The sequence below is a fragment of the Macaca mulatta genome, chromosome 7 (genome assembly GCF_049350105.2).
Source record: "Macaca mulatta isolate MMU2019108-1 chromosome 7, T2T-MMU8v2.0, whole genome shotgun sequence".
NCBI classification, from domain to species: Eukaryota; Metazoa; Chordata; class Mammalia; order Primates; family Cercopithecidae; genus Macaca; species Macaca mulatta.
In genome coordinates this window covers 107,031,804-107,103,892 of record NC_133412.1, presented here as the reverse complement: position 1 = coordinate 107,103,892, position 72,089 = coordinate 107,031,804, and the positions used below count along the sequence as shown (strand labels likewise).

Here is a 72,089-nt window from a genome sequence, read left to right as displayed (position 1 = left end):
ACCCACACCCTCAATGTCAGGGAACTTGGTAAGTTTAGGGAGGATGGTGTGCCCAACACAGTCAAACAATCAAACCAAGATAACAGACACAAAAGGAAATCAATCACATGAGGACAGGGTGAAAGTAAAATCTTTTGATAAAAAAAAAAAAGAATGTTTGAATGTCACAAAGATATTGTAAAAAAAAAAATGGAGGAAAGAAAGAAAGAAAAAAAAGAATGGTTGGTTCACAAGCTGACTAATTGCTGATCTGAAGACAGTAGTCACAGCACTGTTTTGCAAACATAGCAGCATCATCAGAACCAACGTGAAAGCAGGCAGTTCTGCAACCAGAGTTCCTGTGTACAAGAGCAACTAAGAAGCCCTTCCTGTAAAGATTCCTCTCTGCAAACACATTCCAACACTTTATCAATTTGCTAGTTTGGCAACTCAGTGTTACAATCTGGTCAGATAAGAGATTTTCAGATCTTACAGTGAGAGGAAGAGACACATTTTCTATTCACACAGTGACATTGCCTTTCCACCCCCTGAAAATATATTCTCTCTCCATCTCTCTCTCTCTCTCTTACACACACACACACAGAGACTGCAACGTGTCTAAGTCATTAGCTGTTTGTGCCCTAAATGTGGAACAAGGAATTCCCCAGATGATTTTTAAATTCCAGGGCAATTACTACGTACAGTTTCAAGAGCCAGAAGGAAGAATCAATCTGCCAAGCAACGATTAGGGATGGAATTGCTTGTGCTTCAAAGTATATGCTGGATTAACTTCTAAAGTAGTTAATTACTTTCCAGATCATGCTGTGGTGTCACGTGGCCTAAAGAGAAAACTGCAGCCATCCAGACCTAAGGAGGTGGAAGTAAAGGAAGGTCACGATTTCTATCTTTTAGGCTGTGTCTAATGGGACTGGCTTAAAAGCAAAAGAATCAAAAAGCATTTTTTTGTTGTTGTTTTAGCCAAAACAATATTAAATAACAGGGTTTTTAAATCTTTAAATATATTAAGTTGTTTAAGTGAATCCACTGATGGTTGTTTTAAACATTATAAACTTGTAATCTAAAGTGAAGCTGCTTATCAAAGATGCAGTAACTAAATTTTCTTTGCTGAACTACATTTAGATCCAATACCACTTTGACAATGAATTCAATTTTCCTGGTGGAAAGTAGCAGAATACAGAACCACCCAAATTCCTTCAGCTCCAAACTACCTAATAGGCGATAAAGGAAATATTGACCTAAATGAAAAGGTTGGCAACAGGGATGAGGTACAGGACACACATACTGTTTTTCCATCTTTTCAGGCCCAAGACAGTCACCACTTATTTATCATGGCACTATTAACTCCCATCAAGCTTGGTCCTGGCTTCAGAAACCTCAACACAGTGCTTTGGGAGGCTACTACCTGAAAATGAAACTTATTTGCAACCTCTGATCTAGAAGGAATATAAACTCAGAAAAAGATAATCTAGAAATACACACTCATCCTCAGAGTTTGTCAATATCTGCCACAACTCGAGGAAATAACCCATGAGATATTTGGTTCATTGACACTACTAATGGTTTCAGTCTTGAGACACTTTATCAAGATTTTAAGTTAAAGGGACGAGACTCATCTTGTTCTATGCCCTCATTTTATAGGTCAGGAAACTGCTTCAGACTTATATACATTGTCAAGCTTAGAACCTAGGCTTCCAGGTCTTCCTGCTCCGATGTTCGTCCATGCTGACCCTCTTCTGCTCTACTGATTATACGCTTGGCTCAACAAATCTTTATCATCTTGATTATATCATCTGTGTTTCTGCATATAGGCATATGGAGTACTGTATGAAATGTTACTACATGAAAATGATTCACTAGTAAACTTTATCAATATGCAAAATTCAAGTCACAACCTCAGAGGTTAACTTAATGTTCAAAAAATACAAGATGTAGTTGTCTAGAGATTTTTGAATAAAGTAAAATTTAGCATCTGCCTCTAAGAATAAATGCAAGTTTAATAGGGAGGGAAAGAAATTGAACTAGGTTTTGCAATGAATAATACCAGTTTATATAGATGCAAAATATAGCAGAGATGAGTAAATTGTCTGTGACAGTTTTCTAGAATTTCAGCATTTCCTATGCTCACTAAACTTTCTAATTAAAAAGGAAGAATCACTAGTGCTTTCTAAGGATTCAAAAAATAATATTTAAAGTTCTTTTCAGGACCCAGAGACGTGGCAGAGTACAGACCCCTTCTTTTCAACCTTCCCTTTCACTAAAGGAATTATCCTAGCCTTGCCATTCATTTACTTGTTCACTTTTCACCAGGCCATGTAAATTTTTTCCTCTTTATGCTTAAAGCAAAAATAACACCAACCATCTGTCACATAAATAAGAGATGTTATTACTTTAAGCCAATAGTTATTGACCTTGGCTACACATTAAAATCATCTGCTTTCAACACTCTCAAACCCAGGTCAATGGAATCAGAATTGCTGGTGCTGGAACTCAGGGATTGCTAGTTTTTAAAACTACACAGGTGTTTCCAATATGCAGGTAATTTTTCAACCACTGCCTTTAACCAAAAGGATGAAATGTTATTACAAGAGCATCATAGATCAGATGACGGTAAGGCCACAGGGATAGTTCAAAGATCATCAGAGCCATCCCAAACTTTGTCTTTACTGTTCCTGCTGCATCACAGTAAACTTGGCATCCTCCTCTTGGAGTATAACCAAGAGAAGAAATCGGAAGCAGTCCCAGGCTGAGATAGATAGCTAGATCTCAGTGATGTTCAGGAGCTAAATAGTACTAGCTTGCAAGAGGTGATTGTGTACATTTCTTTCCGACTTTGTGTTCAGTGACATATTGCTGGCTGGAAATTGACCAATGGCAGGAGTATTTACACTATAGAAACTGGCAAACAGCACAAATCAGGGCTGGTTTTCCCCTAGAGAGTCAGTTGTTAAACATTCATAGGCACATTACTGGATGGATCGCTAGACCCTGACCCTGGTTGAACTTGAGAGAGGAAAATGTAAAATCGCACTTGGCTCATTAGCAAGTCTGAACTTCAGATACTATTGCTGGCCTGCGCGGTGACTCACACCTGTAATCCCAGCACTTTGGGAGGCCGAGGTGGGTGGATCACGAACTCAGGAGATCGAGACCATCCTGGCTAACACGGTAAAACCCTGTCTCTACGAAAAATGTAAAAATTTAGCCGGGCGCTGTGGCGGGCACCTGTAGTCCCAGCTACTCGGGAGGCTGAGGCAGGAGAATGGCATGAACCCGGGGGGCGGAGCTTGCAGTGAGCCGAGATCGCGCCACTGCACTCCAGCCTGGGCGATGAGCAAGACTCCATCTCAAAAAAGAAAAAAAAAAAAAAAGATACTATTGCTTATCTAATTATGGCAAATAAAGAGGGGGAATAAAGCCAAATAGCAAAAACAAAACAAAACAAAACAAAAACAAGAAAACAATAGAAGTTTGCTGCTGATATTATGATCCTGGTGATATTACAGGTAAGCAGGAGAAGACAATATGAATTTAAAATGGACTGATACATCCCTCTTGTCACTTTGCCTAGGCACCTGCCCATTATTTTTGGGGGTAGGGGCACTAGAGAACCAAGAAAAAGGAAAGGTGGACGTGTTATCCAAGATTGAGTGGTTTATTCAATAAATAAGTTTAAAACTCTCATGGAAATTTCCAGAGATAAATGGTACAAGGCTGATATGGGAGCGTCCATCACTGACTACCAGGTTGCTACTCCCGGCTCCTGTCTTCATATCTGCATACCAACCAGTAAGAAGAGGAGAAGGAGCAAGGGCAGCACATACCTTTCCTTTTAAGGACACAACTAGGTATGACTCACATCACTTCCATTATTACCCAGTTGACCAGACCTTAGTCTTGTGGCTGACCCAACTGTAAAGGATGCTGGGAAATGTAGTCTTTATGGGGCAATGTGCCCAGGCAAGCTTTAGAAAATGTATTACGAAAATGAGAAGGTGAGGGTGAGTACTGATGGAACTAGAAGACTGCCACACCATCTTACTCATTTAGATGCAAGTTTGTGTGTCGATATCACTAGGGGTGGAGACTCCACAGTCTGATACTTTAAAACATTTTTCAGTCTACAGTGGTTTCTCAGGGTTTATGAGTCCTGAGTTTCCAGGAGCCTCCTATGTTAGTAGAAAATATCCTTTTCTGGAAATCCCTATATATTCATTGGAAATACGTTTGAGAGTTAATTCAACATACACCTGAAAATATCGTGTGTTAAACAGAATCTGGTCACAGACCTTGTAATATATTACTAAACATATATTTGGCCCAAGTAATGTTTTCACAGACCATTTTATTAGTACTTAAAAAAATACATTGGATATTTTTATAACAACAGAATAGGCTACAAACATATGCTAATTATAAATAAATAGGAGTTAATATAATTTCTAGTCATTTTACACATAGTCATCGCATTAATCTTTCTTAAAAATCACTTTTGTGTGGCCGGGCGCGGTGGCTCAAGCCTGTAATCCCAGCACTTTGGGAGGCCGAGACGGGCGGATCACGAGGTCAGGAGATCGAGAGACGATCCCGGCTAACACGGTGAAACCCCGTCTCTACTAAAAAATACAAAAAAACTAGCCGGGCGAGGTGGCGGGCGCCTGTAGTCCCAGCTACTCGGGAGGCTGAGGCAGGAGAATGGCGTAAACCCGGGAGGCGGAGCTTGCAGTGAGCTGAGATCCGGCCACTGCACTCCAGCCTGGGTGACAGAGCAAGACTCCGTTTCAAAAAAAAAAAAAAAAAAAAAAAAAAAAAAAATCACTTTTGTGAGGCTGGGCACGGTGGCTTACGCCTGTAATCCCAAAACTTTGGGAGGCCGAGGTGGGTGGATCACCTGAGGTCAGGAGTTTGAGACCAGCCTGACCAGCATGGTGACACCCCATCTCTACTAAAAATACAAAAATTAGCCAGGTGTGGTGGTGCACACCTGTAATTCCTGCTACTTGGGAGACTGCAGTAGGAGAATCACTTGAACCTGGGAGGTGGAGGTTGCAGTGAGCCAAGGTCGCGCCATTGCACTCCAGCCTAGGCAACAAGAGTGAAACTGTTTCAAAAAAAAAAAAAAAAAAAAAAAAAAAATCACTTTTGTCATAGCATTGTCCTGCTCAAAAACCTTAGTACCTATTATTTGAAGTTAAAATGCTTTTCTTGGGATTGTGAGGCTCCTTGTGCCTGTGCTGGAGGTCTAACCAGGCATCACATGCAGCAGAAAACAGGGCTGACCAGGAACCCAGGAGTCTTGGATTCTAGTTCTCATCCTGCCACTGTCTAGTTGGGGCACATTGGACTCCCCCACATTCTGACTTTGAGTAGAGCTGGCCCTGAAGCTAAGGTTCCAGACAGACCAGCTAAGGAAGGAGCTTAAGGAAGGCCCCTTAGAGTAGTTGTGGAAAGCAGCTCCTCTGATGACTGTCAGTGGTGCCCATCTCCTGGTGTTTGCCCTCTGGTCTTGCGTAATCTCCTCACCTTGAGTGTGAGCTGCACGTAGTGACTGACTTCTAACAAAAAAAAACACAGCAAAAGTGATGGGATGTCACCTCTGAGATTAGGTGACAAAAGACTAGGCTTTTTGCTCACATTCTCTCTCTCTGGCCCTTCTTGCTTTCTCTCTGATGAGGCAAGATGCCATGTTGTGAGTTGCTCTGTGGAGAGGGACCTGTGGCAAGGAACTGAGGGTAGCCAGCAGGCAACAGCCAGCTGCCATGTTGTGAGTAGCCATCCTTGGTCAACAGCCGGTGAGGACTTAATGGCCGCCAATAGCCACATGAGGGAGCTTGGAAGCAGATCTTCTCCCAGTGGAGACTTGAGATGACTGCAGTCTGGCTGACACCTTGAGTGTTGCCTTCTGGGAGACCCTGAGGTTGGGGACCCACCTAAGCTGCCCAGCTTCCTGACCAGCAGAAACTGTGAGGCAATAAATGTCAGTGTTCTAAGCCACTACATTTTGGGATAATTTGTTACACAGCAATAGATAACTAGTAGAGAAGTGCTAAAGATCGAACACCATCTGAAAAGGAGGGACCTTAAGGAAAATATTATTTAGAAGTTAAAGCTATTAAAGCTGAGAAGGTGACTTCTGAACTGAATTTAATTTTGAAAATCACATATACAATAAAAGAAAATTAAAGGTTTAAATAAATAATGCCCAGACATGGACTCAACCCAAATGCCCATCAATGATAGACTAAGTAAAGAAAATGCGGTACATATACACCAGAAAATACTGTGCAGCCATAAAAAGGAATGAGATCATGTCCTTTGCAGGGACATGGATGGAGCTGGAAGCCATTATCCTCAGCAAAGTAGCACAGGAACAGAAAACCAAATACCACATGTTCTCACTTGTAAGTGGGAGCTGAAAGACAAGAGCACATGGACACAGGTTGGGGCAAAACACACACTGGGGCCTGTCAGGAGGTGGGAGGAGGGAAAGCAGGAAGAATAACTTATGCATTAATTAGCTATAAATAGTTTATTATTAGCTTAATACCTAGGTGATGGGTTGATCTGTGCAGCAAACCATCATAGCACACATTTCCCTATGTAACAAACCTGCACATCCTACACATGTACCCTGAAACTTAAAAGTTGAAGAAAAAACAAATACCCAAAAGGCTAAGATTGATTCTCAAACTTCCGCCTGCAAAGGAACACATTTGGTTTTCCAGAGAATGATTGTATTGACACAGTATAAAAGCCTGTCTCCTCAAGAACTGGAAGGTAAAAGAGCTGAAGAAAACATTGGTATGTAGGCAGAAAATGATCAGTTTGAACCAATTTCCTAACAGCGGTGATGAAAAAGAAGAGAAACTTCCTTTTTGTGAGTATGATACAGCGGTGCTATCCAGTGCAGTAGCTATTAGCCACATGTAGTGATTTAAATTTAAGGTAAAATTAATGAAAATTAAACAAAATTTAAAATTCAGTTCCTCAATCACACTAGCTATATTTCAAGTACTCAATAGCCTTACTCACTAGTGGTCACGATAGCAGATATAGAACATTTCCAAAATTGCACAAGGTCCTATTGGGCAGCCCCCTGTAAAGCATTTCCACAATTCCTAACCCCATTGTCTCCTTCTGCTGTTCTTTCATATACAGTCAACCAGTTTAAAATGGCAAGTGCTTGGCCAGGCATGGTGGCTCACGCCTGTAATCCCAGCACTTTGGGAGGCTGAGGTGGGTGGATCACGAGGTCAAGAGCTCGAGACCATCCTGGCCAACATGGTGAAACCCCATCTCTACTAAAAATCCAAAAATTAGCTGGGCGTGGTGGAGCATGCCTGTAGTCCCAGCTACTCGGGAGGCTGAGGCAGGAGAATCACTTGAAACTGGGAAGCGGAGGTTGCAGTGAGCCAAGGTCGCGCCACTGCACTCCAGCCTGGCGACAGAGCAAGTCTCCATCTCAAAAAAAAAAAAAAAAAAAAAAAAGGGCTAGTGCTCCTGAATACTTTGTAGGCATCAACAGCTCAGTGAACCTAAAGATATTCTGAGCACATTGCAGAGCATCCTCACTGAGAGGGGAGAATCTAAAGCACGAGAAGGCTGGTACCAAAAAGCACTACAAAGAACCCAGTCTTAAAGTGAGCCAGTGGGAATCACTGCTTCTGATACCAGCTCCCAAACATAGGCCAACTCCCTTTACTGCCCTGGGCTTCAGTTTCCATATTTGTCAAATGGGAGCAGAGGGCCAAACAATCTTTTAGGTACTTTCAAGCTCTAAAACTCAATGACTGTCTCTATATGTTACTCTGATGAAAGAGTTGTTGCATGTCTAAATTACTTACGACTCTCAGATGCAGGGTAGGGGTCCTATGGTTGGGTAGTACTACTCTTCCACCTCCCCAAGAAGCTGTCTTAAATGATGATTTACCTGGAATTAGAACATGCTAACAATGGCAGGGTCTTTTAGACTATTCACACACTGCCCTGTGAAATCCTTGGCAGCCTTCTGTATAATGAGAAATTATGATACTTCCTGGATTGTTCCTGAAAATTAGCCATTAGCATATGATTTTAAAAACTGTGAGATAAGAATTTCTTTTTGTTTATTTGTTTGTTTATTTTTGGCAGGGTCTTGTGCTCTGTCGCACAGGCTGGAGTGCAATGGTGCCATCTCAGCTCACTGCAACCTCCACCTCCCAGGTTCAAGAGATTCTCCTGCCTCAGCCTCCCGATTCCACATGCCTGCCACCATGCCCAGCTAATTTTTGTATTTTTAGTAGAGACGAGGTTTTGCCATGTTGGCCAAGCTGGTCTCAAACTCCTGGCCTAAAGCAATCCACCTGCCTCAGCCTCCCAGAGTGCTGGGATTACAGGCGTGAACCACTGCGCCCGACCAGATTTATTTCTTGATTGTGGACTGTGACACTCCTCAGGTCACTTGGGCTCTTGGAAATATCCCCTCCACCACAGGGCAGCCGTGGGGAGTCAGTCCTGGTGGTCTCTCAGTGCTTTCTCTACCTGACAATATTTTGGCACCATTTCCACTGCCTTTTGGTTAGCCCATATTGCAGTGGCTTGAAATTTTCCAGAGCTCCTAGACGGCAAGAAACAAGTTCCTGCGCTCTGGATTCTCCCAAGCATATCTGTTCCTTCCTAATATTACCTACTCCCCACTGGCTCTTTGACCCTTAAGTTTTCCCCAGAGTGGGGTTGAGCAGGAGCTCCCACATTCACATTTGATCTGTTGCCCTCCACTTCTTCTCCCCTTCCTACTTCACTTTCATGTTTAACCCCAAATGCCTCTCCACTCTAACCTGCTTCCCTATACTGGTTTTTTGTTTGTTTGTTTGTTTTTGTTTTGTTTTGTTTTTGAGACAGAGCTTTGCTCTCGTTGCCCAGGCTAGAGTACAATGGCGCGATCTCAGCTCACTACAACTTCCACCTCCTGGGTTCCAGTGATTCTCCTGCCTCAGCCTCCCTAGTAGCTGGGATAACAGGCATGCACCACTACGCCTGGCCAGTTTTGTATTTTTAGTAGAGATGGGGTTTCTTCATGTTGGTCAGGCGGGTCTCAAACTCCTGACCTCAGGTGACCCACCCACCTTGGCCTCCCAAAGTGCTGGGATTACAGGCATGAGCCACCGCACCTGTCTATACTGGTTTTTAGCACATTTTCTTTTCCTTCCCTGTTAAGGAATTCTGAAACACGTGCACTTTTTTTAGGTTGACATCTAAAAATTTTTTATCATAAATTTCGTAGTTGCAAAAGACATAATCTGTGCTGTATTTTATATTGTATATGTCCTGTAAATGTAACCAAATCCAGCTGCAGCTGCTGGCTGCTCGAAAACCAGAACATTAGATTTTGCTCATTCAATTACGGAAAATGTCTGCACGGATCCTAATGGGCAAAGTCAGTTTTTGTCGTCCAGCCAAATCAGCTGTACTTCTGTCAGGACAAGTCTTGATTTAATTTTTCGATTTAAGTTAATGTTTCCATATGCAACCATATCCATTGCCATTCCTCATGGCAACCATATCACTTCTGATTTCTAATACATAGAACCAAAGATAAGCAGGTGAGGCATAGGGCTGCATATGGCTCTGCAACCTGGATGAAACGAGGCCCCGGGGCCCTCGGGATTTTTCTATGAGCTCACCTGGCACTGCTCAGAAACAACCTCCTTCAGGGGCACGCGTTCTTCAATTGTCCTGTTATTTGGTGCCCTGGAGGTTTTTGTACCCTGGGAACATGTACTATTTTAGGATTCTGGATGGTGAGAGGCATATTTTTCTTTTGTAAACTAGGAGAGCAAACCATTTGAAAAGACCAGCTGGGTAAGGAGGACCAGCCAATCACAGTCAATTCTAAAGGCAAATTAATTAATTTTAGGAAAGAATACACATGGAAGTTGACAATGTCAAAAACTTTTTTCTTAAAATTCCCAGTGCCCAAGACGTCCTGAGGAAGTCTCCGTGTACTTCCAGGGCTGCACGCACACACCGCAGGAAGACCACAGCCTTCTAGTGAAGCTCTGTGCTCAGACCCCAGAGCTTTGCTCTAAACGTTGGAAAAGAAAATTTTTTGAATTTCAGCAAAACCCTTTTTTCTCTGAACAAAGCTTGGAATGATCTTGCTGTGAACTTAAGAAATTTAGTTTGACACTGTAAACTGAGTAATGACTTTGTTCTAGTTAGGTATTCAGCCTCTCCCTGAAGTAGTGAAACTCATTGATTCAACGAGCGAGGGGTCATAGGACACCACCAGTTAAGGGGAATGAAAATTACTTTGGTTTAATATTTCAAGAGTCTCATCCTTCTTTTATCTTTCATTTGGAACAGGGATTAAACTGATTCTGTGCTGTAGGACCAAAGAAATGGGGATATACAGAAGCCGATTTTGAGTTGGTGGGAGGGAGGAAGAAGCAGAGCTGTGAAACAATGATGTGATCTGCCTTCTGTGACCCACATGTCACCGGGGGCCTCTGCCTGTTGACACCTAAGTAAGATTGACTCACTTTTATCCCACAGTTTTCTTTCTTTTGTTCCCTTCTTTCCTCCCTCCCTCCCTCCCTTCCTTCCTTTTTCCTCTTTCTTTCTTTCTTTCTTTTTTCTTTTTCTTTCTTTCTTTCTTTCTTTCTTTCTTTCTTTCTTTCTTTCTTCTTTCTTTCATTTTCTTCTTTCTTTTTCTCTTTCTTTCTTGTTTTTTCTTTCCTTCCTGCTTTCTTTTTCTCTTTCTTTCCTTCCTTCCTTTCTCTCTCTCTTTCTCTCCTTCCTTCCTTCCTTCCCTCCCTTCCCTCTTTCTTTCTTTCTCCCTCTCTCTCTCTTTCTTTCTTTCTCTTTCTTTCTTTCTTTTCTTTCTTTCTTTCTCTTTCTTTCTTTCTTTCTTTCTTTCTTTCTTTCTTTCTTTCTTTCTTTCTTTCTTTCTTTCTTTCTTCCTTCCTTCCTTCCTTCCTTCCTTCCTTCCTTCCTTCCTTCCTTCCTTCCTTCCTTCCTTCCTTCTTTCCTTCCTTCCTTTTCTCTCTCTCTCTCTCTCTTTCTTTCTTGATGGAGTCTCGCTCTGCTGCCCAGGCCACAGTGCAGTGGCACAATCTCAACTCACTGCAACCTCCACCTCCCAGGGTTCAAGTGATTCTCCTGCCTCAGCCACCAGTGTAGCTGAGATTACAGGCACGTCCCACCATGAACGGCTAATTTTTGTATTTTTAGTAGAGACGGGGTTTCACTATGTTGGCCAGGATGCTCTCAAGCTCCTGACTTCCAGTGATCCATGCCCCCTGGCCTCCCAAAGTGTTGGGATGACGGGCGTGAGCCACCAGACCCAGCCTATCCCTCAGTTTTCACAAGATGAAAGTCTAGAGCTGTCCCTAAGAGTTTGGCAAGTTATTTTCTTGTGGTTAATGCTGATTCCAGGTGCCTGATTTCAATTGTGCCATTTTGCAGCACGTCAATCCAGATGTAAAACTTATCTCCAATTTTGATTTTCACAAAAAGCATTAGAGTGGGAGAGAACAAAGCAAAGGAGACAAGGAGCTGTTAACATCGAAGAAAAGAAACAAAACAAAACAAAGCAGAGTTTCATGGAGCACTAGGTGGAAAGACTTCCAGCCAGCTTCACTCAGAGATGGCAGGATTGAAGCCTGCCTCTCTCCATCTTGCTAAATGCCCACTTCACTCATCTTCCTCTGCAAGCCTTGTTCCCACTTTAGGCTGGTACAAAAGTGATTGCGGTTTTCGTCCTTACTTTCAATAGCAAAAACCACAATTGCTTTTGCACCAACCTAAATAGTGGTTGGTGCAAAAATAATTTCAAAAGAACACACGTTATTCTCCTTATCCCTTACATAGCACTTTAGCGTGGGTTTACACCCATGCTCTTGGGGTCTTACCATACCCAGAGTACTACAAAGTATTCCATATTCTTCTCCTAAATGCAATTCTGCTGCCATCAGAATTATATTGTTACATTTGAAAAGCTGCGTGTTCCCTATTAATTAAGTCTGGGTGTTCCCTAGTAAATAAGTCTGTTAAAAACCCTCAGAATGGATTCTAGTACTGGATGTTGCAGGGGATTGGAGGGGCGGGGGACTTGGATTAGGGAATCTTCTACTTTCCCTTCTATTTCAAAACTCTTTGACTCTACCCTTTGTAAGTAGATATTTTTCAGCGTTATTTAAAAATCAGATAATAAAAGTATCCAAAAATAAAAATAACTTCTATATTATCTAAGATAATATAGAAATTCAAATAGTTTACCCAAGAAAAGTACCAGTGTTTACAATTGGCATACATCATTTGAAATCTCAGATTCATATAGTATTTCTTTTACTTGTTTTATGAGAACAGGATTGAAATGTGCTGCTTTCCACGTGTGCAAGTTTGTTACAAGGGTATATTTAGTGATGCTGAGGTTTGGGCTTCTATTTGATCTTGTCACCAAAATAGTGAACACAGCACCCAGTGGGAAGTTTTTCAGCCCTTGCCCCACTCCCTCTTTTTGAAGTCCCTAGTGTCTGTTGTTCCCATTTTTTTATGTCTGTGTGCACCAAAGATTATCTCCCACTTGTAAGTGAGAACATACATCATCATTTTTAATAGCTTCATAGAATCTTGTAATTTATTTAAAAACATTGTATTGTTGGACATTTATGTTGTTTCTACTCTTTAGATAATGCTGCAATGAGTATACTAGCACGTATATCTTGTAAAGAGAGTTTTTTAAAAGTTTCATTTTCCTGAAATTTTTGAAACTTTACCATACATTTTACACTTATTGAAATTTTTCTCCACATTTGTAAGTTCTTTAAGATGCAGTTATACAGTCATTTTAGAAAATAATAACAAACAAATAATGTGTTCTTGCATCATTAGGTTAAGGCAGCTTTAATATTTAAATAAAGACTTTATTTGCATACAGTCCAATATAATATGCTATGTTAGAAAACATTTCTCATAATTATTGTTGGTAAACTCCGTAAGTATATATTTTTAATCAATTTGCAGCTCATTCTACCCCTCAGGAAATGTGGAATAATCTTAATCTCCGAGAAAGAAACCCAATTATGTCAAGTTATATATCCATAAAAAAGCAGCTGGACTGTGATCCAAGTGACTGTAATGAAGCTGATACGATACTGAACAAAAAAGTTTTCTACTATTCAGTTGAAGTGAGCTCCAAAAATTCTACCTAGTAAAAAATTCTCAGATGCTCCCCAAATGTGTTCTAATTGTAACATTTCCTCTGTTTGCAAAAGAGAATTCTCTTTGTTCTGCTTTTGGATTGATTTATCTGAGTTTGCAATATGACCTAGTGGCTGGATCTAACAGTTAGAAGTACCTTTCTGGATACAAGTATCAGAAATCACCTTACGCCAACTTGAACTCAAAGGAGAAAATTTGTTATGAGAGTACAGAGGTGTCTTGTCACTGGGGTCTTGGGGAGATTCTGACACAAAGATGGGATAGCTGGGTGCCCTTTCTGGCTATAGGTTATCTCTGCTTCTGCTTGCACGTCTGCTCATTCTTTCCTTTCCCTGCACCCTGGCTTCCCTGCTCCGCTTTGGGATAGCCGCACCACAAAGCTCAACCTCACCCTTTACATGTCCAGCTGTCTGAAGAAGGTAAATCAATGAACCTTTGGCCCTCTCTGCCAAAGGGTGGTGGTGGAAGGTAGTGGAGGAAGGCAGTTAGAGTGATCAGTGTGTGCTGGGAAATGCTTCATAAGAGTTCCCTGTGAGTATGAAGCTTGAGAGAGAGTCCTAAAAATATAGATAAAAGTCATTAGATTATAGGGGTTGATTAACATGGAAGTAGATGAGATCATGTAGTCAATTGCTTAAGTCTCTAATTGAAGTTACGTGTAGTTAATTTTCAGTTGTGCCAAGTAGGAGGGAAGGACGTGGACAGAATCCTAAAGAATATGATATGAAGATGGAGCAAAGGCGGAGAAGCCATTTATCCCAAAATGAACCTGACTTGTCAGTCAAGAGAACTCCAAAAGTGTGTGAAGAACTGCCAAACCCATTTGTTTTTCATCTCTGGAATTTATCAAGTTTGCTTCTTGTTTCCTCCAAAAGATTTTCTACGTCTTTGTCCACTCCCCTTCTCATGTGGTGTGGGCTCTATCCATTTTCCACCAACTGATGACTCCGTTTGTGCTTCCCATTTTGATATTCCTTCCAGATGGGGATGAATCAGGGTTTGGATGGGACCTTGAGTTTGCACAATGGTGGGGACTCAGTTTAAGAAAAAGAATACAAAATTATAAATACAAAATTAGGCACAAAGATAAGTATTTATTCACAATAAGAAAATAATTGATAATAATTACAAAATTTTAAAAGTTAACAACAAATACCACAAACATCACAAAATCTAGAAAATCACATTAATTTAAAAAACTATCCTTAAAGTACTTTTTCCCCTAAATTTTTGATTTCATAGTCGTTAATCACTTCTTCATATGACAATGATTTTATAATATTTTTCATAGAATAAACAAAAGGGTGATTTAGTATTTTCTCCCATATGGTTATTTAAACTTAAAAATGGATAATTAAGAAGTTTCTTTCAGCATCACAATTATTGGTAGTGCCATGAAATTTGTTTAAGATTGCTGTCAAATCTGGGGAAGCGATTGTTGTCAAAGCTGGGAAAGCTATGAGGTTTCTTTCTGTATGAGTTGTAAAATTCTGAAGAGTTTTCCATAAACTAGCTTTTGGCTTCATACATTTCAAATCTCTTTCTCCTCCACTAAAGACATGTATTCAGTGCCGAGTTCTGTAGGATCTATTCATATTGCAATACAGCCTCTGGCTGTGCACTTTTGTGTCAGGACATCTAATGCAGGAGATGGGCAGGGAGTGGGTGGTCCTGAACAGGCCAGTAACTAGAGTGGGAGAGGGACAGATGAAGATATGTCTTCAGGTAGGTAAAGTTGTAGAGGAGATGGCAGGAAGATGAGGAAGTTCCAGGTAATGACTTCAAATTTTACTACAAGATAAAGTTAGTTAGGAGAGGAAGAGAGATTAGAGGTAGAGTTGCCAGATATAGCAAATATAAATACAGGACATGGTCAATATTGCATAGGACATACTTACACTAAAAATTATTTATTACTTATCTGAAATTCACATTTAACTGGGTGTCCCATATTTTGTTTCACAATTGTAGATGGGACCTTGAAGAGAAAACAGAAGCTCTGGCATAGTCATTGAGAGAATAAAAGAGCTAATCAAAGATTAGTATCATGAAGGCCTACTTAAGACTAGAAATCAGAAAACTCAGGGCAGGTGGGAGTGTTTTTCCAACGAAGCTTAGATGTTCAGGTGGCTTGACATTAACATAGCCTGTGATTACAGAAACAAGATTTAAAATATATGATCAGGCTGGGCGTAGTAGCTTACACTTGTAATTCCAACACTTTGGAAAGCTGAGGCGAGAGGATTGCTTGAGTCCAGGAGTTTGAGACCAGCCTGGACAATATAGTGAGAACCCATCTCTACAAAAAATTTAAAAAATAGCCAAGTGTGGTAGTGTGTGCCTGTGGTACCGAGGTGGGAGGATCGCTTGAGCCTGGGAGGTGGAGGTTGTAGTGAGCTGAGGTCGAGCCACTGCATTCCAGCCTGCCCTGTTTTAAAACAACAACAACCACCACCAGAGCAACATAAATAAATAAGAAAACAAATAAAATAAATGATTGAAGATATGATTCAACTAGGTTTCTCTTCTTTTTATTCTTACCATTTATTCTTACAATTTGACTTTCAAGAAAACCAAGGCAGAAATTTTAAAAAGAAAGATGTACTGATTATGGATTGGAATCCAAATCACAGAATATGTTAACATAAGAATATTTTATTCTACACTATTCAAATATGCCATAATATATTCACCCAAAGCAATAAATCCCATGCTGCACAAGCAAATTATAAACAAATGATAGAAGCTGAAGTTTTCTCTCAAAAGAGGCTAAAGAACAGATAATTTAGAAAGAACAGATTTTATTGGAACGTCAATAGTTTTCATGACACAGATACTTAAACTACTCATTTCAACATACCCATATGAAGAAAATTATGAAAAGGTTTTTTTTTTTTTAAGAAAAGATAATTTGACAGATGGAGTCTTTTTATGGGATCAGTAGAAGTGATAAAATTGAATAAATTACCAAGATTTTATCTCCGTTTCTGTAATTCTCCCTAAAGATTTAGAGATGGCAGATTGAATCAACTGGAAAATAAATTTGCAAGTTTATAACATTTCTAAAACAGGAATTAGACACAAACTTCTGACTTTTTTCATGAGTGGTTTGCCTTGAGGAAACCTGCTCTTACGGGATTCCACATTTCCTAACTAAGTATCAAGGTTCATCAAATGGGCATGCACCACATAAGTTACACAAATATAGGTTCTGTGAATAGTTTACTGTTTATTATTACCATTAGTGTCAAAGAACACATAAAAATAATTGTGAGCTAAAAAACATTTGGAGCAACTCAAAATCTAGTTGCTCCAAATGATTCGTTTATGATCAGGCTAGATTAGATTGCAAATAAAATCAAGCCGTGGCCTTTTGGTTCACAACATAAATGACTTTTAAGCTTCTTAAGTTGTGTGATCTTATCACAGAGATAGCAGTTGTGCCTACTTCTAGGAGAAGGTGCAGAAAGGCACCGCTTGGGTACTGCTGGGATGTTTTACGGACAGAACATATGTATATTACTTTAGGAGAAGCACCAGCAGACCAGATGTATCTTCCTTCTACAGAATCCTAGCATTGCTTGAAAATTCAGCAGCTCTTTCCTAAGCCATAAAATGAATGGAAAAAGGCAGTGGAAAGTAAAGTTTTCATAGAACCATAGGAGACAGGATCTGGGAGAATCCGTCAAATCCTGTGTCCCTCAATAGAAGAAGATCCTGAGACCCAGAGAGGGGAAGTGATTTGCTCCAAGTCTCACATACTCACCAACTGAGAGTCAGAACTGGGGTCATGTTGGCAAATAGTGAATAAAAGAAGTCTTAAATTCAAAGCCTTAGAAAGTAGAAACTTTTGGCCGGGTATGGTGGCTCATGCCTGTAATCCCAGCACTTTTGGAGGCTGAGGCGGGTGGATCACTTAAGGTCAGGAGTTCGAGACCAGCCTGACCAACATGGAGAAACCCTGTCTCTACCAAAAATACAAAAAAAAAAAAAAAAATTAGCCGGGTGTGGTGGCGCATCCCTGTAATCCCAGCTACTTGGGAGGCTGAGGCAGGAGAATCACTTGAACCCGGGAGGCAGAGGCTGCAGTGAGCCGAGATCATGCCATTACACTCCAGCCTGGGCAACAAGAGCAAAAGTCTGTCTCAAAAAGAAAAAAAAAAAGAAAGTAGAAACTTTTTCAAGGGCCTAGCATAGGTCAGATCTCGACTGGGTTTTGGTACTCTAAATTCAGGATTAACATAGGAAATATTCATCATGTTCTGTATTTTTTTCTTTTTGTTTGACCTTGTTCTGTAATAACAATTTTGTACTTGTTTTTTAATGTACCCATTGATAAGAAGAATATATGGTAAGCAAGGAGTAAAATGAATTAGCTGTCATGTGGAACGAATTTTCAGATTTTTTTTAAAAGCAGAAAATCAACTCCTGTTTGTTGATATTTTGGGCTGCTTACCCCTCCTCCCCATTTGCTAATGTTTTCCTTTGCTCGTGTATGCAAAAAATTGTAAAAACATAAACAGTGAGCAAATCATAAAACGTAGGATTCCTTATGCTTGTGTATCTAATTGTACTAAATGTGTCTGAGGCAGGACAACTCCCATCTCCCACAAAATCCAGGGTGGATTATTTATTTATTTATTTATTTATTTTTTGAGACAGAGTCTCGCTCAGTGGCCCAGGCTGGAGTGAGTGGCTCAATCTCGGCTCACTGCAAGCTCCACCTCCCGGGTTCCCGCCATTCTCCTACCTCAGCCTCCTGAGCAGTTGGGACTACAGGCACCGCCACCGCACCCGGGTAATTTTTGTGTTTTTAGCAGAGACGGGTTTCACCGTGTTAGCCAGGGTGGTCTCGATCTCCTGACCTCGTGATCCGCCTGCCTCAGCCTCCCAAAGTGCTGGGATTACAGGCGTGAGCCACCGCGCCCGGCCTGGGGTGGATTTTTAAAAAGCATTTTAGGACTTGTTTTCTTATTGGGCATCTCCCAGTTTTTAAGGTGTTCCTGTGCTAGAGATCTCGTGGATGTTTTCTTTATTTTTATGCCTCCTTGTACCCACTCTATTGCATCCTGCATTAGTGATTCCATCCATAATTGTGACTTTAACTTATCTGTAGGGAAGGCTTCCAAATCAGTTTCCTATCCTGATTCCTTAGGGCATTCTTTACCCTCACCGTACCTAGATCTCAACTGTTAAGAGGAAACCATACTGTCTGTAATTAGCAATTTTGCAAAAACAGCCTGTAAATGCATATTAGCATCACCTGATTATTGAGCGCCTAGTGGATCCATATCTCTGTACCTGGATACAACACAGGAGGGAAATGATGTGGTTCCTGTCCTCAGAAACTCCTGGTCAAAGAAGGTTCCTGCGTCAGGTATGTGCAAGATGTGAAAGCCATAGATATAAACAGGTGTCACTGAAAATAGAAAGATATTTCCATGTAAACAGTATATAAACTTGGCCTTCAGTGGTATGAGTGGAGCCAAGAATAAACCATTGGCAGTACTATCACATGGGGGAGGATAATAGAAAGAAAGAAAGTATATTTAAGAAGAGAAAATGAGGGAAACCACAAGGAAAGACAAATGCAGGGGCATACACATCACAGAAAATCTCGGAATCTTGGTAAGCTTAGACGAGATAGATGTCAACTAGTCAAACCCCCAAGTAATGCTTGAGTTCCTCTACAGTGTTTCCACACAGGTGTGTTTTACACTGCTGCCTGACAAGTTTCAGGGACAGGAAATAAGCTGACAAATACCCCTGGAGCCCACTCCACACTGGACTGTGATAATTATTGGAATGTTCATCTAAAAGTTACATAGAACCTAAAATTGCCTTAACGTCATTTTTCCCCCCCGTTGATTTTGATTTCTCTCTGGGGTCCAAAAGCTAGCTCATGTCTGTCCCTGGCTTTCAAACCTCCCGGCTTGGGCCTGGTATGACTCGCTGCTTCATTGTGTATTGTGCGCTCCAGGGCTCCTTCAGTTCCCCAAACACACCCAGCACATTCTTGCCCCAGAGCCTCCTGACTAGAGCACTTGTCTCCTGCCTGTGGCGTGAAATTTAGGTTTTCACTCAAATGCTACCTTTTCAGAGGAGCCTTCATTGACCACCAAAGCTAAAATAAGCCCACTCCTGGAATGCTAAATTTAATGACATTAAAAAAAATATATGTATGGCAAACGCCCTATAAGCCAACTCAAAAGACCAGTGAAAGTCTGGGGAAAATACTTCAAACTCACATAATAGGCAAAGGACTAAATTCCCTAAAATATAAAGGATTTCTGCAAATCAGTAAGAAAAAATTAAATAACCCAATAGAGAAAAACCCGGCAAAGGGTATGAATGGATCATCAAAACAAGAACATCAAGAAGAACCTTACATATGCGGCTCAGACATAAGGAAAAGTGCTCAGACTCACTGATGGTGGAAAACAAAGGAGAGAGAAATAATTTTTTTAACCTGTCAAAGTGACAAAGATAAAACAACATTGATAATAACGTTGTATCAACAAGGGTGTGGGAAACAGCTTCCCTCATATTATGCTGATGGGACTATAAACTGGAACAATTTCTTTTCTTTTTTTCGAGACGGAGTCTCACTCTGTTTCCCAGGCTGGAGTGCAGTGGCGCGATCTGGGCTCACTGCAAGCTCCGCCTCCCAGGTTCACGCCAGTCTCCTGCCTCAGCCTCCCGAGTAGCTGGGACTACAGGCGCCCGCCACCACAACCGGCTAATTTTTTTTGTATTTTTAGTAGAGACGGGGTTTTACCGTGTTAGTCAGGATGGTGTCAATCTCCTGACCTCGTGATCCACCGGCCTTGGCCTCCCAAAGTGCTTGGGATTACAGGCGTGAGCCACCGCGCCCGGCCTTAAACTGGAACAATTTCTATAGAGAGTGATTTAGTAATATTTACCAAAATTAGAAATACACAAACCCTTTAACGCAGTGATTTCACTTCTAAAATTTGCCTTTCAGATATGCTTCTAAGTATGGGAATTGATGTATGTACCAAAGTACTCATGGCAGCCTTGGATGTACAGTAATAGCAAGAAACTGGAAACAATATACAGATCTATCAGTGGGGGTGGGCAAGTAAATTATAGTGTATTTACATGATTAAACATCATGCCATTACTAAAACGAATGATGCAGATCTGTATGTGGCCCTGAAGTGCTCTGAATGAGTTTTATGTCGACTATAGGCATTTATTGTATTTATCTTTTTTAATTTTTAATTAAGTTTTTTTTATTTTTAACTTTTGTGGGTAAATAGTACACAGTGGAGTACTATTCAGCCATAAACAAGAATGAGATCCTGTCATTTGCAACACCATGGATGGAACTGGACGTCATTAAGTATGTAGGTGTATATATTTACAGGGTACATAAGATATTTTGATATAGTCATACAATGTATAATAATAAACATAACATAAGGGTAAATGGGGTATCCATCACCCCAAGCATTTATACTTTCTTTGTGTTACAAACAATTATAGTCTTTTAGCTATTTTAAAATCTACAATAAGCTATTGTTGACTGCAGTCACCCTGTTGTGCTATGAAATTACTAGCTCTTGTTCGTTCTTCTAACTATATTTTTGTACTCACTAACCATTCTGACTCTCCCTACCCCACTCTACTGTCTATCTCCATGAGTTCAATTGTTTTTTAATTTTTTTTGTTTAGTTCCCACGAATAAGTGAGAACATAAAAAGTTTGTTATTCTGTGCCTGGCTTATTTCACTTAACATAAGGAGTTCCAGTTCCATACATGTTGTTGCAAATGATGGGCTCTCATTCTTTATGACTGAATAGTATTCCATTATGTACCACATTTACTTTATCCATTCAACCGTAGGCAACACTTAGGTTGCTTCCAAACCTGGCTATTGTGAATAGTGCTTCAATAAATTTGGGGGTGTAGATATCCCTTAATATACTGATTTCCTTTCTTTTGGGTATATACCTAACAATGAGATTGCTGGATCCTATAGTAGTTCTATTTTTAGTTTTCTGAGGAAAACTAAACTGTTTAACTAAAACTAAAAAGAAAACTGAACTGTTTCAAACTGTTCTCCATAGTGGTTATTCTAATTTACATTCCCACCAACAGTGTACAAGGTTTCCTTTTACTCCACATCTTCACCAGCATTCATCATTGTCTACCTTTTGCGTGAAAGCCATTCTAACTGGGGTGAGATCATATCTCATTGTAGTTTGGATTTGCATTTCTCTGATGGTCAGTGATGTTGAGCACCTTTTCATATACCTGTTTGGCATTTGTAAATCTTCTTTTGACAAATGTCTATTCAGATATTTTTCCCATTTTTAAATCTGATTTTTGGTTTTTCCCTATAGAGTTATTTGAGAGCCTTATATATTCTGGTTATTAATCCCTTGTCAAATGGATAGTTTGCAAATGTTTTCTCCCATTCTGTGGGTTGTCTCTTTGCTTTGTTGATTGTTTCCTTTGCTGTGCAGAAGTTTTTTAACTTGGTGTAATCCCATTTGTCCAGTTTTGCTTTGTTTGCCTGTGCTTGTGGGGTATTACTTAAGAAATCTTCACTCAGTCCAATGTCTTGGAGAGTTTCCCCAATGTTGTTTTGAATAGTTTCATAGTTTAAAGTCTTAGATTTAATTATTTAATCCATTTTGATTTGATTTTGCATATGGCAAGAGATGGGGGCTAGCTTCATTCTTCAGCATATGGATATCCAGTTTTTCAGCACTGCTGATTGAGAGACTGTCTTTTCCCTGATGTATATTCTTGGCACCTTTGTTGAAAATGAGTTCACAGTAGAAGTGTGAATTCGTTTCTGTGTTCTATATTGTGTTCCATTGGTCAGTGTCTGTTTTTATGCCAGTACCATGCTGTTTTGGTTACTATAGTTCTGTACTATAATTTGAAATCAGATAACGTGATTCCTCCAGTTTTGTTCTTTTTGCTTAGGATAGTTTTGGCTATTTTGGATCTTTTGTGGTTCCATATGAAGTTCAGGATTTTTTTTTTTCTATTTCTGTGAAGAATGTCATTTGCATTTAGATAGGGATTGTAATGTCTAGATTGCTTTGGTAGTATGAACATTTTAATAATATTGATTCTTCCAATCCATGAACATGAAATTTCTTCATTTCTGTGTGTCCTCTTTAATTTCTCACATCAATGTTTTATAATTTTTATAGAAATTGTATTTATTTTCTTAAAGTGGCTCCCTAAAATTGTATCAGTTTCAGGACCCACAAAGCTTGGATACACTCCTAACCTTAACACAACTGGGAGATAGATAATCTCCTATGAGTAACAGAGGCTCCATTGCACAGTGATAGGAGGGGGATATGGTAGTACTATTTTTAGTTTTCTAAGGAAAATTGATCTGTTTAACTAAAAAAGAGAACATGGGCAGTGGGGTGCAATAGAGAACAGGAATGGAACAAAACTGAGAGTTTGAAAAACGTACCACAGGTCATTATGATATGCTCCACCACTTTGAAATCCACTACTACTCTGTTCAATGCATGAGTCCCCAATCCTGCATAGCCCTCCACCCCATTCTCCTTAAGGCTTCAAAACCACTCTCACTTTCACATGAAGACTAAACGCTGCAGGTAAAGTTCAGGTGTCCTTCATCCATTTAATCACAACTCCCTGCCTTTATCAGCCTAGTTCTCCCAGCCCTTGAAGTGCCCCTAAGGAGCTCAGACTAATGGATCCTAATTCCAGAGTCGTTTCCTCTCCCTGGGTTTTCTGATCTCTAATTTGAAATGCAGCTACTCTTCTTCATCTCATGTTTATCAAGAAGATAGCAATACGCTGAAGACATTCCCAGATCATTCTCTAAGCTCCTCAGTCTTCTTGGAGGCAAGCAGCCTCTAAACAGTTCTTATCTTTTAAAAGTGGCGTGAGTATTCACTTTTTATGTGTTTCCTTTTTGCCAGTTGTCTGACAAAACTGATGCTGCTTCTGGGAAGTTTTGGAGAAATTTTGAGGAGGCCAAATGAGTAGTAAGCAGGCTAGCAGGAAGCGTCACAGTCACGTAAATCAAGAAGTGAAGTTACGCGGGGCTTTTTCAACCACAATTTTTTTAAAAAGCAAGGGAGGTGAGGCATGGAACATTTGAAAAATGGAGAGGCAGGCTTAAGAGTAGTGCCACTGTGTTTAGTAAGACATGATTCCATTTACTTTTCTAATTTTCCTTCTTTCCTTCCTTCTGATGAAACAAAAACTTCAACTGAGCTTGCCCAGGTGCGGTGGCTCACTCCTGTAATCCCAGCACTTTGGGGGGCCAAGGTGGGTGGATCACCTGAAGCCAGGAGTTCCAGACCAGCCTGGCCAACATGGTGAAACCCCATCTCTACTAAAAATACAAAAATTAGCTGGGGGTGGTGGCACGTGCCTGTAATTCCAGCTACTCGGGAGGCTGAGGCAAGAGAATTGCTTGAACCCGGGAGGTGGAGGTTGTGGCGAGCCAAGATCACGCCACTGCACTCCGGCCTGGGCAACAGAGCAAGACTCCATCTCAAAACAAAACAAGACAAAACAAACTTCAGCCAAATGCAATTTAAAGACGTCTAATTGAGCAATGAATGATTTGCAAATCGGGAAGCCTTCCAAGCCAGAATAGACTCAGAGACTCCAGCACAGCCACGTGGTGGAAGAAGATTTGTGGACAAAAAAAGGAAAGTGACATACAGAAAATGGAAGTGAGGTACAGAAACAGCTGAATTGGTTATAGCTCAGTGTTTGCCTTCTTTGAACACAGTCAGAGCAGTTGGCTACATTTGATTGGCCAAAACTCGGTGATTGGCACAAGTGTAGGCTACAGTCTGTTTGCACCTCTTCTTGTTAGTTTATGATATACAGAAAAACCTTTAGGCTGAACTTAAATATGTAAGGAGACAGCTTTAGGCTAAATTTGTTTTAGTCCTTCCTTCCTTCCTTCCTCCCCGGCTCCCTTCCTTCTTTCCTTCCTTCCTGCCTGCCTGCTTTCCTTCCTTCCTTACCCTTCCTGACTTACCTTTAATGAATAAAAATACCTAAAAATATTTTATATAAGTTTCTTTTGTTATTAATATGATTTTGTGGTGTTTCTGAGGCTCTGCCTTCATCTGATTTGCCTTCAGACTTATAAAATGAAGGCACCTTCAGGGGGTGCCCACACTAAAGATTCCAATTCAAATCCACAATGATTTGGTAGAAAGTGGTTTATTCCTTTAAAATTGAATTCCACCTTGAATATAGTTATATTGAGCGTGAACAAAAGAAATATGGCAGAAACCAGCCACTCCTGATCAGTCAAAGAATTTTGTCAGACCCTTCAACCTCCATCACCCTCTGCAGCCCCCTCCACTTTTTTTCCCAATTGTCTTCCCTCTTCATCTGTGGGGTGTTGGTTCCAGGACCCCTGCAGATACCAAACTCTGAGGATGCTCAGGTCCCTGTGATATGGTTTGGCTGTGTCCCCACCCAAATTTCATCTTGAATTGTAATCCTCATTATCTTCACATAATGTGGGAGGGACAGAGTGGAAGGTAAGTGATTCCTGGGGGCAGTTTTCCCCATGCTGGTCTTGTGATAGTGAGTGATTTCTCATGAGATCCGATGGTTTTAGAAAGGTCTGGCATTTCCCCTGCTGGGACTCATTTTGTCTCCTGCTGCCCTGTGAAGGGGTGTCTTCTGCCATGATTTTAAATGTCTTGATCCCTCCCCAGGCATGTGGAACTGTGAGTCAATTAAACCTCTTTTCTTTTTCTTTCTTTCTTTTTTTTTTTTTTTGAGATGGAGTCTCAGTCTATCGCCCAGGCCAGAGTGCAGGGGCACGATTTCAACTCACTGCAACCTCCGCCTGCCCTGTTCAAGCAATTCTCGTGCCTCAGCCTCCCTAGTAGCTGGGACTACAGGCACATGCTACCATACCTGGCTAATTTTTGTATTTTTAGTAGAGACGAGGTTTCACTATGTTGGCCGGGCTCTTGAACTCCTGACCTCAGGTGATCTGCCGTCCTCAGCCTCCCAAAGTGCTGCGATTACAGGTGTGAGCCATCACGCCTGGCTAAACTTCTTTTCTTTACAAATTATGCAGACTCAGGTATTTATTCATAGCAGCATAAGAATAGACTAATACACCCTGTTATAAAATCATGTAGGATTTGCATATAATTGTGAAAGGAAAATATATCTCAGGACTCCAAAATCACTAAGCCAAATGAAGTCAGGCAAACCTGCCTCTCATTTTATTCCTAAATAAGATAGCTACAAAGATAAAAAAGCTACACACCTCCCTCACAATTTCTTCACAAGGAAATTCCTTGTGGGCGTCAAGTTCTTTTCCCTAAAGTGGTTCTGTTGAATTTTACCCTGGCAATGTAAATTGATAATTTATCTTAACAGGCACAGGCAAAGGATAGAACTAAAAAGTCATTTCTCTGCTCACCCGATATCTGCATATCTGATTGATTCGATTCCTCCTCCCTATTGTTTATGTAAAAATGCAGATTCACTGAGCCAGACTAAGGCATAAGTGACTATTCCACCACTCCCCTCTCAAATATAAATTGCGTATTTAGTGCAAGGCTGACCAAAGACTCAAAAGATTGCAACCTTTTGTCCCTTATCTACCTATGACCTAGAAGCCCTCACTTTGAGATGTCCCATCTTTTTAGACTGGACCAATATACATCTCACACATACTGATTGATGGCTCATGTCTTCCTAAAATGTATACAACCAAGCTGTGTCCCCACCACCTTGGGCACGTGTCCTCAGGACCTCCTGAGGCTGTCACGGGCGTGTCTTTAACCTTGGCAGAGTAAATTTTCTAAATGGATTGAGACCTGTCTCAGATACTTTGGGGTTCACATAACCTACGCACATCCTGCTGTACACTTTAAGTCACCTCTAGATTACTTATAACACCTAATACAAAGTGAATGCTATGTATATAGTTGTTGTATTGTTTTGGGAATGATGACAAGAAAAAAGCCTGCATATGTTCAGGACAGTAGCAACCATTGCAGGTGTAACTACATTTTTGACCTGTGATCAGTCAAATCTGAGGATGTGGAATCCACAGGTATGGAGGGCCAACTGTACTGGCAGAAAAAAGTAGAGGCAGAATGAGGTGCCAGCTGTATTAGAATAGACTAATACACCCTGTTATAAAATCATGTAGGATTTGCATATAATTGTGAAAGGAAAATATATCTCAGGATTCCAAAATCACTAAGCCAAATGAAGTCAGGCAAACCTGCCTCTCATTTTATTCCTAAATAAGATAGCTACAAAGATAAAAAAGCTACACGACCAGAAACGTGGTCGACTCAAGTTAGAGAAAAGAGGCTCCGTTGCTGGGGATCACACTAAAGGGGCACGGGCCTGCCTCCCATCAGGACTCAGTGCTCGAGCAGGGAAGCCCACACAGGTAGGTGCATCCGCCAAGCCCAGAAGGCTGTGCGCTCTGTCATGAGGACCTTGGAACAGGGGCATAGTGTGGGTTGGGGTGGGGTTGGGGTGGCAAGGAGTAGTCTCAGCACCAGCCCCCAGGGTTTTCATGAACTTGTCACCATGAGGAGCTGAAGAACGAGTACCAGCAGCCACAGTGTGTTCCTTGTGGCTCTGAGGGCTTACAGAGGCTCTAGGGGGCTTTTCAAGACATCTGTTCCTGAATGGGATACCAAAGTTTCAGAGGCTTTTCCTAAGGCCTAAAGTCGGCAGAAACACTGTCAAAGGCCTCTAAAATAAGAGGGCTAATCAATGGGAAGACTCAAAAGGTATTTGTGGCATAATAAGAAATAAATTCTTATAGAACACCAAATAAAAGTTGCTTAGTTATACCAAGTAAAAAGAAAAAATATGTATATTTGATTCTTGTCCCCAGTACCTATCATAGGCTCCTAAAACCCTTGGAATTTCCTGAGTGATAAGAGCATCTTTTGTTATTCATAAGGAGCCCCTTTTGATCATACCTGAGATGAGATAAGTCAGGGTGGGGCCAGTCACCAGAAAGACCAAGTGTGGAGAGGATTAGAGAGTAGGATATTTTAGCCCCACCCACCAGCTTCTTGGAAGGGGAGAGGGGCGATGGAGATTAAGCTCTGTAGAAACGCTTGAACAATCCTCAATGAGCTTCCGGGTCACTGAACATGCATAGGTGCTGGGAGGGTGGTGTTCCTGGAGAGCACTTGGGAGCTCGGTAGCACCTCCCCCATACCCTGCCCCCTCCACCTCTTCCTCTGGCTATTCACAAAGTGTGCTTCATTGAGTTCTGTGAGCCATCCTAGCAAATTAGTCAAACCGGAGGAGTGACTGGTGGGAACCCCGATTTATAGCCAGTTGATCAGAAGTATAGGTGACAACCAATTGCTTGCAAAGTGGGAGCAGTCCTGTGGGACTGTGCCCTATACTGAGAAGAGCTGGACACTGTGTGAAGGACTCTGAGAGCTCTTTCAAGAGAAAAATGAGCCCATGTTGTAGCTACATGAGGGTTGATCCCTTCAGGAGATTTGATGCTTATAGCTCTCACCCAACTCCAAGCCCCAGCAGCTAGCACCAAACCTTCATCCTGTTCTCTTTGCCTCTGTGGTGCCTACCCCCAAATCCATTCTCTACACTGCGACCAATGCCACTTTTTAAACAATAAAAATGAAGTCCTGCATCCTCCACAACTGAAAAGTCTCCAACAGCTCCTAATCTCACTTCATAAATAAATAAATAAGCAAGCCCAGGGCTCAGCAAATATTTTCTGTAATGGACCACATATTTTAGGTTTAGCCCGATACCGTGTCTACTGTACTGTTGTGCTGCAGCGATTGACTACACGAGAGTGAGGCCATAAAAGAAACAAAGTTTGAGGCAATCACTCTCAGGGTCATGCAAGTGAGAAAGTAGCCACAGACAACATGTGAAAGAACAGGCAAGGCTATTTCAAGGAAACTTTATTTGGCCCATGGCTGTATGCACCAAGCTCTCACGTCCATCTTTGCATTTGCTCTTCCCTCTTCCTGGATGCTCTTCTACAGATTTTTGCATGGATGACTCCAAGTGCTAGGTAACTCAGTAAACAGATTAGACATATATTTGGAGAATCAGCACGGTCCTAAAACAAGAAAATAATTTTAAAAGAGTTTTTAGATATTACCATAGAAGTATTCAAGTAGTTGCCATTGGGAAGAAAGCAGAAGTGTGTTGACCTTGTTTGCAACTTTTTTTTTTTTTTGAAATAGGGTCTCACTCTGTCACCCAGACTAGAGTGCAGTGGCGCGATTATGGCTCACCACAACCTCTGCCTCCCAGACTCAAGCGATTCTCCTGCCTCAGCCTCCTGAGTAATTGGGATTACAGGGGCACGCCGCTATGCCTGGCTAATTTTTGTATTTTTGGTAGAGATGGGGTTTCTCTACCATGTTGGCCAGGCTGGTCTTAAATTCCTGAACTCAAATGATCCACCAGCCTTGGCCTCCCGAAGTTCTGGGATTACAGGTGTGAGCCACCACGCACGGCTGTTTGCATTTATTTTAAGGCTTGGTTGATTATTTTTATTTTGAATTACTTGGGGTAGAAGAGAGAGAAGACCCTATAATATCATCATGTTTAAGACATCGAAAGTCTCTCTTTAAAAATAATTGTTTTAAACTTTTATTTTAGGTTTAGAGGTACATGTGAAAGTTTTTTTACATAGGTAAACACATGTCACAGGAATTTGTTGTACGTATTATGTCCTCACCCAGGTATTAAGCCCAGTACCCAGTAGTTGTCTTTTCTCCTCCTCTCCCTTCTCCCACACTCCCCCATCAAGTAGACCCCAGTGTCTGTTGTTTCCTTCTTGTGTTCATAAGTTCTTATCATTTAGCTCTCACATATAAGTGAGAACATGTGGTATTTGGTTTGCTGTTGCTGCGTTAGTTTGCTAAGGATAATAGCCTTCAGCTCCAACCATGTTCCCACAAAAGACATTATCATGGTATATATGTATTCCATGGTATATATGTACCACACTTTCTTTATCCAATCTGTCATTGACGGGCAATTAGATTGATTCCATGTCCTTGCTATTGTGAATAGTGTTGCAATGAACATTTGTGTGCATGTAAGACCTCTAAAGTCTCAATGTGGCCCTGCTGGCTCCTTCTGGTAACTCTGGCCTCACGGCAAGTGTTGCCTTCTCAGGCAAAGTTTTTCCCACTACAGACTTGGTGGTATCCCTCCACACCTATTGCATTTAGCTGTTTCACTTTCTCACAGCATTCAATCAAACTTGAAATTGTTGTGTTCATTCATGTACTTTCTTGTTTGTTTATTTATTTATTTATTTGAGACGGAGTTTTGGTCTTGTTGCCCAGGCTGGAGTGCAATGTCACGATCTTGGCTTACTGCAAACTCCGCCTCCCAGGTTCAAGTGATTCTCCTGCCTCAGTCTCCCGAGTAGCTGGGATGACAGGCATGTGCCACCATGCCCGGCTAATTTTGTATTTTTAGTAGAGACGGGGTTTCTCCATGTTGGTCATTCTGGTCTCAAACTCCTGACCTCAGATAATCTGCCAGCCTTGGCCTCCCGAAGTGCTGGGATTATAGGCGTGAGCCACCGTGCCCGGCCCCTTCCTTGTTTATTGTCTTTCTTTTGCATGTGGTTCTCAGAAGCACAAGGATCTTGTCTGTCTTCTTTGTGTGTGCATCTGGCACTGAGTACGGTGCCTGGCACATGGAAAGAATGAAAGAAAACATTTGTTGACTGAATGAATGGGACAGATGCCTAACTGAAGAACGCAACAGCTAAAACTGCTTCTAGAACTTGATCTGATTATAAGTGAAAATCTCTGGTTGTCCTTCACAGAGCCTTAAAAGTGACTTAGAAACCAGTTTAGAGAACCGCATCAACTTTACCTAATAGAGTTAAATCAATTTAGGTCAAAGCAAATTTGTCAACCGAAAAATTGGATTTAGGCCAAATTACACTTGGTAGAAAATTTTGCTGTGACATCTTCAGAAAATGTTTTCAGCTCTTTATTTATCTTTTATCCACTTGGTCTATTTTCCAAAAATGTTTATTTTTTGAATTCCTGCTTTTTAAGATTTTAATTAACTTGTGGCTTATTCTCTAGAGAAACACAGCAATCGAAGCATCTAACAAATACAGAATGTACTGAAATTAAATCACATTTTCTTCATTTCTAGGCATGAATATGTAAAGAAATATGCAGAGCATTCATTCAGCATATAGTGAACAGCTGATTTGTGTCAGGCACTGTGTTGGGCACTGGAAATACTGTGGTGAACAGGTCCCTGCCCTCATACTCCCGTGGGAGAGAAACATAAAAAGATCCATTTAACCAAACAGACAAACAAAAATGTCATGTTTTAGTAGGGACTACACAGGAAATAAACAAGGAGCTGAGATGGACAATGCTGACATCCTATTAGGTTGGTGCAAAAGTAGTTGCTGTTTTAGCCATTACTTTCTTTTTTCTTTTCTTTTTTTTTTTTTTTTTTTTTGGAGATGGAGTCTTGCTCTGTCACCCAGGCTGGAGTGCTTGGCTCACTGCAACCTCTGCCTCCTGGGTGCACGCCATTCTCCTGTCTCAGCCTCCCAAGTACCTGGGACTACGGGCGCCCGCCATCAAGCCTGGCTAATTTTTTTGTATTTTTAGTAGAGACGGGGTTTCACCGTGTTAGCCAGGATGGTCTCGATCTCCTGACCTCGTGATCCGCCTGCCTGAGCCTCCCAAAGTGCTGGGATTACAGGCGTGAGCCACCACGCGCGGCCTCATTCTAGTATTTTTAAATAGAAGGAATTTAACATAAGAAATCAGTCTTAGAAGTGTTGGGAAGTTTGGAGGAACCAAAAGGGGAAGATGTGTTAACCTAGAGATAAGTATCTGCAGAAAATCACTGCCACTTGAAGGGCAGGAGGAATACCAGGGAGGGGGTGATGTTCTCAGAGCCCAGGAGTGTCTGGCATCTGACAGTGCAGGAAGCTACCGATGCTGCTGGAGCTGGCCACTGCCTGACACATATGCGGCTGCTGGAACTGCTAAAGGCTACTGGAGCTCCTGCAGCTGCCAGTCACTGTGACGCCCCTTTCCAGAAGAGCCTAAAACAAAACAACAACAACAACAAGAAAAATGGGTCTCTCATTTCATGCATCTTCTCACCAGTGCTTCCCATTGGAGCATCTAACTGGGCCGGCTGGCAAGGGAATCTGGGAAATGTAGTTCACAGGATTTCAGCCACCTCCAGCAAAGCAGTGCAGAGGATGCTGGGAATGGTACTTAGCTCAAATAAGCCAATGACCCATGGAGGAATGAAAGATTTGTTTTTAAGTAGCAAAACAATCCCATATCCTTAAAAAAGTTCTTTTTCTTTCTTTCTACAAAAGCAATATGTGCCCATTAGAAAAATATTAGAAAACATAAACAACAGAACATAAGAAGGTCCATATTCCCACTTACTCAGAAACAATCATTAATAACATCTTGGCACCTCTCTCTGTCTCTCACACACGGACTCTTACCTTATATTCCATCTTATAACCCATTATACTAGATACATTCAATAAAACATTGGCTTTGTTTCATCTAGCTTCCAGTGTTATTTATGTTCTACCAACATTTTCCTATTATAAATTATAAATATTTTCCTATTAAAAATATATTTTATAAATATAAAAATTTCCTATCTAAATATAAATATTAAGAAAGGAATTGTCTGGAAACAAATTTGCTATTTAAGGAAGCCATTTGTGAATGATACAATTGTAACCTCCAATTTGACTATTATGTGATTGTTTGCTTAGGTAAAAGACAAAAAACTATTTATTTTAACTATAAGGTAAAACGTCAGGTCTTATCCTGTTCATTTCCTTTTTGAGGAAGAAAAAACGCCATTAGTAGAATTTCTGAGCTGGAAATGAGCAGGCTAGAGGTGGAGAGGAGCTGCAGCTACAGTCTGCACTAGAACCACCCCGTTGCCCCATCTGGTTTCCATGGAGTCAGACTTCTGATGGGGAAGCTGGTCCTCTGGAATGTGCAGAACGCAAGACACCCGGGCAAAGTGTCTTTAAGGGCAGGGACTGTTTATTATGGCTATGGGGTGACTACAGATTTCTTCGGTGTTATCTGTTAGAATGCTTTTGAGTGCTAGTAGCTGAAAGCCACAACTTAATTTGGCTTTACAAATAAGGAAATATACAAATATATTATACAAATAAGGATATATATATATATATCACATAACTGGAAGTCCAGAGGTAGGAGAGGCTCCAGGGACAGTAAGATAGGCAGCTCAGTGATGTCACCAAGGTCCCAAGTTCTTTCAGTACTCTGCTCTGCCTTCCTCCATGTTGGCTGCATCCTGAGACTGGCTCCCTTCATGGGGATGTGATGGCTGCCAGAGGCCACTGGGCTATCTGTTTCCCTTCTTCATGTGCAGCAAGAAAGAGAAAGAAAGGGAGAGACCTCTCCCTTTGTATCAATTCTCTTCAGTTCAAGCAGGCCAGTAGTTCTCAGCACTGTTGCACATTGAAGTCACCAAAGTGCTAAAGCTGTATTCATTACAGTCATGCTCTGCAAAATGACATTTTGGTCAACGACAAACCACATGTAGGATGGTGGTCCCATAAGATTATAATATAGTACTGCATTGTTACTGTACCTTTTCTCTGTTTAGATATGTTTAGATACACAAGTACTATTGTGTTACAGTTGCCTACAGTATTCAGTACAGTAACATACTGTACAGGTTGGTAGCCTAGGAGCATTAGGCCAAACCACAGAGCCTGGGATATAGTGCGCTATGCCATCTGGGTTTGTGTAAGTGCACTCTATGATGTTCTCAACAACGAAATTGCTTAGTGATGCATTTCTCCAAACATATCTCCTTTGTTAAGTAATGCATGACTGCACTTGTTTATTGCTATTATTTTATTTTTATTTTGTTTATTTAATAACATAGTATGTAGCATTATTTATTTATTTTTTCTTTTCAAACTGCAGATACCTAAAGCTTTATCTTCAAAAACATTAATTGATTAATCTGGGGTGGGGTCCAGCTGAGAGTCATTTTTCAGAAGCTCCCAAGTGATTCTAGGGTACAACCAGGGTTTTCAATCACTGGATTTGGCTGGTGCAGGTCACCTGCCCACCTCTAGACCACTAACAGTTACCAGGGTAATGACATAAACTGATTGGCTTGGAATGGTGGGTCTCAAAATATGGTCTCAGGCTAGCGGAAGCAGCTCCTGGAAACTTGTCAGAAATGCAAATTATCAGGCCCCATCCCAGATCTACTGAATCAGAAACTAGGGGTAAGGCATAGCGCTTTGTGATTTAACAAGCTGGCCAGGTGATTCTAGTGGCCACTAGAGTTTGAGACCCACTGCCTTAGAGCAATCAGGCTCTTTCTCTGGAGGGAGGGAGAAGGTAAATATATGGCCAAAAGCAGAGAGGTCTGTCGGAACTGGGAAGTCCAGGGCCAGTGGAGCTTAGCACTGCCTACTCCCACTTCCAGGCCAGGAGCAGGAAAGGGCGGGATCAGCTACCTGAACCCCAGAGACCCCTGGCTGTAGAAAGAGGGCCCCACAGCAATGGTGCCACTGACCTTCAGCCACTGATATGAACTGTTAGGAAAGGAAGAAGGCACATTCTGTAGGTAACCATTCATTTTGACCCTGGGGATTTTGGGAACCGTTTCTGTAGGGCTAAAGGGCTACGAAGAATTTAGTATCACTTCCCTAAAAACCCTACAAACTTATTTCTACCTCTGCAAACTTCAACAGGATCCGGGAAAAGAAAAAGGCCACTAGGTAAAAAACAAAGAAATCTGAACAAAATCAGGACTTTGGTTAACGATGTATCAGTATGGGTTCATAAAATATGACACACGTACTATACTAATGTCAGATGGTAACAACAGGGGAAGTGGGGTAGACAGGCACTCTGTGTATCAACCTTCCCGACTTGCCTGTAAGTCTAAAAGTGTTCTAAAATAAAAAGTTTACTCCAAAAGAGATACAATGAACACTGTACAAAGAAACAATTTGACAGTATTTTAATGATCTATGCAAAGGCTTTTTAGACACTTTCAGCTTAAATGAGAGCTGAGTTGGAAAACATTAATGAACATTTCTGATACTGTCACACTTCCCAGAATCTGCACACGGCCAGAATGATCAAAGAGCAGATGAGAGAGGCTGAAACTTGTCTATGTGCTGAGAAACAAGAACTGATAGAGAAAGTAACTTTCTTTGCCATCCTCTTAGACCTGGGAAAGGGTAGGATAGCTCAACTCCTCAGAGAGAAAGGGACATAATCAGATCCTTCCTTCTCTAAACCCACTTTATACCAGTGAGCTCCAGACCATAAATTTACTACAGGCACTTTCTTCTTATTTCATCAGCTCCACTAAAATAAATTCACTCCTGCGTCCTGAGGGGTGGACCACACACTCCACCACAATGAGGGGCAGCTTATTACCAACCGTTCTCCACAGACCTGCGCATCACTAAATCTATGTTGATTCCTGGAAATCCTGGGCCATAATTGGAATGGAGCAGGGAGCAAAACCTAATTTGTAGTTTGGAAAATGACTCTTAACGTAGTGTACTATATAATTTACGGGAAGTTTTGCTTATCTCCCTTCTGCACCAAATATCAGTAAAGAAACCAATAATTAAACTAGTCATACAGGTGAAAGTGTTCTAACTGGAGTTACAACAAGAAATAGAGTACTTAAGGGCAGAAACATTTTTATGCCAGACAGGTGGCTCAAAATGGTTCTCCCTCCGCACCCCCATGTTACTACCTTGGAATCTCTCAGATTTTGTCCTACATTGTTATACTCTTACAGTGTGACCTTGGGCAAGTTCCTTAGCCTCTTTATTTCCCATTTTTGTCATCTTCACAATGGGGAAGAATAATAGTACCGATTTCTTGGTGGTGCTATAAGAATTAATTGAAGTAATGTTTGTAAACTTTTAGCACAGTACCAAGTGTTGCAAAAATGTTTAATGGACCAATAAATAAGATTGCCTTTGCTCACAATGAAGTCATGCAAAATAATGATAAACCTTCTGATGATCTAGGATGGCAAACACACACACAAAAAATATTCAGGTACCAGCTAGGAGGAAGAGAACCTCAGGTATGGCAGTACTTTGATGGAAAAGAAGATATGTGGACAGTTTTCATTAGAAATAAAAAACGACATGATGGAACCTTCCCATATTTCTGTTGGAAATGTAAAATGGTGCACCTATTGTGAAAAACAGTTTGGTGGTTCCTAAAAAGTTAAACATTGGCCGGGTGCAGTAGCTCATGCCTGTAATCCCAGCACTTTGAGAGCCCAAGGTGGGTGGATCACTTGAGGTCAGGAGTTTGAGACCAGCCTAGCCAACAAGGTGAAAGTTCGTCTCTACTAAAAATACAAAAATTAGGTGGGCATGGTGGCAGGCACCTACCACCCAGCTACTTGGGAGGCTGAGGCAGGAGAATTGCTTGAACTCAGGAGGTGGAGGTTGCAGTAAACTGAGATGGCACCATTGCACTTCCGGCCTGGGCAACAGGAGTGAAACTCTGTCTCAAAACAAACAACAAACAAACAAACAAACAAACAATTGGCTGGGTGTGGTGGTAGGTGCCTGTAATCCCAGCTATTTGGGAGGCTGAGGCAGGAGAATCGCTTGAATCCAGGAGGTGGAGGTTGCAGTGAGCCGAGATTGCGCCATTGCACTGTAGCCTGGGCGACAAGAGCAAACCTCCATTTCAAAAAAAAAAAAAAAAGTTATAAAATTACCGTTTGCACCCAAAACTGTACTCCTAGTTATATTCCCCAAAAAATTGAAAACAGGTACTCAAAATACTTATGCATGCCTGTTAATAACAGCACTATTATAATAGCCAAAAAGTGGCAACAACCCAAATACTCATCAGTGGATGAGTGGATAAACAAATTGTGTTCTATCTACACAACGGAATTATCACTCAGCCATAAAAAGAAAGAAAGTCCTGGTAAATGGTACAAAACATCATGCTAAGTGAAAGAAGCCAGTCACAAAAGGTTGCAGATTATATGATTCCATAATTAGGAAATATCTAGAATGGGCAAATCCATAGAGAAAGCAGATTGGTGGTTGCTAGGGGCTTGGGAGAGGAGGCAATGGGGAATAACTGCTTAATAGGTACAGTCTTCTTTTGGGGTGGTAAAAATGTTTTGGAACTAGAGAGAGGTGGTGGTTGCATAACATTGTGAATGTACTAAATGCTAATGAATTGTTCATTAAAACATCATAAATTTTATGCTTTGTGAATTTTACCTCATTAAAGTAAGAATACATACATACATACATAGGACAGTGTTATAGTTGAGAAGGCAGAAGCGTCCCATGCTTCCTCTTCCACTCAACTGAGACTCTTCGGTTTCCTCATCTGTAGGAAAATGAAGTTGAATTAGGTGACCACTAATATCCCTTCCAGTTCAAATTTAAAGGTAAGGAAACTCAACATTTTTCTTTCTCCTCTACTCCTCCACATGCTTGAAAATGACTGCATCTGTACTGCAGATGCACACTGGAAGACAATGTTGCTATAATTAAATTACAGGGAAATTAATTTGTTTTAGTTATTATGGAAAGGTATTTTAATATTCATTATTATGACACAAATTAGTGGACAAATAACTAAAGCAAATGCACTTTAACAATTAGCTTGGGTTTTCCCTCTCTGATGCTCAGATCCAGAGCCTGTGCCTGGCTCCAGCCTGTCTGTGTTCCTCCATGCAATCACACACTATGATTTTTGCCAGTCACAGTATCTCTGATTCCTCTGCCAAATGCAGTGCTGGCAGCCCTGAGCTGATCGGGAGGTCCTTGATTGATTAATGAGTGCCCTTGCCAAGCAGGGATGGTGCCAAGGGACTGAATTCCTCTCTAAACTGCCCATGCTTTACAACCAATGTAATCTAGAACGGTTGTCACTAGAACTCGCTTAGACTATTGCTCTAGTTATAACTAGTTACAATTTTACTTTGAAGTCTTGGGTCAACATGTTCATTCTGGAAGGTGGGTGTATAATTTTCTGTATTTTATTGACCACCACCCCTCTACCAGTGATTGTCGGCTTCCATTCCTTTGTAAATTCCCTCCTTCTCATTCCTAGGAATATAAGGTGTATCTACAAAAAACCTTCAGCTAGAAACATTTCAGCCAGTTACTAAGGATTATCTGTCACCTTCCCCCTTTTTGATTCTGTCCCTCTTCAGGGATATCTACTTCTGAGATTTACACAGTCCCCAAAGCTGCAAAACGCACAACCCAATGCCAACCAGGGTCTACATTCAGGCTGCCTTAGACCAGGTTTCTCCTGGTCACCCTGTTATCCAGAGTGCCCCTGGAGGAGATCACTGCAGGAGGCAAATCTGTTCCTTCTGTGCAGGGTTCAAGCAGAAGTGGAGAGGAGGGCTTGCCTCCTTTTTGGTACTGCACTCCATTTCACTCCTTGCTGCAATTTTTTTTTTTTTTTGAGGCCAATTTCACTTTTGTTGCCCAGGCTGGAGTGCAGTGCCATAATCTCAGCTCACTGCAAGCTCCACCTCCCGCGTTCAAGTGATTCTCCTGCCTCAGCCTCCTGAGTAGCTGGGAGTACAGATGCCTACCACCACTCGTGGCTAATTTTTGTATTTTTAGTAGAGGCGGGGTTTCACCATGTTGGCTAGGCTGGTCTCAGACTCCTGACCTCAGGCGATCTGCCCGCCTTGGCCTCCCAAAGTGCTGGGATTACAGGCGTGAGCCACTGCGCCTGGCCTCTTGCTGCAATTTAACAGTCCTCCAGCTTTCACTTGACGTCTCTGGCTCCCACCACTCAAATGTCCACTGCTCAGACAGACAAAGCCGAGAGACAAATGCCCTGTAGAACTCCTAACTGCTCCCTCCACTGGCCTCTGTTTTGTGCTGGGTCAGGCTAATTTGCCTGACTCTTTTCCAGTGACTTCTCTTTGGGGAGGCTCCCAGCCCCTTTTGCAAATAGATCCTTCCAGATAAGCCCAGACATACTGAATCCCAAGTGGAGGCTGCTATGGCTCAGGGTTAGACATTGAGTTCCCAGTAACTATTTATTAGCCATCCACTATGTGCTAAACACTGGGGTTCCAAGGATGATGGTCTCCTCTCATCATGGAGCTGCCTTGGGAATTTAGACAAGAGCTCTTTGAGCAGTGATGGCCTATTCAAGCCTTTACCCCAAGGAGGGGTACCTCCTGCTCAAAGGTAATACCAAAGGTGCCAACTAATCACTGACTTGGCAGAGAACCTCTCTCAATATAACTAGACGTTTCATCAAAGTTTCTCAAGCACTCCACCATTGACTGCTCCCCCTCAACATCCCCCAGGTTATTACTCAACCACGTGCCTCTGTCTCCTTCTTTCCAACTTGTAGCAGTACCTTTCCTCTTCTACTCTTTGTTCTTGTCCTGGATGTCATTCCCTTTCTCCCCTCAGAGGCAGAGAGGAGAGGGCTGCTGGAGGAAGAAGAAAAGTGAAAAAGCTGTAGAAATTTGTTTCCACAATAAACAATATCTGAAAAGCCTGTACATTCTTTTCTTCAACTTAAATAAAGAACCTGAGTGTACACTAATATGAAGTAAAAAAGGTGCAAATAGGCCGGGCACAGTGGCTCACGCCTGTAATCCCAGCACTTTGGGAGGCCGAGTGGGCGGATCACCTGAAGTCAGGAGTTCCAGACCACCCTGACCAATATGGAGAAACCTCATCTCTACTAAAAATACAAAATTAGCCGGGCCTGGTGGTGCATGCCTGTAATCCCAGCTACTTGGGAGGCTGAGGCAGGAGAATCGCTTGAACCTGGGAGGCAGAGGCTGTGGTGAGCAGAGATCACACCACTGCACTCCAGCCTGGGCAACAAGAGCAAAACTCTGTCTCAGAATAAATAAATAAATTAATTAAAGGTCCTTTTTTTTTTCTTTTTTTCTTTTCTTTTTTTTTTTTTTTTAAAGGTGCAAATAGCTTTGCATGCAATTTATGAATTTTTCTTTTCTTTTTTTTCCTGATTCTGATCGCTGGTGTTCAGTAGGAAAGGGAATCAAAACTCCATAAAGCAAATTGACTTATCTGTAGATAACCAAAGTCTTTTCAGTGGTGTCTGTCCCTCTTGTGAAAGTACAGCTGCTTGTGGGAAAAGTAAGAGACCTAGAATACAGTGTACCTTTTGGGGGACATACTTCTGTTACAGAAGCATGTGATTAATTTTGAAGGTAGAATTTCGGAACATCATATTTTAATAGGAAGCTTGAAAGATAAGTAGAGGAAAACATCAAGCAAAGCAAAATACACCATTTGCAGAGTTCAATCAGATATGACTCAGCATTTCTTCATTGTGCTCATCCCCAGCTCCTCAAGCACATAGTGCCTTGCACACAGTAGGGGCTGAGGGAAATATTTGTTAGTGCATTAATTGTAGTTAAAACTAGATACCTCCTAATCTCTCAGTGGCTTGAACTGGGTCAAACAGCAGAGGAATGGGGTAAATAAGGAAAGACACCAGGTAAAGGTAGAACAAGACCACTGCTTAATAAATATATTTGTTTTTGGGGTTATTATTTTGCTCAAAAGTCTATGAGATGACCAGCCCAGAATGTGGCAGTTAATTCCATTTACATTTTCAGTGTGGGATCCAGGTTTTCAAGTTTATTATGTGATTTTATGCAAAACAATATGCAAATCCAGCGCATTCTAAAAATTCAGTCTGTTCTCCAGCCGCTCCCCTGGTCACAAACAACTAAGGTTGGCGCCGGTCTCTTTGGGATCCTTCGTGGAGGGGCAGAGCAGGCGGGGGTGACGGGCCGAGGGGCGGGGGAAGGGGCGGTCTGGGAGGCGGTCCCGGGGCGGGGCCCGTGACGCGCGGACTCGGCCGGCTTAAGGGCCGGACCTCAGCGTCTCCCGGCGTCTGGCCGCAGTCGCGGCAGTGGTGGCTTCCTATCTCCAAAAGGCGCCCTCCGACTCCTGGCGCCGCGCTGCTCGCCGGGCCAGTCCGGAAACAGGTCGTGGAGCCCCGCACCACTCCCGCTGGTTCCCGAACGCGGATCCCTTCTTCTGAGAGTTGCGAGCAACTTTCCCTTGTCCCCGGGGCTGCAGCGGCTCGGGGACCGTGGCAGCCGCAGGTTTCTGAACCCTGGGCCACTCTCCCCGTGCCTCGGCTTCGCGCTCGTGTAGATCGTTCCCTGTCTGGTTGCACGCTGGGGATCCCGGACCTCGATTCTGCGGGCGAGATGCCCCTGGGACACATCATGAGGCTGGACCTGGAGAAAATTGCCCTGGAGTACATCGTGCCCTGTCTGCACGAGGTGGGCTTCTGCTACCTGGACAACTTCCTGGGCGAGGTGGTGGGCGACTGCGTCCTGGAGCGCGTCAAGCAGCTGCACTGCACCGGGGCCCTGCGGGACGGCCAGCTGGCGGGGCCGCGCGCCGGCGTCTCCAAGCGACACCTGCGGGGAGACCAGATCACGTGGATCGGGGGCAACGAGGAGGGCTGCGAGGCCATCAGCTTCCTCTTGTCCCTCATCGACAGGCTGGTCCTTTACTGCGGGAGCCGGCTGGGCAACTACTACGTCAAGGAGAGGTCTAAGGTAGGACGCGCTCGGCGCCCTGCCGCAGCTGCCCCCGCGGGGACGGGAGGCACTCGGAGTCCGTTGTCTGTCGCCTTCCCAGGGCTGCAAGCGAACTTTGTTTTTTAACCAAGAAGTCAGCCTGGTTTGTCTCTACTTGCTGCTTCACCCCACCCCTCGCCCCAGCTCCTCTGAGCGAAAGTCCACGCTAAGGGGCTCAGGTGAATCATGATGATGACCTTCTGTTGACTTTGAAATATTGGCTCTTGTGGGTGACAAAAGCCAGACAAGCTGTGGCTTTGGTCCGCTTTTAAGACAAGAGGTTCTCAAAGATCCAAAGGAGGGAAAGGGTATTAGAAACACTGTGTATCATCTGAGACACACGTGTCCTTATAATCTTAAATACCTACTTTAAGGCCACCTAATACTGCCCTTCATTGTGGTCAGAAGAGATTTCTACAAAAGCACTCAGAATTCTGGAGGCAGTTGTGATTTTGCCATGTGGCAGTTGGTTTGTGGAGTTGGGCAGGTGTGAAAGGGTAAAACTCTACTCCAGAATGCTGCTTCTGCCCTCTGGGACCCAGCACATTGTTAGACCATCTTCTTGACCGAAAATTCTCTCCTGGTGCTTAGCCCTACACCACCACCTTCCTTTTCCTAACTATCAATTGACAACAAAGTCCACTCAAAACAACCAGTTAAGTGCTCACGAGAGAGTAGTCAAGCACCTCCGGAAAGAAACAGTGTTTTTGTTCACATAGCAGGAAGTGACTCCCTGGGTGGTAATTTATCTTGGAAACACAGGTAGATTGGCAGGAAAACAGGAACATGTAGGTACCGCGATGTTGGTGCATGTACATTACTTTGGGATAGGCTTTCTCAGTCTTTCCTCAAATGATAGTTGAGCCAGTTCTCCAGTGGCAATTCTGAGTGACTTGCGCTTGTCTTACGGTGTGGTCAAGGGACATTCAGAACTATGGAAAACTTTTACTGAAACAGCGAAGCAGAGTATACCATGGCATGAGAGGTACCACTCTCTGACACCTATGTACCACTCTTTGACAATAAATAAAGTATTTCTCAAATCAGTCTCAAGACTGATCCTGTCTCAAAACAGACCATTGTTCTCTCCTTTCTCTAGTACACGGAGAGGAACACTCTGAATAAAGGCTAAGTGATGAGAATTGGAAACGTGTGGGAGTGAAGGGGTGGAGATGGATGAGTGCAGTGGGGAGTCATAGTTTGTTGTACAACTTCCAAGCCAAGAGGCCATGAATAGAGTATCTGAAAGCATCGTTATTAGCGCACCCAAGTAAAGTAAATCTTAGAAGATCCTGCTTTCTAAATTTTACTTTGGGGAAAAAAATTATGTTAGCGGAACTCTGTAGAAGATTGATGTTAAAGTGTTTCTTCACTCTTCTTCCATTGTGTTGGTGGTGGACTAGTCATTTGTCTTTGACTAGTTTGGTTTTTGCATTAAATGACCTTGCTGTCTTCTGTGGTGGGGGTTGGGGGGGAGGGGAAGGGTCAGCTTCAGTGTTGCTGAGGTGCTGGTAGTTTTACCTGAAGAGCAGAGGGCTTCTTATCGGGTTTTTGAATGTCTCTTGTAAACTCAGGTGTTAGGAATTTTTCTTCACCATTCTAGGAGCTGAATTTGCTCTGAGGGACGTCAGAATTAATTGGTATAGAAAGAGGCCACTGACATTGAAAGTTAAATATTTTTATTTAGCTTTGACTTAATGGATAGGGATAGGAGTTCAGACTAGAATTTAACTCAAGTGGAATGAAAAACACTGTGTAAGGGTAAGGGAAAGATCTTGTAGATATGATTCATCAATTTTAGGTTATCTTTTGGGTGGAATGAAAAACTTTTCAGGTGACCCTGTCAGAAGGTGATCATGAGTTGAAAAGAAAATTTATCCTGTCCCACCCCCAGATTTCTAGGTTTACTTTGGCTGGTTTGTCACAAAACTCCCTGCCCTTTAGATAAATCACCTTTCGATTGGAATATTCCCTGGCCACTTTAGAACCAAATGCAAACCAGGCTTGAGCAAACAATTAGTGTAGCTAAATGTTTTTTAAGTGTGCTTTGCTTGTATACAGAAGTCTCCTTAGTGATGTCTTGTGGTCTTGGGTTTCTTGTTTGAAGTTCATTATTAAAGTCATCATAGAAACACTTTCCGTTTCTACATGATTTATTTTGGTTTCACCTTAATTTATTCCTTCTTTTTCTTCACTCACTTTTTATCCCTCAACTGAGCTCCTTATTTTGTGCTGCTTTCCAGAGCAGTGACAGAGACCCAGTTTACTGGTGCATCCTTCACACATGTTTTCAAGAAAAACTAAAGTTTTAAATTTATTTATTATTATTATTTTTTGAGACAGAGTCTTGCTCTGTCCCAAGGATGTTGTGCAGTGGTGTGATCTCGGCTCACCGCAACCTCCGCCTCCTGGGTTCAAGCGATTCTCCTGCCTCAGCCTCCCGCATAGCTGCGACTACAGGAAGGCCACCACACCCAGCTAGTTTTTGTATTTTTAGTAGAGATGGGGTTTCACCATGTTGGTCAGGCTGGTCTCGATCTCTTGACCTCATGATCTGCCCGCCTCAGCCTCCCAAAGTTCTGGGATTACAGGTGTGAGGCACTGTGCTTGGTCCTTAACTTTATTTTTAACTTTTAATTAAGGTTATTTTCAAACACACATAAATATAAGAGGCTAATAAGCCCCCATCACCCAATTTCAACAATTGCCAATATGTACATTTATTTTAGAACAATTGTTTTTTAGCTACTTAAAATTTCTTGAGGTTTTGCTTATTCATACACTTACCTAAATTTGGGTTTTTTTTTTTTTTTGGTTCTTTGCTGGACTTTGAAAGGTCATTGGATAATATAATATTGTCCTTTATCTCAATGAAGCAATAGCAAAGGCATTGGGAGTAAAACAGAAAGACGCACTGGACCTAAAATTGAAATTGTGGAAGAATATAGAAAGAAATATTAGATGGTTCCGCTTCCTGCCAAGAAAGTGGTTAATGGTCAGAATTTATGTACCTCGTCTTTGCTGGAGAAAATTCCAAGGGTGTTGAAGACCCCTTGGGAAGTGGTTGCTGTAATGTACAGCAGTATGGCGCCCCCTAACTTCACGCATGATCATTGCTTTCAGGCTAGCAATGGATTTATCTGCTACTCCCTTTTGGAGATTTTAGACCATATCCAAGATAAATATTGGTCATATTTTGCTCCTTTTTCTTTGGCTGCCTAGATCTTGAAAAATGGCTGTTTTCCAGAGAATGTATAATTTTTAGAACCAAAAGTCCTTCTGCTTCAAACAGTTCACTGTAGACTCACTAGTTAGTGACACTAATAATAAGAACTACCTTTTATTGAGCAGTTTGTATTGTCTGGCACTGTGCTAAGCACTTTACAGATGCTATCTTGCTTAATCTTCAGAAACACAGTCTTAAACACATTGAGTGATTAAATACGTTGCCCAAAGTTTCAAAGTCAGTGGTAAGAAACAGTTTAAGTGGGGGCTACCAGCTTAGGCTCAGTGTTACTAACCTTGTGGCTTTAGGCAAGTTGCTTGGTTTACACCAGGTGTAAAATGAGGGGAAATAATGCCTTAAAGCTGCTGGGGGAAGAAGCATTCAATAAGATGATGTATATGAAATTTTTAGCAGCATTCTGAGCCTTCATCAGTGTTTTAAGTCTCCAGAGGGGAAATTTGGGATCCTAACCTAGATTTGTCTAAATCCAGAGGCTGTGTTCTTTCCTTTTATTCTCTCCTACTTCTGACTTTTCATTTATTCAGCAAATGTTTATGGAGTGTTCACCCTGTGTGGGGTACTGTGCAGGGTGATGGTGCAATGATGAACGAATTTATACTTCCGTATACTTCGAATTGTAGGATCATCTCATTCACACTTGACTAATTCTCAGGCTTAAGAAAACCCTCAAACATTGAAGTGGGTCAGTTGAGTACATCTGAAGAGAAAATGGAGTACTGTGCTGATGTTTTCCTACTGTTATTTTTATTTATTTTTTGAGACAGAGTTTTGCTCCTGTTGCACATGTTGGAGTCCAATGGTGCAATCTTGGCCCACCGTAACCTCCGCCTCCCAGGTTCAAGTGATTCTCCTGCCTCAGCCTCCTGAGTAGCTGGGATTACAGGCGTGTACCACTACGCCCGGCTAATTTTGTATTTTTAGTAGAGATGGGGTTTCACCATGTTGGTCAGGCTGTTCTCTAACTCCCGACCTCAGGTGATCCGCCCGCCTTGGTGCCTCCCAACATGCTGGGATTACAGGTGTGAGCCACCGCGCCCTGCCCCTACTGTTATTTTTAGGAAAACATTTATTAATAGGGTTTGTTTGTAGGATTCCTGACCAGACTAGCTCTGGAAGATGACATTGTAAGGACTGCATTGTGAACAGACAGATTGGTCCTCCCCTGGAAACAATAAAGAGGAATGATGAAACAGCAAAACATTTATGAATAAAAGAAGATGTGTTGCAAGGTGGTGTGTTTATTCCTTGCTGTTGAGCAATAACAGTTTTGGCCCACCCTTCTCATGTGAGGTCAGGAATATACATTATTTAATGGAGCTTATCATGGTTGCAAGCTACTTTAAGGGAAAAATGAGATACTGTACTATGAAGTGATCTCTCAGGACCCAAGTGCAAGAAATGCAGCCAGGGTTCTCACAAGCTTAGAGGTATGAACTAGGAACCAGAAAGTCCTTAACATCCAGGACAGCTGGTGTGTTCTTTTCTCAGGAGCCTCATGACCTCCATCTTTGCTTCCCTGCTTTTGCTCTTCATTTCTTCCCCTCTTTTCAGTCCAGCTTTTACTGACCTCCCATGCACATGGGCTCAAGATGGCTGCCCCACAATGGCCACCTCAGCCTTTAGTTCCAGATGAGCAGAGACTTGAGTAACATTCCCGAATCCCTATTTTCATTGCCTGGGAGCAAGTCTGATTGTCTCACCTTGGCTCAAGGGACCTATCAGCCGTAGTCAGGCACGGTGGGAGGCATGTGGAAACCATGTGTCACAAAGATGGTTGCCAGGGCCCATGAGAGTTAGAGTTTTTAAAGCACAGAGTTGGAGAGCTGGATACCATAAATGGTATCTCTGCAATTAGAATCTTAAAAATCTATCTGTGAATAAGGTATTTTGGGGAGAAGGAGTGTTGAGTTTGAAGCTCTGGATCATCTTTCTGTAAGGATGTAAGGGATTCCTATAAAAGCTTTTGTATTAAAAATAACTTAGCTCCTGGAGGAAGGAAATTACTCCACAGTAATTTACAGAATACAGCCCCAGTGACAGTGAAACAAGTCTCTCCAATGGGCAAGTTTTCATGGGGTTTTTTGTCTACTTTGTGAATGACAATTGGAAACAAAGAAGGCAGGGGGGTGTGTGTGTTTAATTTGTAATTTCTTTTGCTCAATTTTGGGCCACTGGCCACTTCACTATAACCTTATCTGCTTCAGTGAAGTGGATAATCAGGGATATCGATTTAATTCATTCCCAGATGACTCAGTGCTGTGCAATGCGGGAGACCTGTCCGTGGATGGGGGAAGGGAGGTGCCGAGTGATTATAAAACTACCTGAAGAACTAAGCTGAGAGTTGAGTGTAGGGTGCAGTGGTTGTCACCAACTCTTTCTCTTTTTCTGGTTAGAAAGTGCACGTTTACACTCATTAGTCATTGTTTCTCTTTGGGTTTTCTCCAATTTCTCTGTTAACTTAAAATGAACCAACCAGAACAAGTGATCAAAACTATACAAGACGTTAATAATATGGGTTTTTAGGGCTACAGAGATATTAGAAATCACATCTATCCAATGTCTCAGTCATTCAGCAGTTGTTTTCATATTTGGAGAGATGATATCTCGAGCAGGTCCTTGGGAAGGGATGGGTAAAAGGTACTTTAATAGAGAAGGGGTGGCCCGGTGTGGTGGCTCATGCCTGTAATCCCAGCACTTTGGGAGGTCAAGGCGGGCAGATCACAAGGTCAGGAGTTCCAGACCAGCCTGACCAACGTGGTGAAACCCCATTTCTACTAAAAATACAAAAACTAGCCAGGCATGGTGGTTTGTGCCTGTAATCTCAGCTACTCAGGAGACTGAGGCAGGAGAAGTGCTTGAACTCGGGAGGTGGAGCTTGCAGTGAGCCAAGATTGCACCACTGCACTCCAGCCTCTGTGACAGAGCGAGACTCTGTCTCAAAAAAAAAAAAAAAAAAAAATAATAATAATAATAAAAAAAATAGAGAAGGGGCTACACTGGCTGGGGTTGGTCCATGAGTCAGATAGACTGGGCCCAGGGTCAGTAGGTTAATTCAGTGGCATCACCATTTTATTTGGGAATTTTAAATATAATTCTGACTGCAAATCGATAAACACCTTAGGTGGAGTTTATGCAAGCCTGTCTCTGCATTAGGCTTTGGAGTATCATGAATTATTTCCCTTTCTAACCTTTCTGCTTCAGCTCAAGCAAAACTGGTAAAATTTTTCCTGATTCCTGAATCTGGCTGGAAAAACTTGTAACTTCATAAGTAACAAACAGCCCTCCATTTTATGACCCTATCCCAAGAACACACCATGTGTGAAAGACTTCTCTGAGGAAGCTTAAAGGTCAGGGTGCAGTTCTACCCAACCTCTGATGAGCAGAGTTTAAGCACCCCCAGCATCTTGTGTATTCCAGGATAAAGCTGGGAAGGTTGCTCACCTGCAGGCCACGTTTGGTTTGGCAAGGCCTCTGCTTTTGACCCAACTTTGCAGCCGTAGGTAAATTAAATTACATTTTGATCTGTGCCCACTGAAGACCAAGGAGTAGCTTGCAGGTTACCATTATGGAGAAGGTTATTAATTTTTTGTTAATTATTGTGGCAACAGACTCGACAATTCCTTGGTAGCAGCACTTTGTAGCTGTTAACTAATATTGCTCGAAGAAACGGGTGTCGCTTTTCTCTAGTGTTTGTCAAATGCACATGTTCTGACAGTAATGATAGTTCAGATGTATTTTGCTGGGCATCTGCCAGGGGTGCCCAGCGGGTAGCTGAATCCAGAGGCACTGGAATTGTAAATACAACAGACAAATCATTTTATGATGCCAGACTAAGGAGTTCAGCTTTGGCAGATTGCCAGGAGCCGTTGATTTGGCTCAGATTCAGTGTGTCTGTTTGCCAAGCAAGATTAGTTGTCTTGGTTAATTATACATAGAATTTGTACCCCCTTTCTCTCGATTATTTCCATCTTAAACCAGTATGACACTTGCTTTAATTTTGCATCTTGTTTCGATATTGATTTGTGAGTGAGTTTCTGTCCCTGTTTTTGGTGAGTCTGTAGTGACTACATGTTTTCCTGCCCCGGTCCCAACACAATCCCAGCCTTACAGGCCCTGGGTTTGCTGGTGTATAATGCAGGCTTTCAGATCTTGTATTGGATTCATTTGGTACCTTGTTACTTAGTGTTCTCCGTGTTCAGTACAGTGTCAATACCGCCTTATTAGATCAAGCTAATTTTTGATTCTTTAGAAGGTACAATGATTCTCAAGTTCTGGAGTACATGTGCCTATCTCATATTAAACATTATTTTTTCTTTCCAAAATGAGGCCAAAATACTTACTGTTGCTATACAAAAATAATTCCAGAATACAAAGAATCAAATAATATGACAGTAACCTCAATTCTTTGTCAGTGGGAAGAAGACAAAATGAAAAACTCAATTCCAGGTGCCAGTAACATCTCTTTTTTATTCTAATATGAGAACCTGAAGTTGTTTTGAAGTTGTCAGGATAATTGCATTTGAGCATTGTTTGGAAGCTGTAAGGATATACTGTTTGGGACAGTTTGTACATCTTAAGGAGCTTGCTGTGTGTTCTCCGGACACTGAGAACAAAGATTCAGCCCATGCCCTTACTCTAGCTTCCCTCTCATTTCTACTCATCTATCTGGTCATACCTTAGGGACCATCATTCAGAAATCTCAATGCCATCCACATGACTGATGAGTCCTTTTTTTGGGAAGGAAAATGACTTCTTTAATGTTCATATTGTTTTGCAGGTTAAATTGAATGACTGGAGTGGAATAAATAAAACCCCTTTTACTTATTTTTATAGAGATGGGGTTTTGCCATGTTGCCCAGGCCTCCCAAAGTGCTGAAACTACAGGGGTGAGCCACCAGGCCAGGCCAACAAAACCCCTTTTAAACACAAAATATTGAAGACTCAGGCAAGAACATACAGTATTGCTCGTGAAGGGCCTATTGTGCTTGTTTTGTTTAGTTTTGCTTTTTAGGTTCACTACAGAACCTCAAGTTGTCTTTTTTTTTAAACTAAATTTTCATCCCTTTCTTAGTAGAAAAATCCTTGAGTGGGGAATTTTTTTAAAAGTAACTTGCTATGGGAGGCTGAGGCGGGAGAATGGTGTGAACCCGGGAGGCGGAGGTTGCAGTGAGCCGAGATCACGCCACTGCACTCCAGCCTGGGAGACACAGCGAGACTCCGTCTCAAAAAAAAAAAAAAAAAAAGTAACTTGCTGTAACCATAAATCACTTGCCATTGGTTCTTGTTCTCCCTGTAATCCATTTTATGTACTTTAGCTAGAGTGTAGTAGTCCCAAACCCAATTCTAATCATGCAGTCTCCGTGCTTAAAACAAAATAATCCAAAAATCCAATCATGTTCTTTCTTCATTATCTACTGTACAACACTGTAAAGACTATAAACTTAGCCAGCGTTGACAGCCCTCTATATCTGACCACATCTGACCTTTCTACACTTACTTTGCCACCACTGCCTTCCTTTCCTCCCAGTCCCTGAAATGCCAGAAACTAACTTGCCAGGCATAATGAGCTTCCCCATTGTCTCCCACTCATCAAAAATCCATCTCTACCGCCTTCTAGTACCTGTTCCCTGAAGTCTTCCCTTCTGCTCCCCAGAACTCTGGTGGCTCAATCCAGGCTGCCCAGTTCCTGGGTTTGTTGGGCTGTTTATGCTGCCCACCGTGTGCTCAGAAATTCCTTGAATGCAGAGACTGTTACGCTTTGTATCTACTTTGAGTGCCTAGAACAGTCCCTTATACTTCATAGGTGCTTGTTGGCTTAATTTCATCTTCAAAAGGAACTTTGATTTTGATGGATATTTGAGTGTTAAAAAAAAAGCTAGAATTTTTTTTGGGGGGTGGGGGGAAATGATGGGGGAAGATGGGTGGCTGCAGCTCGGTCTCTAATTTGATGCCTAAGTATTTAAATATTTTATTAGAGTGACATGTTATGTGAGACCATCTCAAAGGAGGACCTTAGCTTTGTTAAGTTTTTTTTCCCTCCGTTTCGAAATCCTAGGCTTCACCCTAGAAATACCTGAGTCACACCTGGATCCTGGCAGCTCATACCTACAGGTCTGGCTCAGAGATGCCAGGGCCATGAGGCTTAGGGCCCCAGGTTCTGGTCCTAGCTCAGCCCCTGGCAAGTTTCATGGTCTTCCATTTCTACTTCTTTATGGTTGAGTTAGATATTTGTTTTCATTTTTGAACTTAAATTTGGTCAGCACCTACCACTTGACACTAGGATGGACACTTCAGATTTTATTTTGTCTTCCTATGGTCTTGGGCAAGTCAGTTCTCTGAGCCCATTTTCATCATCTATGACATAGGCACAATAATACTGTATGTCTACCTCTAGGATTATAAGGCATTAAAATTGAGATGACATTTCCATTTGAGAAGGAAAATAGTTGCTTTCAGTGCCTCTTATTTGATTCCTGGAGAGAGTAGACTCGCACCAACATTCAACCCCAGCGCTGATATGACAGTAATCCTCAGAGGCAGAGGCCCACACAAAACAGCAATGCTAGAAAGTTACAATTGGAAAGTTTCCTGCCAGCTTCAGGAATGACACTGCAAAGCTGGTGCCAGAAACTGCCAGAGTCATTCTCCTCATTACTGCTCTACCCACCCACTTTCAGCTCCCCAAATTAATTAGTGCAGTTGACTAATTCCTCTTTACCTTTATCATTTAGGGTGAGACACTGCACAAAAACTCTTGACTTTGCCATATACGGCCGTTGTTCTCTGTGGTCCCTGGATAAGAAGCATCACCATTATCTGGAAACATGCAGCAAAGTCAAATGCTTCAGCTTCTCCCCAAACCTCCTGAGTTGGAAATTCACACGTTCTCCAGCTGATCTCATACATGCTAAAGTTTGAGAACCATTGAGTAAAGTTAATGCATTAAGAAGAGATTAGATAGGGACGGTGGCGTATCTTCCTACAGTTTCCTTGTTAACAAGAAAGTCAGACGTCAGTTGATCAGACTTTAGATTATTTATTGCTAAAACTAAAAAACCAAAAAACAGATTTTTAGTTCACTTGGGAAATCTTTGAGAAAAATCTACGTGTTGAAACACACACATTTATAGCCTATTATTTGTACCAATATATTTAATTTTCCAGAACTAGAATTGAAGCAAATTTTGGAACCAATTCCCTCCTGTTATGGTGAACGGAGGTGAATGTCTGGCCTTTGGCAAGACAACTGCATTTGAGACCCATGTGGGCCCTGCAGGGGCTACAGAGAGTTTTTGGTGGGCTTGAGGTTGACCTGCACTGGGAATAACCAAAGCAAAGACAAGACAACTTGTACAAGTGTCAATTTTCTTGGCCTCTTGCCTTTGTTAAAATTCCCCCTTTGGACCTTTGAGTTTACAGACTGAATACCAAGCATACTCTTTTAAAAAATATTCTTGCAATTTTTTGTATTTTGTGATTTTTCTGTCACTCCGGAAGGGTGATAGGCAAGGATGAGGTAGATGGAGTCAAATATTTCAAGTAGAACCAAAGATCTTAGTTCCCTCAAAAATGAGGTGGGGGTGAATTTGCCAATGTTAGACATTAGATAAACTGAGTTGGTAAAGCATGACTTAAGACCTCGCACTCTTCAGCCAGACCGACTGGGTTCAAAAAGGCAACTTACCCAAGCTGTCTGTGCCTCCATTTCCTCATCTGTAAAATGGAGATAATGTTCCTACCTCCTGCAGTTGTTAGGAAGTGTGAAGGAGGGTCCGATCTGTGAAGCACACAGAACAGTGTCGGGCACATAGTAAACTCTATACAAATGTTTGTTTAGTAAATAAATATAGCCACTGGATTTCATGAGTTCTAATCTACGCTGACTTGCTGTGTGTCATTTTTTTCATTCAGCAGATCTGTTTTTCCAAGTGCCAAAATGCATATGTAGGTTTCTCCTGTTTTAAGATGATTGTTTCAAGGCATTTTTCATGATGTTTTGATTGGTAACTTCATTTTTTGGTACATTATCCATTAATAAAGTCTTGTCTTACCAATTATTTTGAGTTATGGATTAAGTATTTTAGGATTAAGTTCAGATGAAAATTTCAAATACTCCATTCTCTGATGGGCCTGCAGTCACAAGTATTCCTTGTCTCTGTTATGCTCAAAGCCTTTAGAGAGCCATAGGTGATGTTTTATTGTTCTGATAAGGCTGTTTTCTCATATCAAAGGAAGTTGAATATTATGTTTCTCTAAAGAAATAACCTGTGATAACTTCTAGGTCCATAGGGTAACTTCTAGGGTTAATGACTTCAACCAAGGACTTGTGAGCGGTGTGACTCAGGGCACACACTGCTGCTCACCTTCCCAGTAACCAGGAAATTAAACAAGGTATGTGCAAAATGCCACCCGGCTACATGAATTCTCAGGAAACAGCAGCTGTTAATATTTGGGGAAAGGCATCAGAAAGGAAATGGTTAAATGCGTCTCGATGTCCTTATCCCTGGGCTGGACTGACCTTTGCTGATTTTATAATTGTGAGGAAGCCTGGTTGAAAACATTTCTCTGGTGACTGGGGTAGCCATGGGGGAGGGGGATGGTTCCCAATGTCCGTTCCCAGCTTAGGCTGCCTGGCGGTGTGCTCGGGTGTGGGCTGGCTGCCACCCTCACGCAGCGCACGTAGCCCTGTCACTCAGCCATCACCCTGCTGGCTTAGAGCCAGTCCTCCACGGGAAGGGCGGCCTGCCCAAACCCAAACACCCTGTATTAATATGGCGATGTCGCCGGGCCTGTTTACTGTGCCTAATTGCATGGGCTCTGGCTGAATCCCCTCCAAGGAGAAGAATTAACCACAATGCAGAAAGGAATGACAATAGTCTCTTAAATTCCTGGTCTCTGAGCCTTTCAGTGGCTTCTTGGGGGAGGGTGATTCACTCAGAAGGTCGTGCATGAAGTGCGAGATCTCCTGGAATAGAATCTTGATCCAGCACAGTTCAACTTTAGAGGCCTTTGAACCCCCTGGACTTTTGTGCAGACTTCTATGTGTGCATGCATATTTCTTACATCCTTTTAGTGTAAGAATCTCAAAGGGCTATTGTGCCTGGTAGAACGATCATCACTGACCCAGGAGAACTAGATGGATGCTTCCAGTCTCTGGGTAGTTAATGATCCTGAAGCTAGGACCAAGTTCATCTGAGGACAGGTTTTAAAGTGAAGATGGTAAATTGTCTGCTATTCAGGCACGGTGCTCTCACCTGACCAGGAGGGCGTGGGCAGACCCACTTCACTAAAGCAACCAAGAGTCGGTTATTACTTCTTATTTTTTATTTTCAGAAGTTCTGAAGTTTCTACAGTATTAGAAAATTCAGGTGTAGGTGTATGATGACTGTTGTTCTACCTTGGGAGGGAGGTCATGTGTAGTGTTCTGGGTAAGTAGGTTCTGCGAGAGGAATTATTTTTAGTGTGGATTTAGGACAAATGAGGAAGGCAGAAGTAGTCTGCATTGTGGAAATAGAGTAGTAAAAAATATTTTCATGAATAATTTGGGGTATATTGAAAGGATTACCTACCTGACAGGGATTTGTCTGGTATTCTGAATCTTCCAAATAGTCTGGTGAGATGGTGAAGCTTTGGGAAGGTGCACATGGTGGCTGGACATGGCTTGCGTTATGGCCCACCAAAAGTGTATTTTCTCTTTCCCCCTCATTTCGTTAAATCAGTCTGTAACTAGAGGCACTGGAAGTCAGGAAATAGAATAGCTAGGCTTGCTCTTAACCAACAACAAAGATAACCAGCAAGATGCCAAGATAACTGATGACAGTTTACACAAAATTTCCTACCTTTCTAAGAGCTCACGTTAGCTACAACTATTTTCTTCATGCCTGTCTAGGTGAAGTTTGAATGCATAAAAATTCTAAAGCACTTTTAATACTTACTAGTTAGCACTGCTTCATCATCACATTGAGACCTTTTTTGTCCAATTCTGTATAAAGGATAAATCCAACTGGCAGCAAATGTGAACTTTGTGTCAGTGACATTTTCTTAAAACTTGGAGAAAGCTTTGCATAGTTGCCATCGTCTTGTAAAGAGGCCCTGCGAACATTGTTCTGTAGGAATTTAATTTATTTGACAAGAGTAGATCCCACAAAATGTCCTTGAAGATCACATATCCCTGGACAAGGGAGATGATAGAAGGCTAAAGTAGTAATTCCAGTTTGCTCTTCATGTCCTCCAGATTTAAGTGGCAAATAATTTTTTGAGTTCTTTTCTCTTACTTCTTGTCAGAGCCAAGTGGAAAATAATGGAATTGGACATTTTGGCTTAATTTGTCTTTAGATTTTTTTTTTTTTTTAAATAAAACTTGTAAAGAGCATGTCTCTTTCAGGTTTTTTTTTTCTCACTCCAGCCTTTCCTCCAGTATGCCTGCATATAGCAGTTTGAATACCTAAAGGGTTTTTCGGTTTTTCTTTCTTTTTAAATAGGAGAATTTCAGTTTTAGAGCTGTCACTAGCACATATAGTGCCTTTGTTCCAGTTACTAATCCCCTTTCTTCTCCCTCAGATGAATTACCAAATGGGGCCCCTACTGCAGCAGGGTGCCTTGATGAAGGCAGGACCTAAAGTATGTGATCATGGGGCTGCCCTGCTCACTGGCTGCAGTCAAGGTGTGTGTTAAAATATGTGCTGAACATAAACCCCCCAGAAAAATAGCCCTGGAAGTGCAGCCTTTAGCTCCTCTACCCACAGCTGACTAAAAACATTGGCAAGTTTGTCACCTAGGCTGTTTCACCCGAATATAAATGAGACCCATTTCTGGCCAGAAACCTCAGCTATCGCATTCTACATTGTGATGAGTTGCTTGGCTGTTTTACCAAGCAAAAGAAGGTGCATGGTCTCATGTATTTCTTCCCAACTCTTATTTATTTATTTACTTATTTATATTTTTTGAGACAGAGTCTCGCTCTGTCACCCAGGCAGGAGTGCAGTGGTGCGATCTCGGCTCACTGCAACCTCCGCCTCCCAGGTTCAAGTGATTCTCCTGCCTCAGCCTCCTGAGTAGCTGGGATTACAGGTGCGCCCCACCATGCCCGGCTAATTTTTGTATTTTTAGTAGAGGCAGGGTTTCACCATGTTGGTCAGGCTGGTCTTGAACTCCTGACATTGTGATCCACACACCTTGGCCTCCCAAAGTGCAGGGATTACTGCGCCCAGCCCCCAACTCTTTACACATCTAGTTGTCTGTGTCGTCGTACCTTATGGTGAAGAAGGGAAGGATCCTGGGTCTCTGTTGCTCTGTACTGGGTGGACATGGGGGAAGGACTTGATGGAGCGAGGTATGAGGATGCAATTGGAATGTGGATGGCATTAAGGATGAGGCATTGTCTTTGGACAGGATGTGTTTGAGTCTGGTGAAGACAGATGGGGAAGGTGCCCACTCAGCAGCTGTCTCCAAGTAGCTTCACTTCTTGGAAGGCCTCACACAGTGATCTCAAAATATAGCCTGATATATATATATGTATATGTATATGTATTTATATATGTGTATATATTTTATATATATGTATTTATAGCCCTGATTAAAAAGTTGGGATCAACAACATTCAGGAGAGTTTACATAAAAATCTGATCACCTGCTACTCTCATGAAATCGGAAGATTTGCGCTCTTTGAAAGTAACAGCAAGTCCCCTCAGTGTAGGTGGCATAACACACACTCCAGAGTTCTGACTCATGTAGACCTGATTGGCTTCAATCATTTGTTACTGGCAAACAACAAAAGCTATTTTAGTTTGCCAGTCCTGGATTCAAAACTACAAAACACTTAAGTAGAATTGGATCTCTGAAGAAGAGACATTCTACAGCTTCAGTTGAGGGGAAGACAAACATAACACATCATCTTTAAAAATAGCTAACATTTATTAAGCACTTTGTGTGCCAGGCCATGCACTAAGCATTTTGCGTGGATTATCTCCTTGAGTCTTCATAAACCCATTTCACAGGTGAACAAACCAAGGTGTAAATAAGTTAAATGCAGATTTTCCCGTACTTAGGTTGCATTTTATTTAAAGTACGCTTTGCTCGAGACCCTGCTTACTTCGAAATGAGTCCTCACAGAGGTTGGCTGGTATTTCTGCTTGGCAGCTAGAGGGGATCTAGCATTTGTCGGCAGATCAGAATACTAGTTTAAAGCTCCTTCAACCACATAGTTTGTTTTTTTTTTTTTTAACCACATAGTTTTGAAATCATGCTATTCTCAACAAATCTTAAACAATGGATTTTCATTTATTGCAAATTTTGCAAATAAAATGGGATGTAATTAATACTTTAATTTGGTAGGTTAAATTTTGTATAAAATGCCACTTTATTATAACTTGTTCAAGATTGAGTCATACTAGCGAATCTGTCTCACATCATGAGAGATTTAAAATACATTTCTATGAAAATACATGTTGTAACTATTAGTAGAGAAGTGGTAAGTCTAACCGCAGGGTGGGTGTACCCCCTTCTCACCTGTGGGTCTGAAAAAATGATCGGCATTGCTGAGTGGATGGTGGAGGTCATTGAGGCTGAGTTTTTGAAGTGGCTTTTATATGCAGTCAAGCTGCGGTTGATGGCATTCAGGAGCATTCTGTTTAGGCATTGGAATGGAAATCCTGGACTTTTATTTTTCAACTTTACCTTTGGACTTGATGAGATAGGTGTTTTTTGTTTGTTTGTTTGTTTTGTTTTGTTTTTAATGAAGTCAGCTTACTGGTAACTCTTACCAGAACCAGTTTTCTTTTCCACCTGTGGCATTTGGGGACCACATTTTTATACTGGGTTTTGACTGTTATGGTTCTATATATCTGTGTATATATTCAAAGAATACATACACATTTCTTGTCTGGACATGGCTGCATACGTGTCTAGAGCACATATTCTGGTCTAGAGCCAGCCTGGGCCTGCCTGATTCACCTCTCCACTCATTTCTTATTGCTACAGAGCTAAGGGGAGGCCTCTGGGAATGGGGATGGTGGGAGGTGGGGTGGGTACACTGTATAATGTCAGTGGACGGAACGGTAAATGTGTAGGGGGACACGTGGATTTAGCAGCATATCCAAGAATAGAACTATAGGACTATACTGTATTGGCTGCTGGAGATGACACTAAAGTGTTAAACTTCTGTAAATTTCAAATATTAATCTAGTCAGGAAGTTTTAGAAAATAAAAAAGCCGGTACTAAAGTAGGCATCCTCTTGACATGTGTCAGTTTATTGCTTGGCATGTTTGTTATATGATCATTAAATTGTTCTGGCCCGTTCTTTTAACAATACAGCATTGAAGACTTCTCTTCTGTTAAACACTAAATCCCTTCCCCGGCTTGATGAGGTTTAGATAGCAACTCAGTTGGACGGATCTGCTTCCGGAGTTTGTTACTGCCCCGTGCACAAATTGGCACAGAAGTGAATGGCTAGTTATTGAAGTCAGGCTTGCTTCTTGGTGCATCCTTAGCCTCATGGTTTTAGACCCTGTCAAAGACGAGCAAATAGTTGGGAATGTGCCCAAGCAAAGACCCATCTCCTATGGCACTCATCCAGAAAACACACTGATAAAATTGGCCGAATGTAGCCTCAACTGGCCCACTGATGCTTGAAATGATTTCCTTCCATTGTTTCCAACTTGATGCATGTGGTTTCTGGAACCAGGAGAGAGGGTGAATATTCACTCTGGCCAGAAAAATTATCTCTGTTCCTCCCTCTTAAGCAGACAGATACTTTGCTGACATGTAGGGGTTTTGTCCTAATAGTAAGTGCTCTGGAATTGGCTGTTTGTCTCTGTGTGTTTTATAGATGCAGCATTTAGTAGAGGGTGTACTTTTGTGAGTTTGTATCCATCTTTTTTTTTTTTTCCCAATATTTTAATCTGAGCTGAGTTCTGAGGCAGAGAAACACTCCTTAATGACCTGAAGAACGATGTTGCTTTTTCAAGGGTTGATGCTTAGATCAAGTCTTAGATCTTCTTGGGCCTTTGACAGATGTGTAACCCAATCCCCTCTTTATAGGAAAGAGACAGCCTGGGATCACAGTTAGTTGCAGAGTGAACTATGGTAGGCATCCAGACCACTGACCTTTTCCTTAGAGAAGAGCTGTTTCAGCATATAAGATTATAGCATTGATGTCGTACTTTTTCTTTTCAGACACACTCAGTGGGGGGAGCGTGAGATAATAGTGAATCCAGCCTGTAATTGTTTGTGGCTTAAGCGACTTTCATTATTGGCTCTGTGGTGGCTCTTATAATCCTAATAGCTGCTTCCAGGGGTGGGTAATTCTTTAGTCATTATAGGTGACTTTATTTATCTCTTCTTCTCTTGCTAGGCCCTTCAATTCTGTTTGCTACCAATCACCCTTCCTCAAGCCATGCTTTGCTTAGTGGTACCTTCATTTGTTAAACCTTTATTGCTGATGTTGCCTCACAGTTTCACCTTCTGAAAGATGCTCAAGCTAACAGCCTAACTTGAGCTCTAAGGATGACATTGCATTGACATTTTCATGTTCAAAGGCAGGATATGGGGATTGTTTGCTGCATGAGGATATGGAGTTTGAGAGAGATGGTGATTTAAGATTTAAAATTGTTGTGAAGTCAAGTTACTATTCAGCCTTATTGTCGATCTGGTATGCACGATCTAGTATGCAAGGTGTGTGATGCCTAGTTCCATGTCATAGGAGCAGTAGTTTCATGCTACTATTGAGAGTGACTCGGCAGCCACGTTCAAGTTGATTCATTGAACCACTAGCCCATTAGCTTGGGGCTATACTCAAATGGTCATTTTACCGATGAAGCAATGCTGCCATTTATCAGGAAATCTATGGACTGGATCCTTACATGTATGTTTGAAGATAGGTCTTTTAAAATGACAGAAATAGCTATTGATCTTGGTAAAACGTGAATTTACTCTTTAGAGAAAGAGCCATTCACTAGTTCATTGATTTATTTATCACATTTTAGATGGATACCTTCTATATGTCAGGCACTGTCCTAGGTGCTAAGAATACATCAGTGAGTAGAATAGGAAAAAAATTCCCTGTTCTCATCTTATGTTGTTGGTTCCAATATTTTCCTTGCACCTACTGCATCCCTATAAAAAATATTGTTAAAACATGGCAGTATCCTGTGAAGAAAAGAACTGGCTTTCTATACTTTGCCTTCTTCCCTCTCCCCACTCTCTGTTACAGTTTTTCCCGTGGAACAATTAGAGGTTTGTTTTCTCTAATAGTAATTTTCAGTAGGATTTTTGGTATGGCTTTCTACTTTATTCCTCCACCTGATTGATACAGGTAGCAGTTAGACAAAGAGAGCTTCAGATTATCACCTGATTTGATAATTATTAGGAAGAAGACATGCATTAAGAAACACATATTAAGATACATGCATGGCTTTTTTCCTGAAAGGAATCTCCCTGTATTGTCTTTGTTAACAAGTTAGGGCGTGGCTTCCTATTGATCTTCCTCTGTTCCTTCTATCCTAAGCATTTTATTGAGTAAGCCTGACCTTTTCCTCCTTTGGTGATTGGTTCTGTCACTTTGTGTATGCAAGTACCTTTAGCCATTGTTCTGAAACAGTGTGAGTGATTCAGGGGCACTTGCTAAACAGTCATAATCCTTAAGCTCCACACCTAGTGACTCTGATTTTGTAGGTCTAGCATGGGAAACTAGAAACTGCTTTTCCAAAAACGAGTATTGAAGAAAGGCAGGGCATCCAAATAGGTTATGCAAATAGGGCATGTAGTTAGGTTACTTTAAGAAAGACTGTGTAAAATGTTCTAGAACTTTGGGAATATTGTTGAACTACTTTCTACTGGACAGAGCCATAGTATGACCTGGCCATTACTCTTATGCACAGAAGGGTCCAAATTTATGTACCATACATGAAATTAAGAAGCCAGCAACTACCTGTAAATGTCACATAGCACCCAAGGAGACTGTGTTACTTATCTGCTCACCAGTGGGAGGAGAAGATTGTCTGTCTCAGCTTTGTTAACCAGCTTTCTTGGGATTTCTCCATAGGCAATGGTGGCTTGCTATCCGGGAAATGGAACAGGTTATGTTCGCCATGTGGACAACCCCAACGGTGATGGTCGCTGCATCACCTGCATCTACTATCTGAACAAGAATTGGGATGCCAAGGTACTCTTGAATAATGGGAGTAGAGTGTGGGGTTAAAAACTATAGGAAAATGATTCAGATAACTTAGAGGAGAGTTTATATTGGGTTCATAGTTGCCCTATCTCCCACTGATGAAACATTTCCATTTCCACTTCATAACCTCCTGCGACAGTGGAATTAGTACTAAAGTTGTTAAGAAGAAAATAATGAAGTTAATTTGGAGGGGGATAGGTAGGGTGATTATTAACCCTACCTCTGAGAAGGGTGGTTGATGAAGAGAAGGTAATTTGATATTAGAATTAATGATTAATTTTTTTCAGTTTAAATCAGAGTTGCTCTGACTCTCAATGCAGAATAAGATGTACACTTTTCCCTCCCAGAAGCAGCATTGGGAAAGTTCCACAAAAATAGAAGTGTAGGATATAAAACCATCCCCAAGAGAGATTTCCCACACAGTCCTCTCCCTCAGGGTGATATGTCTCATTGATCGCTGCTTGCCATGGCTTACTATGGTTTGTGAATGCCAAAGGCTTTGTGGCTTATTTTTGTATTATAGAACTTATAGATAGATGGAGATATGAAGCCTGGTTCCATGCTCACAGACATTTGTGTGGACTCTGTATGCTTTCCGAAAGTTAAGAATGATTTAGGAGTCTGGGAAGTCAGATAACTTTTCAAGCTTATTTGGCTTTTGAACCTTCTGCATCTCCATTTCCTGTTCATTAGGCAAATACTGGCTGTCATAAAGCAATAATATTTTATCCAAAGTCAGAAAAACGAAACTTGGGAAACCATCGAATCAGTGAAAAGGCCTATCTCTTCTCCCTGTTTGGTAACATCTCTGGAATACATTGGTAACATGACTGGAGTACATCCATTAGGTCTTCTTTAAAATCTTGAGAAGTGCTAATAGAGACAAGAGAATAAAGTTATCAGATTGGTAATGACAAATTGGAAGGTCTGCAATCATTCAACAAATATTTGAGTTCCTGCTAGTGTCAGTCATTGTATTATGAAGAAACATTGATGTGTGAGGCCTGAACTCTACACTGAATAATGTTATTCTAGTAGGATGAAATAGGTTGACATGTAAAAGAAAAAGTAATTCAAGGAAAACAGTGATATATGTCATAAAAGGTGCAGATTAGGTGGTCTGAGAGTTCAAAAAAAAGAGCATGTAACTTCCAACTAACGAGGTCAGATAGGAGTTAAGGGAGTTCAGAAGAGCAGTAAATTCTAATTGAAGGGGAAGTTACATGTGATGATTTTCTTAGAAAGTTGTTAATGGTTAGATGGAACCATGTGAAATTGCTGGGTATTTTTTTTAAAGTAAAAAACACTCAAATATTAGCAAATCTGTATGATTCAATCTAATAGTACTCTATTTTACATCCATGGGCTTTATGACTGGGGGGGGTGGTGGGAATGCTTTTTTTGGTTTAAGGTGAATAAGGAGGTATCTCTAGCCAAGTTTGGTATAAAATTTGGTACAAAGTGGCCAGGCGTGGTGGCTCATGCCTATAATCCCAGCACTTCAGGAGGCCCAGGTGGGTGGATGACCTGAGGTCGGGGGTTCGAGACCAGCCTGACCAACATGGGGGAAACCCCATCTCTACTAAAAATACAGAATTAGCTGGGCATAGTGGCACATGCCTGTAATCCCAGCTACTCAGGAGGCTGAGGCAAGAGAATTGCTTGAACCAGGGAGGTGGAGGTTGCAGTGAAACGAGATCATGCCATTGCACTCCAGCCTGGGCAACAAGAGTGAAACTCCATCTCAAAAAAAAAAAAAAAAAATTTGTACAAAGTATGAGGTTGAAGTAAAAATCTGGGGTACCATGCATTTGGAGTGGTGGTTAGCAGATGGCATGTTTCTAAATGGGGCTGAAATATGGTTGTCGATAAACTACATGAGAGGTAAGAAGTAATCCCCCTTCTTTGTGTCTTTAAGCTACATGGTGGGATCCTGCGGATATTTCCAGAGGGGAAATCATTCATAGCAGATGTGGAGCCCATTTTTGACAGACTCCTGTTCTTCTGGTCAGATCGCAGGAACCCACACGAAGTGCAGCCTTCTTACGCAACCAGGTAATAGCCGGAGCCATGATTCCTCTTCCGGAGTTCGTTGTATAAACCCTAGTTCCAGGGAACTCTCTAAACGTGTCCTGTGCATGTGGGGGATTGATCACACCCCATAGCTGATAGCGAACTTGTTTGGAGTCTACAAAAATTAAAGGGGAAGCTTTGCATTCTTTAGCATACCAAAGCTAACCTCAGTTTGAAAGTACTATTAACAAGTTGTTTTCTATTAGGTGAGCATATTGGATTCCAATTTCTCAAGAGTATTTTTCTCTTCTCTCCGTTCCTCCTTTCTCTTACCTCTCTTTCCCTTTTTTAAAAAAACCTACTGTTGAACTATGCCTAGAGAATGTTGGCTGTCACATATCAGGAATTCTGTCTGGTTACTTTGGATGAGTTTACAAGCCACTAGTTGCAAGCAGAGAAAGAACCTTGAGAAAAGAAAGAGTAATTTGTTTTGACTTTCTCTTTTTGTCTATTCCTTGGTTTGAAATTGGCTTGGGCTTGCTGTATCCATGGTCCAACAGTTGAATGTTTTATTAATCTTTTCTTTATGTGCACATGAAGATTCTCAGAGTAGCTGAGCACCTTAGTATTGTTTAGGACCAATTTAGACAATCTTGATAAAAATCTTCATTCTCAATTGTGCTTCTTATTTACCTTTGTCTGTGTCTAAAGCAATAAACCAGGCAGCATTGGAGGGCTACGGAGTGCAGCTTATACTGAGACTAGCATTCAGGGGCAGGAGGAGAGAGTTTTGATAGGATGATGATTAAACCCTGACAAGCCTAATTAAATTAAGATCACATGTGTCCTCCCGAAATCACACAGCTTAGCCCTAAACCCAGTTACATATTAACTGCCACATTGGAATGTCTTCTAGATGAGCAGGGAACGAATTCTACCACTGAAGTCAGCTTTTGTGTTTTATGGGGTATGTGACTAAACCCTGTTGTTTGTGGCAGAAGCCTTTGGTTATTCCCCAGTATCATGATGACTGGCCTTACAGGGAAAACATTAGCAAATTTGATGAGAAGCCCTTGAAAAAGACTCAAGTGCTGTAGAAATTTCAGTAGCTAACAATCATTACAAAATGAAACTTTTAAAAAAACCAAGTATGAAATGGTTCCCATTATAGTCTATCCAATGAATGGGATAAAGCAAATTAGTGGGGGGATGCAGTAGAAAGCTCTGGGGCATTATTATTATTCAATTGCAATTTTGCCTCAATGTCCAAAACTAAAGAAAGCAAGCCAAGAGTTTTAAACATACTGTGATTTACATAAGTCGTTTTTCAAAGCTTCACTCAAATGTCATCTCTCCTCTATGTTCTCGCTACCAACTTGGGTCTCCCAGTCTTTAGCAGAATGACTCCCTTCTAGTCCTTTCTGTAGAGACCATGTTTACCTGTTACATTATTGCAAAATCACCTGTCTCCCCTACTTTGAGCCTGAGATCACAGAGGAAGATCTGATCACAGGGTCATTTGAATTCCTAATGCCCAAGAAAATTTCTGGCACATACCTGGAATTCCTTATGCATTTTATTACACTGAAATAGAATTAAAACCAGAGAAGTTAATTTTAAATTAAAATCAGGGTAGACAGGCCGGGCACAGTGGATCACACATGTAATTCCAGCACTTTGGCAGGCCGAGGCGGGCATGTCAAGAGATCGAGACCATCCTGGTCAACATGGTGAAACTCCATCTCTACTAAAAATACAAAAATTAGCTGGATGTTGTAGCGTGCACCTGTAGTCCCAGCTACTTGGGAGGCTGAGGTAGGAGAATCGCTTGAACCTGGGAAGCGGAGGTTGCAGTGAGCTGAGATCGTGCCTCTGCCTGGCAACAGAGTAAGACTCCATCTCAAAAAAAATAAAAAAATAAAAAAATAAAAAAAATTGGCTGGACGCAACGGCTCACGCCCGTAATCCCAGCACTTTGGGAGGCCGAGGCAGGTGGATCACAAGGTCAGGAGATCAAGACCATCCTGGCTAACATGGTGAAACCCCGTCTCTACTAAAAATATAAAAAATTAGCCAGGCATGGTGGTGGCCGCTTGTAGTCCCAGCTACTCGGGAGGCTGAGGCAGGAGAACCTGGGAGGCAGAGCTTGGAGTGAGCCAAGATTGCGCCACTGCACTCCAGCATGGGCGACAGAGTGAGGCTCCATCTCAAAAAAAATAAATAAATAAAATAAAAAAATAAAAAAAAATTAGAGTAGACTTACAATAATATGGAAAACTTTAAAAGTTTTAATGTGAGATTTATAGGACATTTGTGTTTTTAGTAGTAGTATTAAACCTCTTTCCTTATATCTGCTTATCTTTCACAGATATGCTATGACTGTCTGGTACTTTGATGCTGAAGAAAGGGCAGAAGCCAAAAAGAAATTCAGGAATTTAACTAGTATGTATTTGATAATTTTCTGTGACTTTTGATCAAGTTAATCCTTGACTTTTATTCAATTTTATATATTTTTAAACATGCTCTGTTCAATCTGTTACAGCCTAACTTTATATATAATGACATCTTGATGGGTTTTATCCTGAAACCTTGGCCTCAGGGCTCTTAGAAAAATCAGAAACAATGCAAGGGGCTTCCCCTGAGAATGCCCACTGAATGTATGATGGTTTATGATAGATGGGAAATAGTTAACTTTTTCTTATTAGTGTTAACCAGTCAAATGTAACATTAAATTTTGCCCATGATTTTTGGCATATTGCAAAGGAAATGTAATGGAACCCAGTTATGATGGCAAAATTTATTATATTGGGTGAGACTGTGACTCTCAGTATAACAGCAGGGCTCATGTAATATAAACTGAATATAACATATTCCTATCCCATATAGCTCATATAACTATTCCTAATATAACATATTCCTATCCCATATAACTCATATAACTATATAAACTCATATAACTATTCCTATCCCATCCAACCAGTATTAGAAGGCAGCATTTCCCAAAATATGTTGCATTAAAACACAAATCCTGCCAAGTTGGTAAATTCCTGGTCCCAGAAATGTGGGAAATGTTGCATACTGTATGCCTGTCTTAAAGAGTCACAGTGCTCACTAGCATATTAAATTAAGGCTCTAAGAGATCCTGTGGTAAGGACACATATATAATATTGCCTAGCCCATAGCCCATTTGGACTGTATACCTCTCAAATACCAAAGTGGTCTCCAAATTGCACCCAGGATATCTGTTTGTTTTCTCTTCCAGATGGCCTCCACTGCTTAACTCTGATATGTGAGTGAGGCCACATTTCATACAACTTATGCTCAACACATTAGCCCAAGAGGCCAATGCTGGATGTAAACCCAAAGTTCCTTCACAATCTGTGAGGCATATGGGAAAGATCCCATTGCAAAGTCAAGAGAGGATCCTTTTGCAGAGCTCTATTAGGAGGCTTATATAAGATGGGAAGTGTTTACTGGAGGCTTTTTGGTGACATCTGTGACATAAAACTCATCAGAGCTGACTCCATACCCTCTTTATTCTCCTTTCTATCCCCAACCCAGGGAAAACTGAATCTGCCCTCACTGAAGACTGACCGTGCTCTGAAATCCGCTGGCCTTGTTCATTTTAGTAATGGTTCCTGAATTCTCTTAAATTCTTTGAGATCCAAAGATGGCCTCTTCAGTGACAACAATCTCCCTGCTACTTCTTGCATCCTTCACATCCCTGTCTTGTGTGTGGTACTTCATGTTTTCTTGCCAAGACTGTTGATCTTCAGATATTCTTTGCCAGATGAACTCATTTGCTAACTCCAGAAATTCCTGCAGACTTCCTACTCGGCCAGCGGTTGAACTGATAGATTCGGTAATACTGACTGTCAAGAGAAGAGCCTAGGAGCATAGCGAGGGAATGAACCTTACTTGCACTTTATGTATACTTCCTGATTTGAAAGGAGGAGGTTTGTAAAGAAAAAAATGGAGGGGGTAGATGCCACAGAGAGGCATCATGGAAGTCTTAACAGCAGGAAACAGAAATCTGTGTCATCTGAACAATTTCCAGATGTTCTTAATCCAGGGCTGTTGGGCTTTCTGGAGAATTATCACAACCTAATGACATTAATACCTCTAGAAAGGGCTGCTGTCAGAGTGAACAATTTATAAGTGTCCCATGGGGCAGACACTCCTTTTTTCCCAATCGTGCAACCTGGATTTTCTGCCTCAGCCCCATTTGCTGAAAATAATGACTTTCTGAATAAAGATGGCAACACAATTTTTTCTCCATTTTCAGTTCTTAGAAAAACTAAAAAACTAGATATTAGTTGTTTTGGTTGCTTTGTTGGAATGGAATTTGAATTTAAATCAAAGGAAAAATATCTCCCTGGTAGTTTTGTGTTAACCTCTGATAACTGTGGAAAGAGCTAGGTCTACTGATATACAATAAACATGTGTGCATCTTGAACAATTTGAGAGGGGAGGTGGAGTTGGAAATGTGGGTGTTCCTGTTTTTTTTTTTTTTTTTTTTAGTTTTCCTTTTTAATGAGCTCACCCTTTAACACAATAAAAAACAGGGTGCTGTATTTTAAAAAAGGAAATGGAAATAAAAAAAATCTCAAAGCTATTTGAGTTCTTGTCTGTCCCTAGCAGCCTTTCTTCGCCCACTTGGCTCTCCAGATCCGCTGTGGTTGGCAGTATGGCCAGAATCATGGAATTTGCTAGAACTGTGGAAGCTTCTACTCCTGCAGTAAGCACAGATCGCATTGCCTCAATAACTCGGTATTGAGCACGTATTTTACAAAAGCTACTTTTCTTAGTTTTCAGTACTACTTTCATGTTTTAAAAATCCCTTTAATTTCTTGCTTGAAAATCCCATGAACATTAAAGAGCCAGAAATATTTTCCTTTGTTATGTACGGATATATATATATAGTCTTCCAAGATAGAAGTTTACTTTTTCCTCTTCTGGTTTTGGAAAATTTCCAGATAAGATATGTCACCATTCATTCTCATGACTGCTGTATTTTGTTGTATGGTAATAGTTACCACCTTCTAAATCACTACGTAATTTACTTATTTATTATGTTTATTGTCTTGTATCCTTTCTCTAGAGTGTAAGCACAATGAAGACAGGAATTTTGTGTATTTTTAACCAATGCAATATACTCTCAGCACCTAAAATAGTGCCTGGAACATAGTGAGGGCTCAGTAAATACTTGTTGAATAAACTCAATCTCCTACATTAGCATTCTATGGTTTGATTAATCTATTCCATCTTTGGCAGGAAGGGCTTGCTAGAATTTTTACACACATCTTTGTAACCTTTTTGACTTATACATTTATGCTAAGAGTTTTAGAAAGCTTTGGTCATAGTGTCACTTCATATTTGTTTACCCATGAATAGGTTATTCACTGACCACTATGAATCTGAAAATTGAACAAATTATATTTTGCCCTTCCATATCCTGGAAACAACATTAGTAAAATAACATTAGTTTCAGATAGGACAGAGTAAATTCCCTTTTTCAAACAATTTTGAAAAATTTCAATGGGAAAGAAAGGAAGTTTATTAAGAATTTTATATTCTGTAAAATTGTAACTATGTATTTTTCATGATTCCTAATGTCATAAGAATGATAGTGACAGTATTCTGAAGGAGGATCATATAGTTCCAAAAGCATGTCTTGTATCTTTCACTTTAGTCAATATGCCAAAAGAGCTGACCTCCAAGGCTTTGCTTGTTCCTTCCGGACAAAGGTCCTACAAGCTAACAAACCAATTTTTTTATGTGTACTGATTTTTTTTTTTTTTTTAATGGCTCAATTTGAATCCTGGAAAATTAAGCTGGAAAATACAACTTTAATGCTCAGAGTCTGTTTTTTGCTCCTGTCTTTGACAGCCCACTTAGGGGAGGAGTTAGCCCTGCTAAAGAAACATTATTTGGCAAATAATCTGATCAATTTTATTTATATTCCCGGCAATGAAATATTAAGAGCCTACCTCACCATTATGTCACTTATATAGTCCAGAGTTCTTGGTAGGAGATTAAATTTTGAACCAAAGATCCAATTTCATGGAAATAAAAAGTCTTACCTAAGTGCATTAGATAGATCCTTAGTAGAGTGCTTAATACCATTAAATGCTGGACTGTCAGAATCATGAATTATCCATTCAGACATGATTTTGTTTTTCTTTAACTCAGGTTTTTTAGAGGCTGGCTTGTCCTAATTTCTTTTGCCCATTCAGTATTGAAATTTCCTGTGTTTTAAAAAGCAATGATGGGAAACACCACGCTGGGTCAGCAGTTTGTATAAGATAGGAGTTTGGACATGTCAGGTACTTATATATTTGATTGACTATGAGGACAAGCAGGAGGGATATTCTTAGTAAAGTTATTTTAAAAATGATACAACATTGACTTAGCTTCAGTCTTGAATCTTTTGAATGGCATGAAGAGTTGGTTAGTAAGGTGGTTAGAGACTATTGTTAGAACAGAATAGAAATAAACTCTTTTTTTTGAGACAGAGTCTTGCTCTGTCACCCAGGCTGGAGTGCAGTGGCATGATCTCGGCTCACTGCAACCTCTGATTCCCGAGTTCAAGCAGTTCTCTGCCTCAGCCTACTGAGTAGCTGTGATTACAGACGCCCGCCACGACGCCTGGCTAATTCTTGTATTTTTAGTAGAGACGGGGTTTCACCATCTTGGCCAGGCTGGTCTCAAACTCCTGACCTCGTGATCCACCCGCTTTGGCCTCCCAAAGTGTTGGGATTACAGGCATGAGCCACCGTGCCCAGAGGAAATAAACTTTTCAAATGAAGCTGTCTATAGTTGAACTCTGTTGGATAATATATGCTGGTTTATATTAAAGACCCAGTCTACTTTCAGACCCAATCTACTCTCATCCCAGTATGGGTTTTAGTACGCTGTTTTCTTGTTGTGTTGCTAGGTCAGGATTTACCATGGTTCACCACCTTTACATTTGCAAGGCCATGGCTAGAGAGGTTAAAGAGTTGTGATGTAAAGAAGCTGAGAACAATGGGTAAGATGACTCGCAATACTCAGGGAATACCTATATGCCAGGCCCTGTGCTACGTGCTCCCACATATTTATTCTTTGCAACCACTGTGAGTCAGCTCTTCCTCTTTCACAGCTGAGGAAACGTACTCAGAACGGTTAGGTGGCTTGTCCAAGGTTATGCAGTGATGGAGTAGCACACCAGGATTTGACAGAAGACTTCCAGCTCCTCAGTATTTGTTGTCTTTGGAATCTCCTTCCTGCCAAAAGAGCAGGAATGAGTGGAGTTGGGAGAGGGGGAGTTTTAAATGCTTGCTGCTTGATATTTTTATATAATGTTATGGTTATGAGCAAGGGTGTCATGCCATCCTAAAAGAGTGTCAGTCATTCAATAAAAACCACACAAGCAGAAAACATCAGCTGGATTCTCTCCTGACTTTGCAATGGGATCTTTCCCATATGCCTCACAGATTGTGGAGGAACTTTGGGTTTACATCCAGCATTGGCCTCTTGGGCGAATGCTGAGCATGAGTTGTATGAAGCGTGCCCTCACTCACGTATCAGAGTTAAGCAGTGTAGGCCATCTGGAAGAGAAAGCAAGCTGAGATTTCCTGGGTGCAATTTGGAGGCCTTCCATCAGGCCACAGCACACTGGGACAGTTAGACAATGTGCAAGCTGCTGCCCTCATGTCCTTGTGTCAGATGCACTTAGGGGAAGGAAAGGAAACAGATTTCCTTTCTTTTTGATACATATAACTTTCCAGCTTGCACTTAAGGTAGAGCTGAGATGTCAGTGGAGTTCTGTTACAATTCTCCATCAAATAAGTTAAATGGCCTACTTTTGTCACCTCTGAGGGACATTAAGTAGAGATGGACAAACATTTTTAATTCTTAAAACCATTTGAGCCATGTCTACCTATTTTTTTATGGTAGCCTATAGAAAGATGCTATTTTAATTTCTTTAAAACACAGCTCTTTGCCTTACTTAAACACCATGAAAAACTATGAATATTGAAAAATCACATTTTTTCCTTGGATCTTGCTTGTTTGATCTTTTAAAAACAGTACATAGAAAAGTCAACTTTTCTGGAAGTACTTGCTGCTTATGCTCCTGAGGGCTGAAATTTTTCAGAAAATAAAGGTCATTTTGTGATTCTTTTTTAAAAGTCAGAGAAACAGACAATGGCTGTTATATTTTATTGTCACAATTTTGCAAGAAGATTTAAGAGCAGTTGAGTGAAATTCATTATTTTAGGAGTGGCTAATCACTAGGTCATTACAAATTAATTTAACAGGTACATACCTCAGAGGTATTGCAGGTTTGGTTCCAGACAACCACAGTAAAGCGAAAATTACTAAAGTGAGTCACACAATTGTTTGGTTTCCCAGTACCTATAAAAGTTATGTTTATACTATACTGTGTCTATTCAGCATGCAATGGGATCTATATGCAATAGCATTATGCCTGAAAAAACAACGTACATACCTTAATAAAAAACACCTTATTGCTAAAAAATGCTAATGATCATCTGAACCTTCAGCAAGTCATAATCTTTTTGCTGGTAGAGGGTCTTTCCTCCATGTGGATAGCTGCTGACTGATCAGGGTAGTGGTTGCTGAAGATTGTGGTGGCTGTGGCAATTTAAAAAAGAAGACAACAGTGAAATTTGCCATATTAATTAACTTGTCCTTTCATGAAAGATTTCTCTGCAGCATGCAATGCTATTTGATAGCTTTTTTTTTTTTTTTTTTTTTTTTGAGACAGAGTCTTGCTCTGTTGGCCAGGCTGGAGTGCAGTGGCACAATCTCGGCTCATTGCAACCACCGTCTCTCGGGCTCAAGCAATTCTCCTGCCTCAGCCTCCTGAGTAGCTGGGATTACAGGCATGTGCCATTATGCCCAGCTAATTTTTGTAGTTTTAGTAGAGATGGTGTTTCACCATGTTGGCCAAACTGGTCGCGAACTCCTGACCTCAGGTAATCTGTCCGCCTTGGCCTCCCAAAGTGCTGGGATTACAGGCGTGAGCCACCGTGCCTGGCCTTGATAACCTTTTACTTATGGTAGAAGGAGTCAGTCCTCTCAAATGTGCTGCTGCTTTATCAACTAAATTACATAATAGACTGGGTGCAGTGGTTCACACCTGTAATCCCAGCACTTTGGGAAGCCGAAGCAGAGGGATCACTTGAGCCCAGGTGTTCAAGATTAGCCTAGGCAAGATGATGAGGCCTCGTCTCTATAAGAAATAAAATAAAATTACATAATATTCTGAGTTTTTATTTGTCATTTCAAGAGTCTTTTCCAGAAGCAGATTCTATCTCAAGAAACCACATTCTTCACTCATCCATGAAAAGCAACTTATCTGTTCAAGTTTTATCATGAGATTGCGCAATTCAGTCCCAACTTCAGTCTCCTCTTCTGATTCGAGTTATCTTGCTGTTTCCACTACATCTGCTCTTCCTTCCTCCACTGGAGTCTTGAACCTCTCAAAGTCGTCCATGAGTGTTGCAATCAACTTCTTCCAAACTCCTGTTAATGTTGATATTTTGACCTCCTTCCACAAATCAGTGTTTTTAATGGCATCTTGAATGGTGAATTCTTTCCAGAAGGTTTTCAATTTACTTGGCTCACATTCATCAGAAGAATCACTATGGCAGCTATGGCCTTATTAGATATATTTCTTAAACATGACTTGAAAGTCAAAATTATTCCTTGGTCCATGGACTGTAGAATGGAAGTTGTGTTAGCAGGCATGAAGACAACATTAATCTCTGTGCACCTCCATCAGAGAGCTCTTAGG

General features: G+C 41.3%; 1 protein-coding gene across 1 annotated transcript; it reads left to right on the top strand.

Annotated features, from left to right (window-relative positions):
- Positions 1-40,146: 40,146 nt before the first annotated feature.
- Positions 40,147-67,530, top strand: EGLN3 (egl-9 family hypoxia inducible factor 3). Its single transcript, NM_001194425.2, is given in 5 exon segments — positions 40,147-40,834; positions 60,143-60,262; positions 62,193-62,329; positions 64,656-64,729; positions 65,849-67,530. Coding segments are annotated over 5 exon segments (720 nt in total). The 5' UTR covers positions 40,147-40,477; the 3' UTR covers positions 65,881-67,530.
- Positions 67,531-72,089: the final 4,559 nt, after the last annotated feature.